The sequence below is a fragment of the Vitis riparia genome, chromosome 19 (assembly GCF_004353265.1).
Source record: "Vitis riparia cultivar Riparia Gloire de Montpellier isolate 1030 chromosome 19, EGFV_Vit.rip_1.0, whole genome shotgun sequence".
Lineage (NCBI taxonomy): Eukaryota > Viridiplantae > Streptophyta > Magnoliopsida > Vitales > Vitaceae > Vitis > Vitis riparia.
The window spans coordinates 24,009,801-24,065,595 of NC_048449.1; the positions used below are offsets into that span (position 1 = coordinate 24,009,801).

The following is a 55,795-nucleotide window of genomic DNA, read 5'->3' on the forward strand; positions in this document are numbered from 1 at the left end:
TCAAAAAGTTTAATCCAAATGTTAAATTGTATTTGTATGAACATGAAAGAGGAGAGTATTGATTCATGCCTAATTGGTGTCTCAGCTGGTTCATGTCCAGCTGGTGCTCCTTGATGGCGAGAGTAATCAACAATATTTATAACTTATAACACCATGAACTAGGGTAGCAAATACAAAGCTACTATAGCATAGTGGCTCTAGGATCGTTCCACTGGGAAGGGTACTCAAGTTGAAAATGATACCAATTCAAAGTGAATCGGTGTTGTTTCATTTCAAGGTTAGCTTAAGAAATAAAACACAAACTTTGGTTGAAAAAGGTTTGGACTTAGATTAACAACACAACAAGTGATGAAAATAACTTAAGAAGAAAAGCATTCCTTGGAGATTCAGGTATACAAGGGAGGTTCCTCATGCAAAAGCATAGCTCCGGTCACTTGGTTCAATTCCTCACATTAGAGAATTAACATAAAGTCAATTCTCTAACAGGTGCTGCATAAATGCATCCCTCAATTGGATTTCAACTTTAATTCTCTCACTGATGCAACTTGCAATGGTTTGAGCCTCTCACTTAGCCTTTACCATTCAAGGTGATCTTTAACCTTGGATTACCCGTCAAAAGCTCGCAAGAGGTAACTAATGGATGTCTCCTAGGAGTCCAAAAGCTTACCAAGTGTTGGCTATTCTAGAAAATCCTACCTTCAAGTCACCTACCAAAGGCTCGCAAGGGGTAAACTAGTGCATCTCCACGGTTAGAGATCACTTGCCTTACCAAGTGTTGGCCCAGGTGACTCCAAGGTGTTTTAAGTTAACTAAAAACATTAGAAACCATTCACGGGACACACTTACTCTTCATTCATAGCTGAAACCACAAAGCTTCTGATTGATGCACTTGGAACCTTTCCCGACAACCTTAACTCCAAGGAACTAAAAAGCTTAGCTACTCATTCTCTAGGGAAAACTCCTCAGAGAGTGCATAACTTGGTAAAAATATTAAAATACAAAGTGAGAAGGTAAGGTGGAAAAGAGCTCAGGCTCTGTGTATTTCTTCCTTTGAAACTTACAAAAAGTTCATCATTCTAACACACTTAGAACAGGCTCCTCGGACTCCCTTTATACAAAAATCACAATGATAGCTATTACCCTGATATTTTGCCAAATTCCCAACTTAAAAGGTAAGGAAAACTATCATTGGTGACTTACAAGGAGAATTTGGGCATTTAGGCAACAAAAATCTAATAAAAAATATCTCGAAGTGTCGGTTACAAATATCGGGAAGCACTCAGGACCACTTCGCAGGTGAAAGGTGAGGTCTGCGAAATTTCGCAGGTGCATAAGAAGAGCTGCGAAATTTCTTCATAGCAGCCAGCTGCTTCATCACCTTCACAAAGTTGACTTCTATCTTGTGGTGCTTGGCTTCCATCGCGGCGTGAAGCTTCAGGGGGAGTCCATAGCACTGTGCTAAAGTGCTACGAAATATCTTGCAACATAAGGCTGATTCCGCAGCACTACTCTGAAGCCTTCCTTCCTTCAGCTTGGAGCAGTTATCATGCAAAGGCTGTAACTTCCTCATCTCAGCTCCAAATTACACACGGCTTGAGGCATTGGATTGTTGACTTCCCAAGCTTTCAAATGACATATTGTATGCATAATTTGGACTCCAGGAAGTGCTCCAAAAGTGGCTGCAGTGACTGTCATCAAGAGAGCTCCACGGCTGGATCCTCTTTGCTTCCCCTTGCATTCCCACTTTGCTTATGGTAAAAGAGCTTCAAAGCTTTGATTCTTCATGCCTCTGAGCTTCCTATTGCTTGCCAAGGATTCCATATAACTCTCCTCGATCTCATAATGCTTTGGTGATCAAAATACTAACAAAAAACACCAAAACTTATACATTTTGATTAGAATTGATTGAAAGGGGCCTTAACATGCTAATTGGGTTAAAAGGCACTAACTACTACTCAAAAGTGTTTAAAAGGATTAATTATAAGCTATCAAATAGCACTTTTTGAGTAGTAATCAAGTATTACCATTCTATTGTGTATTCATCAATTTTAGGTGATATCTAGACTTATTTAATTTATAATTTTTCATATTCGTTGTTTGGACGAAGCTTTGTTGAATGTGTCATTGTTAAATGATTCTAACCATAAAAATATATGATAAGAAGTATATTGAAAGTGGAATTAAAAAATAGTGCATTTACAAAACTAGTTAAAAAGCATACAATTTTAATGTGTCATTGGTAAATATATCTTCTATTTTTAAAAATAGAAAAATTAGTAACTCCTGTATTTTGTAGACTTACTAGACACTTATTATAAAAAAAGGTAATAAATTTTAAAATTATTTAAATATAAGTATTAATAAGTATTGAGTGTGGATAAGATTTAATGAATAATAAAAATAAAAATATTGTTTTCAATATCTTAATAAGGGTTTGATTTTATTTTTTTTTTAAAAAGGAAAATTTAAATAACATTGAAGCTTATATTAACAACGTGTGTGTGTGTATATATATTATCAAATGCGTATACAAAATTCAAACATACGTTTTCATAGGATAGCATTTTGCAAGAACAAGAGCAAAATGGGAAAGGTAAACTAGCCCATTGTTGAATCTCGGACATCCCCTTCCAAATTCTTCTATACTCCATCATTAAACCCTTATTTCTTTTTTATTTACTGGCAGAGCTCATTCGGAAAAGTAATAATCCAGATCGACCGGGTTGTCATGCTGGGAACTGTGGCGGGTGAGTACACTCTGTTGCCTGAAAGCAAAAGTGGGCCTTCCCGGAACCTAGAGATAGAATTCCAGTGGTCTAACAAGTGACAACCATTCCTGAAACTAAAATTACCACTCGGCTGCAACTTCAATTGTAGGCAAAAATGTGATAAAAACCCCAAAAGGGTTGAAACAACCCATCCTTATTTGTTACTCTTTTTTTCCCTTCTGTTTTTTTTTTTTTTGGGTTATTTATGTGTAATGTGTCTATGTATATAGAGTATGGCAGAGATTTTGATTTTGTAGTGTTATCCTACAGTCTTAAAAACCAGTGATTTGTTGTATTCTTTTGTAACATCATCATTTTCTACAGTTCCCGTGGATATATATATATAATACCATTTGGATGGAAAAATTAGCTTCCTCTGTATTCTTTGTAATGGTTTATGTGTGTTCCTCAACTTTGAGAGGAAAAAACCTGTGATAATGATGAGGTTACTAGTGGTTTTGGACTTCTCTTTATCCTGCCTGTTACAATATTTTTATCTCATTCGATAGATGATAACACCATTTAACATGTTAATATTTATTGTAAGCCTTCTTACCATCCATTTTCCGAAGACTTTCAATATAATTTCTTAAATATTCATTTTTTTTTTTCAAATTCAATGAATAAATTGGGTGTTAGAGACTTGAAAACTTAATTCAAAAACTTCTATTTAATATTTTAAAACCTTCATCTCATGTTTAAGAACCTTTTAATGCATATAAAGGAAAAGAAATCTCATATTTAATGAGGCATAGTGAATTATTCTTTTTTCCTTTATGAAAACAATTACTCTTGAGGTAGAAATTTAAATTTTAAAATTTAACCTACATACATCTTAAATTGGGTCTATTATGCATCAATCGTTGGAAAACAAAAGGCACAAAATCCTCTCTTCTTTGTCTTCTCCAATTTTTTCATAAAATTACAAAAATAAAACAAAAATAAGTTCTTCCAAACAAAGGACTTTTCTATTAAATCTTAAAATATATAAAATAAAAATAAAAATAAAAATAACCACATACATTCAACATTATATTTCTTTGAGAAATTCAAAGGATTAATAGAAAGACAAAGGCTTTATGACTTCCATCATGTCAAGATGACACTCTACTACTGAGTTATATCCATTCCCTAGTCGAGAAACTCAATGCCACTATTCTTGAATAACTAGGAGCTTTCGTATGTTTTCTTCATTACTTGTGTGGATAAGTACTATGTTATAGAGTATATAACTTCGTATCAATCCCCTTTTATTTCTTTATATTTTCTTTCATATTCTTTTTTTCTATTTCTTCATTCCTTAGGACTAATAGTTTATTATCTAATGGATCTTTCCCCGTTCTAATACTCCATCTGAGAGTTATTAGTATTTATCAAATTTGCTATTATCTAATGCAAGGCTATTAGATCAAATGAGAGACATTGTTGAGAAAAAAAATGGCTTTTCCCGACCCTTCATACAATTATATTTAAAAATAGAAAAAAAAAAAGATTAAATAACAAGTAATGGATAAAAAGTGAATCACAATAAAGGTCAAATAATTATAAACTAATAAAGAAAATTAAAATTAGCACTACAAAATTATTATAACAAAATTAGCACTTTTTATATTAAACCAAATAACAAAATTTAAAAATGAGAATTTATATTTGAATAAAATTAAATAGTGTTTGAGAAGTAGATTTCCAAAGCTAGTAGAAAAGTCTGAATTTGAATCTAAAGTTTAATTTATTTCAACCTTTTTTTTTTTTTTCAACTTGGAATAAGTTCGACTTTTTCTTGGCCTAATTGCATTCTTATAAATAAAAAGTTAATTTTTATTCTTTTAAACATATATATAAAATATAAGGCTTCCAAAAACACTTATTGTTTAAAAAAAAAAATAGAAATTTTTATTTAAAAAATATACAATCTCTTCTAAAGACAACATACGCTTACCTTATAAATTTGAAAATTAATTTTAAAATATTTTAATTTGAAAAGATATAATTTTTTTTCAATACCTCAATTTTTTTTAAACCGATTTTAAGAATTATTTCATTTTTTAATAATTCTCTTAGAGTTATATTTGATATAGAAGTTACCACTATTTTTTATTTTTAAAAATACAAAATGGAAAGTATATCCAAAATTACAATTTAGAAACCTAATCCTAAAAGGAATAACAATAACCAAATAGGAAACCTACTATAATTACAAATCACTCTTTTCCATCTATAAATACGAACCATACCATACTCCATATATAAATATAAACCACACCTCTTAACTTTACGACATATTCTTGTGAGAGTATAATGGCGAAAACCGTGAACCTCAAGAGCTCTGACGGCCATATCTTCACCGTTGAAGAGGCAGTGGCGTTACAATGCCAGACTATCAAGAATGTTGTTGAAGACACCGGCGATGATGAAGTTTTATTGCCAAAGGTGAATGGTAAAACCCTGGCTAAAGTGATGGAGTACTGTGAGAAGCATGCGAAGGAACCCTCTGGATTGGATCAGAAGAAGGTGGATGAGATGAAGAAGTGGGACATGGAGTTCGTGGACGTGGATCAAGCTGTTTTGTATGACATGCTCATGGCAGCCAATTATTTGAGCATAGCAGGGTTGATTGAGTTGATATGCATGAAGGCTGCTGACATGATCCGTGGGAAGAGTCCCGAGCAAATTCGGGAGATTTTCAAGATTGAGAACGATTTTACAAAAGAGGAGGAGGCCAAGATTCGGGGAGAAAATGCATGGGCATTTGAATAAATTATGTCAAGTTTTAGGTATTTTAGGTTTCGGTTTTGTATTATTTTATTTAAAGATTTTTGTTTGGTTCTATAGAAAATTTATAAATGAGAATTGATTTTAGAATTTCTCTTTAAATTTGTTCATAAGCCAAACAAATTCATAAAACCTATCATCTAGATAAAATTTCAAAGACCTAATGAAATTTTAACAAGGTTAATGTTGGATCATAATTTTCTAAGGAAGTAATTGATCCATAGGTATGGTTGGGGAAGTTACGGTAGATTTTTCTATTTTGTTGTGCAAGTAACTTATTGGGGGGATTTTTTAATCCACGGTTATGGTAGGTTTTCTATTTTGGGTTGTTTTATAGAAATAGTATGTTTCCATTTGGTTTAAAGTCGTTTGACAGTAATTATAGAAAATGTTTTTATCTTAAAAAATGTTTTTGAAAAAAAAATCTATTTGACAAAATTTAGAAAACACTTCTAAAGATCTGAAAACTCATTCATATAATTGAAAAATCACTTGTGATGTTTTCCAGAGAAACTCTTAGGTGGTGTTTGTTTTTTAGCTGAATAGAAAAAATTAAAATATTTGGCTTTTTCTATTCATCTAAAAGTACCTTGTTAATATTAACCAACTTAATTAAAGTAAATTTGTTATCAATAAGTTTAATTTAATTATGTTGGTTGATGTCAATGAGTTACTTTTAACTTAATAGAAAAAACCAAATAATTTGACTTTTTCTATTAAGCAAAAAAAAAACACCACCTTAGTCACATTCCATAGTACAATTAGGGTTTTTCTATTATAAATTTTACTTTTAAACTTTTTAAGAAGTAAATAAATTAACATTATATATATATAAAGAGAAGAAAAAAATTGAAAATATTTTAATTAATTTTTTTTATTGTAAAAGGATTTTCCAATTCTTCTTTGAAACCCCAAATTCAATCTATTTTTGTTTTTAAATACTAGTCTCATTATCATTCTTAATTCGAGTATTTTGTAATAAAATTAGAAGCTTTTAAGGAATGTAAAAGAAAAAAGGAAAATTAGGTGGGAAAATGAAATTTAAAAAAGAAAGGGGAAGAAAATATAAAATTAATAAGTTTAAAAATGAAGTTTTCTATCGATGAGGATTTTGGTATTTTATATAATATATAGTTGTAATTTATTTAACACTTCTAAATTGTTAAAGTTATATAATAATTATATTTAACATAATTTAATAAATATTTTGTAGAGAAAAAATTATTTTAATTTTAATTTATTTTAAAATTAAAATAATATAAATCTATATCTAACATTAGGGGAGCAACTTGGATGGGTTGATTTGATCCAACCCAAACCCCAACTTGACGTTTGGGCGAACTTGGACAATCATTTTAAATATTTGGGTTGGGCTTAAGTTAAGTTATTTCAATTAGAATTCAATTAGGGTTGGGTTAAGATTAAGGATTAGAATAATCTGAACCTAACCCACACATGATTTAATATATATATATATATATATATATATTATCCTAAGTAATAATATTCATTTTTTTATTTTAAAAACTAAAATTATATTATATCATATGTTTCTTATTTTCAAAAAATATATATAAATTTATATTTATTCTTTTATTATTATCTTGAAGTTGTCTCATTTAATAATTCATATAAATACACTAAAAAAGGTTTTTTGAAAAATATTATAAAGATTTTGAATTATGCAACCGGATCAATCCAATCTAACCCAATCAATCGGAGTCTAACTTGAGCAACCCAAACTCAACATGTGCTTATAAAAATGAGGTTGGGTTAGACTTGGGTTAATTACCTCGAGTTATGCCCGGGTTGAGTACCTCATGTTAGAGTTCTAGTTGGGTTGAGTTTGGGTTAATTATATTTTAATTCGGGTTAGGTTTGAGTTAGTCATCAACCTAACTAACCAGCCCAAATTGCAACCCTATTATCTAGTGTATACAAAACCATTAAAAAATAAGTGTGTTGACTTTTTTTTTCCTGGACTTTTTTCCTAAAATACCCTTTCTATATATTTTAAAATTCCGTTTGTTTTGTTTCTTTAATAAATCATTATTATTTTCTTTATTATTAGCTTTAAAAATAATTTTTAACTTTTCATAAGTAAATCAAAACATGATCTAAATATTTATTTATTTATTCTATTTTCATATTTCTCTAAACCTTTTCTTTCCAATTTTTAATACATTATTATTTTTTATAAAGAATTTTAAATAATACATCATTTATTATTATTATATATGTTTTATATTTTTGGATATTAGGATGTAAAAAATACTTTGCATGAATATACCAAATATAAAAAAATTTGTATATACCAATTAAGGAATAAAAATTAAAATTTTAATATAACAAGAGATATTATTTTCATAATGATTTCAATAAAATTAGGAAAGAAATTATTATTTTACTTAGTTTTAAAATTTATCTTAGAAATCAATTAGAAGTCATTTACCTTTTTATTTATTTTTTGAAATGAAATTTACAATTTAGTTTTCCATACTTCATATCTTTTAATAAAAAAAAACCTTTACAAATCAATTTATGAATAAAAAATTTAAATTTTAAGTCAAAAGATGATTTTTTTTTTCTTTCATTTTTAAGTTTATCTTCAAAATATTAATATTTTATTTTTACATTTACTAGATTTTTAAAAAATTTTAAAATAAAATTTAACACTTGTATTTTTATTTCTATTATTGAAAATATAAACATTAATATAAATTTTTAATAAATCAATCATTTATTTATTTCTTATGTATTCAATTTTTAATAATATACATTAATAGTATAATCTTTATTATAAAAAAAATTGATGTAATCTTTTTCCCTACCTCTATGGTTTTAGAATCTTATTATAAAAACTTGTAAATGATCATCCATATCGATATAAATCATCTCTTTCTAAATCTTAACAAAAATAATGGATTTGTTAGAAAATATGATAATATTATGGGAACTTATGGATGATGCTTGAATCTTATAAAGGCAAGAACCTCCTAATAAATTATTCTCTTATTTTTTTACTTTTTTTTCTTTTATTTTGGAAGGGGATTTTCTAGCCTATATATAGAGTGAGATTTTTAGAATTATATTAGAAATTAATATGAGCATAAATTTCAAATATTTTAAAATTTAAAAAGATAAATTTAATTTTAAATAATGTTCTATTTTCTATTTCTTTGTATTAGAATAGAAAAACATAGTTTTATTTATAATATAAAAAATCAAATATAATCAAAATTTGTTAGAAGTTTATACGAAAGAAAATAAAATATAATTAAAATTCATTAAAAACTTATATATTTTAAAATTATCTAATTTTTACATAAAAAAAAATGAGAAGTATCTAATTATCAATTTTAAATCTATTTTTTATTTTCTATTCTTTTCTTTTTTCTTTTTTTCCTGTATTTTCTTTTCCTTGTATTTTTTCTCAAATTTTCTAAAAATCAAATAAAGGTGTATGAATTAAAATGAAATGATTCAAGGTCAAGAATTAAAATGAAATACTTCAATTCAATTTTATTTTGGATACCAATTCAATTTATTTCTATTTCTTTCCTTATCTTTTTTTTTTTTTTTTTTAAATATCAATCTTAAAAAGTAAATTAATCAATCTCATTCAATTTTTTAAATTTTCTATACAACCAAACAAAAAATCTTCAAAGGAAATAATGTAATACCAAAACCTTAAAATACCTAAACTCGCCCAATTCATTTAAATGCCCAAGCATTTTTCCTCCCTATCTCAGCCTCCTCCTCTTCGGTAAAATCATTCTCGAGGTTCAAAATCTCCCGCATCTGTTCGACAATCTTACCCCAAGTCATGTCAGAGTTTAAGACCAAAATAATTTATTTGTAAAAAAAAAATGATAAGAATAGTATCCATTTCAAAATATTCGTCAAAGTAGTCTTCTTTATCCACGTAAGTATCCACATGGATTTTAAGTGTAAAAAACCACCGTTGGTGACTGTGGTTTTAAAAGAAGTATCCTTAAAACCACAATTACAAACTGTGGTTTTACAATTTCCCTTAAAACCACATTTAGTAACTGTGGTTTTACAATTATTTTTAATCTGTCCCTATTTTAATGGTGTTATAATTTTAATATTATTTTTAAAATATTTTTTTATCAAAAAAACCATAAAACCACAGTTACTAACTGTGGTTTTACTAATGGTGTTGTAATTTTAATATTATTTTTAAAATATTTTTTATCAAAATAACTATAAAACCACAGTTAGTAACTATGGTTTTACAATTATTTTCAATCTGCATCTATTTTAATAGTGTTGTAATTTTAATATTATTTTTAAAATATTTTTTTATCAAAATACCCATAAAACCATAGTTACTATAACTATGGTTTTAAAAGAAGTATCCTTAAAACCACAGTTACAAACTGTGGTTTTACAATTTCCCTTAAAACCACAGTTAGTAACTGTGGTTTTACAATTATTTTTAATCCACACCTATTTTAACGGTATTGTAATTTTAATATTATTTTAAAAATATTTTTTTATCAAAACAACCATAAAACCACAGTTACTAACTGTGGTTTTACAATTATTTTCAATCCGCATCTATTTTAATGGTGTTGTAATTTTAATATTATTTTTAAAATATTTTTTTATCAAAATTACAATTATGTTGTAATTTTCACAAATATTTTTAAGGGGAACTCATGTGTAAAAAAGTATGGGATTTTAGAATTTTGCTTTTCATAATTTTTTTTGTTACGACTGTTTTAAAATATATATATATATATATATTATCTTTATTTTTTCATATTTTCCTTGAAATTTTGAGAAAATAATTTGGTCTACATGCATTCCCATAAAAATTTATATATTTATGGTAAATAAAATATTTATTTGTTTTACAAATATTTTCACATATGAACTAAAGAAAATTATTTATTCATATTATTTTTTAATTTTAAAATAACTAAAGAAATTGTTTATATTATTTTAAAATTTTATATTTTCATATGAAAATTAATGCCAATGATTATGATTTTAGGTTATTTATTATTAAGTATGATTTGAACTTATGTCTTGGTTAAAATGTATAATTTTTTAATTATATGAAAGAAAAATAGGTAATGGTTGTAATAATTTATTTAGTTAGAATTTCTTTCATTTAGACTTTAGGATGCATTTGAGTTTTATTTGTTTAAATTATCAAGGAAACATGTGAATAACATAACATCCCTAATTTGAATTAACACTTTATATAACCTAACATAACATCGCTCATTCTGCTCGGACGGAAATCCCTCATTCCACCCGAACGGGAATCCCTCATTCCACCCGGACGGGAATCCCTCATTCCACCCGGATATTTCATATCCGGAATTCTGTCCGGCCAGCGTTCCACTTTATCCGGATGTCTCACAGCCGTCATTCTGTCCGGCCGACATTCCACATCTCCGGATATCTCACATCCGGCGCCTGTCCGGCCGACGTTCCAACTTCTCCGAATAGGCATGTTCGGATCTTTCGGTAATGCCTATCCGGAGTGCGCGCATCCCTCATTCCACCCAGACGGGAATCCCTCATTCCACCCCCGGACAGGAATCCCTCATTCCACTCGGATATCTCATATCCGAAATTCTGTCTGGCCATCATTCCACTTTATCCGGATGTCTCACAGCCGCCATTCTGTCCGACCGACATTCCACCTCTCCGGATATCTCACATCCGATGCCTGTCCGGCCGACGTTCCAACTTCTCCGGATAGGAATGTCCGGATCCTTCGGTAACGCCTATCCGGAATGCGCGCTTGACTTGTCCGCGATCCCCACACTTAGCTCCTGAGGTTTGAACCACCAAACCTCCAGGCTTTCCTTGCTTTCCGCCTAGGCTCTCATGGGTGCAAGGCCTACCCATGAGGCCTATTTCTCCGAGTCTGAATCAAGTGGCTAAGGGGCTAACACTAGCTAAGGCTATCCTAGTACATGGTGTAATAGGTTATAAATTTTGTTGATTACTCCCTTTTGAGGACCACAATCAAGGGACACCAATTGGACACGTATCAAATGGCACCACAGTCAGGGACCATTGAGAGAACATGAATCAGCTGAGACACCAATTGGGAACGAATCACAAAGTATAATAGTTCTACAAACATGAAAAAAGATCTCAATGTGTCCCACATGATGGAATCTTTCTTTTTCGTTGTGAACATCTATGGTAGATGACCATATTTGTTGTATCCATCTGTGCTATCTGAAAAGTCTCCATTTCTATAGACTGTGACACGTCATCTACATGAGCTGTCGAGATAGATGGAACTGATAGAGGTAGAACTCGACGTACACGTGGAGCTCGATGTCCTCTAGGTACCCGTACAAACAACCCGATTCATCAAAATATTCATATTACAATTTTGAAATTAACAGCAAGTCTCTCTTATAACATAAGTATTGTCCAAAATACAAATAACATAATATCAACATCCAAAGCCTAGCACCCATCATGAAGGCCCAACACCCATGTTCTTATTTGGACAAGAACGATGATTGTGACCACTTTGTTTGCACAAACCACATGTAACTGAGGTTTTACCTTCTCTAACATCCATTTCATTGTGCAAACGAGTAGATTTAGGTCATCCACCTGACACATGTTTCATTGAATCTGCAGGCACAATAACTGGACCAACATATGGTGGCCACTCGTACTCATTGTGTATGGGGTTAAACAGTGGTGCCCAAGTGCTAAAGTACGATTGTATAGTGTAATAATGTTGAAAAAATGACCTAAAATCAATTGAACGAAAATGACATGCCACTAGAATATGACTACATGGGAATCCATATATGAGTGTTTTGCCACATGTGCATCCATGCTCACGTAGGTTAACACGATGTGTTCTTCCACCAGATGATGTCTTTTTACTACCCCTACTGGCCTTCACATGAAACAGTCCTCGGAAGTGATCATACAAAACAACCTCATGAGAACCTGCCTTAACAACGTTTGCATTAATCTTAGCATCAACATAAGGAGTGTATTGTTCACCTGAAGCAAGTCGACTAGCACCATGTTCTCTTCTTACAGCAAAGTAACTATTAACTCGATAGAATGTCAATTGAACAAATGCGGTGATAGGGAAACTTCGTGCCCCTTTAAGCACATTATTGAACACTTCTGACATGTTTGTAGTCATTATGCTATATCGTCGACCTCCATCATGTGATAGTACCCATTTCTCAAAGGGAATAGCCTCCAACCAGCTGAGTGTGTCTTGATTGATTCTCCCAATTGTCTCCATATGCATGTTGAATTTTTCTACGTTAGTTTCTAAGGCGGCTCTGCATAAAAGTTGTTTCAAGCATTTGTCCTTAAAGTGAGTCATAAAGTTGCTAGCAAGATGGCGCATACAAATTCGATGATATGCATTTGGCTCAGACCAACCAAGATAAACATCAGCAAACGCAGCCATAATGCCCGGATGACGATCAAAGATAACACAAAGACCCCTCCTTTGAGTTACTCGATTTCTAATACATGCCAAAAACCATCCCCAACTATCAACATTTTCACCCTCAGTTAATGCAAAAGCAAGAGGAAACAATTGATTATTTCCATCACAGCCCATGGCAATCATTACAGTGCCCTTATACTTCCCATACAATTGTGTACCATCAATAGTTAACACAGGACGACAATGCTTGAAGCCCTCTATGGAAGGATGAAATGCCCAAAAGACTCGCTGAAATACCTCTTCATTTCGCATATTTTTTGGGAATGTTTTAGAAATTACAACACATCCTAGATTGGCTTGCTCTAAGGCACCAAAAAAATGTGGCAGTTTAGCGTATAATTTATAGAAATCACCAAACAAATTAGTTAATGCTTTACGCTTGCCTTTCGAAGCCTTAGTGTATGAGATATGGTACCCGAATCTTTCTACAACACTTGCTTGAATGGCAGCCATTGAAAGTGTGAATTGTGTCTTAATCATTCCCTCTATATGGGCGGCTATCAGGTTTGAGTCTAACTGATGATGATCTTGGTTCATGCAAGGATCGACACATGTGTGTGGGCTACTATATTTGTTGATCTCAAATAAAGATGTCCTTTTAACAACTGTAGCACATAGTCTCCAAGGACATTGAGACTGTTCAGCTTTCTTGCATCTTAGGACCAACAATTTCTTTGTGGATGACAAAACGATATACTCTTGGTGCGAATTAATAGAGTACATCTTTACAGCATGTTGCAAATCTCCTTTGGAATTAAATATTTGTCCAACTATAAACTCTCCAGTTGGATGTCCCATAAGAGTGTTTCCCCATGCGGTCCATTCACTTGACACAACATGACCAATGTTTTCAACATTTTCAAACTGTGGTGATGTTGCCAAATGATATTGCATTGGAGATAATTCAATTGGGTCATCTAAATCCTCTGTATTTGGATTGTTTAACAAGTTACATCATTCCCCATCCACAACCACATATCTCATTTGTTCTCTTTCAATTGCCTCACGAACAGCTAAAAAAGGCGAGCTACCTTCCCTATCTTGATTATCATCATTATGAACATCATCGGCTCCTACACTGTCATCATCACATTGTCTTCCTTCTTCGTCTTCCTTATCCTCTTCTGATCTATGCTCAAAAGTAAATGGATTTTGAACATTACTAGTACCATCATTTTCACCAACTAACAAAGGCATGCAATTACTAATTGGTGAATTCATTTGTAAGTCAATAGGTACTTGTTCAACAAATAACTCAACTTCATCCATCCCAAATCTGTTATGCATTTCTAACATTCGAGCTACACCACTATCATTCTTTACTGGGCAAGGTTGGAATTTATTCCCTTCTTTCATAGGATACTTACAACTAAGTATTAATCGAAAATGTTCTTTATTGATGTCAGTGACCGAGTATATCATTTCCAACAGTTGTTCATATGTTGTCCCAAGAGGCACATCAATAGGTTCAACCACAACTCTATCCCCAACATAATCAACATCAGTCTGTGTTCTCACCATTTTCCAATTACAAAAACAAACTATTGCCACCGATAAATTAGACATAGTTTACCTATAGAAGAAGCCAAAAAAATCAAATCAATTTCATTTTTAACCACAAAATTACACAATATAAATCATTACTAATAACATCAATTTGTAATGAAATAACAAATAATAATAATAGGGTATGTTATTAACAATAATCAAATAACAAATAAACAAAGGTTAGGGTTTTTCGGGTTCCAAGATAAGAGGAATACAAGGTGGAGGAAAGGGTTTTTCAAGTTTTTTGGATAGCTATGAAATTGAAAACAACTTGAGATTTTTAAAATTTTCAAAACAACTTGTTTTCCTCTGTTTGGTTGGTGAGAAAGATAAGGAAAATGAGTGGGAAAAAACTCATGAACCCGAAAAAAATTTACCTAGCTGCTGGTGGAGCTGCTGGTGGGAGCCACAGCCGGTGAGGAGAGAAAATGGAGCCGCAGATGGTGGAGCCGCAGAGAAGAGAATACTTTCTGGATTGTTGATTTCGGGAAAAAATTGGGTCTCCAAAGTAAAAAAACAAGTTTGACGAAGATGGCTTGTTGACGTGGATTGCTGATGTGGATTCAAAAGAGTATTTTGGCAAATAGTTTGAAAACTGGATTAGTTTGGGTTTTTTTTTTTCCAAAGAAATACTACTTTGGCTGTAAACTCGTCATGTCAGCTATCTTCCCGCATGTCAAATCAATCAACCCTCGTATATTAAGAAAATAAGCGCCCAAGGCTATATCAAACAAAAACTCTCGATCCAACAAGTCCACAAACTCGGCATCCCATTTCTCCATCTCATCCACTTCCGCCTTCTCATCCAATCCGCTGGGCTCCTTCGCGTGTTTGTTGCAGTACTCGATCACTTTAGCAAGGGTTTTGCCATCCACCGATGGCATAGAAACGGCGTTGTTCTCAACTACGCCAATGTCTTCAAGAATGTTCTTGATTGTTGAAGACTTCAACGCCACCGCCTCATCCACGGCAAAGGTCTGACCGTCGGAGCTCTTGAGGGTCACGATTTTGGTCATTGTTGGAAAACTTTCAGAGGAAAAAAATGGTAGTAAAGATGAGTGGTGTGGGTTTATATTGATATATATATACAGAGAAAGAGAAAAAAAAAATTGATTCATGGTTATGGTAGTGTAGACCCCCTTTGGTGGTGAGGGCCCGGGGAGTTGATTTTTCAGGACTTTCCATTATATTTTTAGAAGGGGTAGGGGACCCCCAGCTGGAGGCTTGATCCCTTCTCTAGGCATGGACGTGCAGCTGCAGGTGGGTGGTTGGGAAGCCATGCTTGTTGACTGGTGAACAGGGAAGCGGAGGAGTGGTTTGCGAAAGACGATAGAAATAGAGGGGAGATTTGGAGGAGAGGGCTGAACTGGAAGGTGGGAGACAGACGGATTTTTGTGGAGCAAACTTAGAGTCTTGTGGGCTTTTTCTGGAGAGATACTTCCACAAGTATGAATATTATAGGCTTGTTGATTGATTTGGCTGCTTATTATTCCTCCATATATCTTGCCAATGTATGCATGTTGTTTGGTTTGCATGAGTTTCTCGTTTGTTATGGCCATCTTTGCTCTTGGATCCCATTAGTTGTATGAGCTCCAAGGAGTAGAAACTTCCCTTCTCTGCGCATGGGCACGTCCCTTTTGCTTTGGTTCACATCAGATCCCCTACCCCTTTGCCTCATCCCTAGTACGCCATGCATGGCTCCTCCCGAAGCTCTCTCCAATGTTTCTACTAGCACCTCAAGTTCATCCACCCTTGTGCATGGGAGCCATGCAAATATGACTACCTTTTCCATACTCATTTCCTATTAAACCATACCGCTTAATATCCTTGATTCTATGCCCTCTACCTGCTTCTCATTCTCCATGAACTCGGGTGACCATCCCAACACCTCGCCACTCGTCTCACCAGCCTTTACTCTCACCGCCAACGACTCATCTCACATGAACTCACCACCTTTCTACCCCCCCCCCCCCTTCGTGTTTGCCACCTTCCTTTGGATACCACCAGTCGGTGTACTACCAGGATAAAGATGACTCCTCTCTCGAATGTCGCCGTTGACATCAGCCGGAAGAGCCCCCCCCCCCCTCCCCCCCGTGTTTGCCACCTTCCTTTGGATACCACCAGTCGGTGTACTACCAGGATAAAGATGACTCCTCCCTCGAATGTCGCCGTCGACATCAGCCGGAAGAGGATGCCCCTCGCGCGCCTATAAAGGCCGCAGCTGCTGGCTCCACCTCGGACGCTGACACTAGGCCGCAGCTGTTGGCTCTGCTTTCGGGCGCCGACATTGGAACACGACGACGAACGCGGCATAGGTGGCGGTAATCGAGGCGGCACGGAAAGTTTGCAGCTTGGACCAACTTCGAGGACCTCCGGCAATGCCTCTCTCACCTCCACTTTCTTCTTCGTCGTCGTCTCCTGAGGTGAAGAAAAAGAGCATGTGGCTGAATGGCCCAAAGAGAAGATGAGAATGGATTTGGGCTTTAATGGGCTGGACCCAAATGAAAGGCCCAAGTTTGTGAAGGCATTGGGTGCCTTAGGCTTGCCCATTGATATCTTTGGACTTGGGCTTGAGTTGGGGCACTAGGCCCAAGTTTGTGATGGATGATTGTATTAGGCTTGCCCATGAAGACATTGGACTTGGGCTTGAGTTGGAGCCCAGGCCCAGTTCGTGTGGATGAAAGGCCCTATGCCAATCCTTCAAAAATCCTACGTTTTAAATTTAATTCTTCAAATACTTGTTTAAATCATATTTTCATAAATCAAATCATTATCCCGTATTTATTATTTATTCAAAGTCTAATCTATCAAAAAATCACATGTCTTAATTTAATTCTTCAAATACTCTTTTAAATCTTATGTTCATCAACTAGAATTATTATCCTATATTCACCTATCTATCTATGTCAATCCTTCAAAAATCACATGTCTTAATTCAATTCTTCAAATACTCTTTTAAATCTTATGTTCATCAACTAGAATTATTATCCTATATTCACCTATCTATCTATGTCAATCCTTCAAAAATCCTAAGTTTTAATTTAATTCTTCAAATACTTGTTTAAATCATATTTTCATAAATCGAATAATTATCTCGTATTTATTATTTATTCAAAGTCTAATCTATCAAAAAAATCACATGTCTTAATTTAATTCTTCAAATACTCGTTTAAATCTTATGTTCATCAACTAGAATTATTATCCTATATTCACCTATCTATCTATGCCAATCCTTCAAAAATCCTAAGTTTTAATTTAATTCTTCAAATACTTGTTTAAATCATATTTTCATAAATCGAATCATTATCTCGTATTTATTATTTATTCAAAGTCTAATCTATCAAAAAATCACATGTCTTAATTTAATTCTTCAAATACTCGTCTAAATCTTATGTTTATCAATTAGAATTATTATCCTATGTTCACCTATCTATCTAGTCCAATCCTTCAAAAATCTCATGTTTTAATTTAATTCTTCAAATACTTGTTTAAATCTTATTTTCATAAATCGAATCATTATTCCGTATTTATTAGTTATTCAAAGTCTAATTCATCAAAAACAAATCCCACGCCTTAATTTAATTCTTCAAGTATTCGTTTAAATCTTATTTTCATCAATTAGAATTATTATCCCATGTTTATTTAGTTATTCAAAGTCTAATTCTTCAAAATCCAACGCCCTAATTCAAATTTTCAATTAGAAAAATTCCACTATTCTTTTTTTATTCGTTTAAACATTATTTTCGTTAATTAGTATCATTATTCCATATTTGTTTATTTATTTATTTCAATCATTAAAATTCAATTCTTCAAAACCGGATTTCCAAATTTAACCTTTAGACTCAAAAATTCCACCATTCACTTTTATTCATTTAAATATCATCTTTGTTATCGTTATTATAAATTCCACGTTTACCTATTTCTTTCTTCTAAAAATTCCAATAATTGGAGTTCAATTATTCAGAGATCCGACTTTCAAACTTAATTTTCAAAATCTCACTATTCATTTTCATCCATCCAAATATCGTTTTTGATTAATTAGTAACGTTATTCTATATTTATCTATTTGTTTCTTTTAAAAATCTCAATCTTTCAAAACTTAATTTTTAATCTCACAAATCTCACTATTCACTTTCATCCATCCAAATATCGTTTTTGATTAATTAGTAACGTTATTCTGTATTTATTCTATATTTCTTTTAAAAATCTCAATCTTTCAAAACTTAATTTTTAATCTCACAAATCTCACTATTCACTTTCATCCGTCCAACTATCGTTTTTTATTAATTAGTAACATTATTCTGCATTTATTTATTTGTTCCTTTTAAAAATCTCAATATTTCAAATTTAATTTTTAATCTCATAAATCTCATTATCCACTTTCATCCGTTCCAATATCGTTTTGATCAATTAGTAGCATTATTCCATACTTACCCATTTATTTCTCTTAAAAATCTCAATCATTAAAGTCTAATTCTTCAAAATTCTGATTTCTAATTTTAGCTATCTAAAATTCCAATTGTCCTATCTCCGAACTTAATTTTCAATCTCCCATGCTCCAATTCCCGTATTTATCCTGCTACTTATTATTATCATTATCACTATTATTTTATTCATTATTTCTATAAATTCTGCCTTTGAATGATTTTTAAGATTTCCAATTTTTTTATAAATCAACTTTCATAATTTCTACTTCTTAAATAACTTACAATTCTAATCCCTTTCAAAATTTAACTTCCATAATCCCAATTTGCGTAACTTAATTTTTCTTAAGAATCCCGAACTTTCAAATAATTCTTCAAAATCCCAATTTTCTTTCAAATTTAATTTCTAAAATTCTCATTCTTACATTTAATTCCTAAGAGTCCAATTTTCAAATAATCTCTAAGATTCCGATTCTCGAATGAATTTCAAAAATCCAGTTTTCCTTCGAACAATGTTAATCCCTGTTTAGTGATGCATGTGATATGTTTCGTATTCTATATTGTGCACTGACTCCATTTCTATGATAGCGCATTGTTCGTTCGCGGTCCAGGTACGCATCCATTCTCTTTCTGATCACTCTCTATGCGTGTTTTGATTCCCATATGTGCATGATCGATCTGAGTATCCATTGATTTCCTCATCAATTGTTACGTCAACTTCATTTTATTAGTAGAGACCCAACTATTAGGGACTTAAAGGGGTGCTATGGTATTTACCGTACCTTCCCGATAAGCAATCTGACCCCCGAGCCCGATCCGGTTTTTCGTAGATCACCTTTTCTAAAATAAGGAGTCGCACTTAGGGTTTTTCTTTTTTATTTTGTTTACCCTTTTAAAAATAAAACAAAAATAAGTGGCGACTCTAAGTCATTTTCTTAATCAATAAAAATCAATTTTTCAAAATGAAAATCGAGCTCGCCATCGAGTAAGAAACGCATGAGCCAAAATGCGGGGTCCACAGGTAGGTTTTCTAATTGGGTTGTTTTGTGGAAACAATAGGTTTCTGTTTGGTTTTAGGCTCACGGTATAATTAGGATTCTTTTTTATATATTTTATTTTGAAATTTTATAAGAAGTAATTCTGTTCTATATTTCTACGAACCTCTTTTCATATTTCTTTACTTTATTACTTTTTCACTAATTATTTTAATTTTAATGGAAAATAATATAAGGTTGCACAATATGGAAATGATTATTTCATTTTAAATAAGAAAAATCATTAAATATTAATAAAAAATAATAATAAAATATAATTAAAAAATAAAGTAATTAGTCTTAGGTAAGCAACCTAAAATTTCTATATGTTCTACAATATGTATATTTATATTATTCTTTTCTTATTCATTACTAAAATCTAAACTTTCTATTTTTATATCTCTCAACTTTTCCTTGGTTTTTTCAATACATATTTTCCCTTATATTATTATTCTTTTATAAATAATTATAAATAATTTATCGACTTATTATTTTTTTTTATTTGACAAAGAATTTTAAGGACTTGCAATAGTTTCCCATTTTTTACTTTTGTTGAAAGTAAAGTTAAAATCAAAATCATAATTTTTAAAGAGAAATATTGGTATTATGTTAGAGATTTCACCCATTTACGATCTAGAGGATAAAAATAAACAAATAAATAAATAAAAATCTTTTTACAAAGTAATGATAATACAAATTTGTTAAATTTGAAAATATATTACATAACTTTGTTCCCTATATTAAATTATATAGTATTTCACTTTTTATAATTGAAAATTTTTCTAAAATATTTTTAAAAAAATTAAACCATTATGAGTTTTTAATTTTAAGTTGCATTTAAAAAATTATGAAATATGAAAAATTAATTATATACTACTTATTTTTAAAATTAAGTTAAAAATCAATTCAAACAATTGATTTTTTATTTATTTTTGCAAATGAAAATTATAATGTAGTTTTCCATATTTCTCTTTTTAATGAAAAACCTTTATAAATCAATTTATAAATAAAAAATTAAATCTTAAGTCAAAGGATAAATTATTTTTTTTTCATTTTTAAGTTTAATTTCAAAATATTGATGTTTCATTTCTATATTTACTAGATTTTTTCAAATTTGAAAACAAAATTGGCACTTATCTTTTTATTTCTGTTATTAATTATTAAAAATATAAAAATAAATATAAATTTTGAATATCAATTATTTATTTACTTCTTATTTATTCAATTTTTTAATTAAACCAAAAGATACTATAATTTTTATTTTTTTTAAAATGATGTAACTTTTTCCCAACAACTATGGTTTAGAAATTTGAGCGAGAATAGAGGATTTAGGAATTAATAGCAAGGATAAATTTTAAATATTTTAAAATAAAAAATATAGATTTAATTTTAAACAAGTGACCTATTTTCTATTGATTCCTATTAGAATAGGAAAACACAATTTTTCCAAAATAAAAATTGTTGAAATAAATTATTTAAAAAAAAATATATTTTTAATTTTTCTACACATGCTTGGATAAGTGTGAAAAGGAATCATTCAATTGATAAAAACACGGCTATAGTTAATTTATTATAATATAAATTTTTTATTAACTTTACTAAAATGTTATCACAAAATATTGGTTTTGGATTTTAGATTAAAATTGGCTCAATTCAACTTTAATTTAATTTGAAATTTTTTGGACTAAATTTACATTTATTTGAGTTAAATTATAGAGAAAAGGTTTCAAGCCTTTTAGCCACTTAATTAAATCTTTTTTTTTTTTAGCTTTAGAGACCAAATAAAATGCATAAGAGGTTGAAACAAAACTTTCAATTTTTTTTTATAGAGAGAGAGAGAGAGAGAGAGAGAGAGAAAATTGATTCATGGTTATATTAGCTTTTCATTGAGTTGTTTAGTCGCTCGGTATGATTAGGATTCTTCTATTATAATTTTTTTATATATTTTATTTTTAATTTTTATAAGAAGTAAATTTACTTCTTTTATATAGAGAAAAAAAATTGAAATAATATTTAAATTAAATTTTTATCAGTTTAAAAGGATTTTCCTAAATCTGTTCCATATTTCTACAAACCTCATCTTTTCATATTTCTTTACTTTATTACTTTTTCACTAATTATTTTAATTTTAATGGAAAATAATATAAGGTTGTACAATATGGAAATAATTATTTTATTTTAAATAAGAAAAATCATTAAATATTAATAATATAAAAAATAAAGTAATTAGTCTCATGTAAGCAACCTAAAATTTCTATATTTTCAACCGTATGTATATTCATATTATTCTTTTCTTATTCATTACTAAAATCTAAGCTTTCTATTTTCATATCTCTCACTTTTTCTTTGGTTTTTTTAATACATATTTTCCCTTTTTAGAAAGGTTTTTTTATATACTTACTCTTATATTTTCATGTTTCTCTAAATTTTATTATATTCTTTAATATATTATTATTCCTTTAATTTTAAATTTTTAAATTATTTTTTTCAATACGTCAATTTTTTTTTAGCCTATTTTAAAAATTCTTTTAGAGTTATATTTGATGTAGGAGTTACCACTATTTTTTACTTTTAAAAATACAAAATGGAAAGTATATCCAAAATTACAATTTAGAAACCTAATTCTAAAAGGAAGTAATAACAATAACCAAATAGAAAACCTACTCTAATTACAAATCACTCTTTTCCATCTATAAATATAAACCACACCTCTTAACCATACGACTTATTCTTGTGAGAGTATAATGGCGAAAACCGTGAACCTCAAGAGCTCTGACGGCCACATCTTCACCGTTGAAGAGGCAGTGGCGTTACAATGCCAGACTATCAAGAATGTTGTTGAAGACACCGGCGATGATGAAGTTTTATTGCCAAAGGTGAATGGTAGAACCCTGGTTAAAGTGATGGAGTACTGTGAGAAGCATGCGAAGGAACCCTCTGGATTGGATCAGAAGAAGGTGGATGAGATGAAGAAGTGGGACATGGAGTTCGTGGACGTGGATCAAGCTGTTTTGTATGACATGCTCATGGCAGCCAATTATTTGAGTATAGCAGGGTTGATTGAGTTGATATGCATGAAGGCTGCTGACATGATCCGTGGGAAGAGTCCCGAGCAGATTCGGGAGATTTTCAAGATTGAGAACGATTTTACAAAAGAGGAGGAGGCCAAGATTCGGGGAGAAAATGCATGGGCATTTGAATAAATTATGTCAAGTTTTAGGTATTTTAGGGTTTCGGTATTGTATTATTTTATTTAAAGAGTTTTGTTTGGTTCTTTAGAAAATTTATAAATGAGAAGTTACTTGAATTGATGGAAATTTTTTTGGCCAGAAAGAAAGACATAGTTTTGAATGAATTTTGTTTTTAAAGGATGTATTATTATATTAAAGAAAAAAGATGAGGATTTTGGTTTTTATATAATATAGTTGTAATTTATTCAACACTTTTAAATTGTTGAATTGATATAATAATTGTGTTTAACATAATTTAATAAATATTTTATGGAAGAAAATAATAAAAAAAATGGGTTTTAACTCATATAATTATTCCCAAAAATACTCATTTTATTTGTCAAATCATAAAAAATAATTGACAAATAAACTCCTTCACATAAATGTTTCCCTTCTTTTTAGATACGTTTATTATTATTATTATTATTATTATTATTATTATTTTGAGATTCTTTCTCCAAAAACAATCACCCCATAAGAAAAATTGAGAATTTTTTTTCTTCTTTAGGATCAATTGATCTTAATGAAACCATGAGGAATAGGTCAAGTTGGGTATTACACCGTTGGCAATGAAAGTTGTGCGTGGACAAGGTTTGGTTACATCAATACAGCCAAGGAGATCATAACCAATTAACAGGGTTTGGAATTGAATATTCCATGATAGGTAGTTGGTAGTAGTTAATTTAAGTAGGGCTTGAGCATAAACATCTATTATGATGAGTGTTTGGTGCGATTCATGGGGGTAATAAAATTAGTAAATTATTTTACGTTATTTTTTTTATGAAGAATATATATACAAAAAAAATATAACTAATTTATAGGCCTATTTACAAAAAAAAAAAAAAAGTTAATAATTGAAAAAGAATATGTTATCTTTTTTATTATATATATATTTAGAATATATTTTATAGTGATTTTGAAAAGTATTTTTACTTTCTAACATTGAATTTTTTTATCTTTTAAATATTAAAAATATTAAAAATACTTTTTAAAATGATTGTCAAACACTTTTTTATAAATTCTACTAAAATTTGATATTCTACCCCTAACAAAATATTAGTTTGCCATTTTAACGAAAATGTTTTATATTGAACTAAAATTTATTAGGAATTAATATTTTAATATTTTGCAATTAGAAAGTCTCTCAGAATACCATCCTAAAAATTGGACAATATTATTTTAATATTTGCATCGAAAGTGAATCACCAATACTAAAAATATAAGTTCAACATTGCTATCATGATTATGCATTGGAGAAACCTTTACGTCCTTTTGCGGGAAATATGAGAAAAAATAAATAAAAATAAAAGAAAATTAAATTTTAAAAATTAAATTTAAATTCAATAAATTATTTTTATTTTTATATAAAAATTAAATAAAATGAAACTATTTTTTTTTTTGGATTGCCCTTTTCCTGTCGCTCTCAGTTTTCTTTCTTAGGATTAAAAGAGTAAGGGTAGAAATTAAAGAGGAATCAAAGCTCAATGGGAAGCGAAAGCAAGGAGAAGAAGAGAAGAAGCTCACCTTCTATTTCATCAGGTCAATTTTAACCTTCTTCATAATAATTTCTTTTCCATTTTCTCTTTCTTTCTGTTTGTTTGCCGATGAAAGAGCACCTTAGAAAGTGAAAAACCCACCCACAATTAGGGCCAATAATCCTATTTGTTTCAGTTGAATGGTGGGTTTTGTCTCGTCAGGTGCTAAGTAACTGAATTTTTAAGATTTCAGCAATTCTAACTAATCCAATTGAATTGTGGGTTTTGTTTCATCAGATCCCAAGTAATCGGATTTTAACATTTCAGGATTTTCTATGTTCGTTTGTCGAGAAAAGAAAATGCAGAAAGTGAAAAACTCATCCCAACTAGGACCAGTAGCCCTACCTGGCTCGGTTGAATTGTGGGTTTTGTCTCATTAGACCTAAATATTGATTTTTAACATTTCAGAAAATTATCTTTGCTTGTTTCCTGAGAAAAACCTAACCCAGAAAGAAAATATCCACAACACCCCCACCCCCCAATTAGGGCCAATTATCGTATTTGGGTCTTTTGAATTGTGGGTTTTGCCTCCTTGTATCCAAATAATTGAATTTTTAACATTTTAGAATTTTTCTCTCTGTTCGTTTCCTCAGGGAAAAAAAAAAAAAAAGGCAGAAAAAAGACAAAACAAAAAACAGAAAGTGAAGAACTCACCCCAACTTAGCCCAATAGTCCTATTTTGGTCAATTTAATTGTGGGATACCAGAAATTGAATTTTAAAATTTCAGAAATTTCTAGCTCACAAATAGGGTGTTGGAAATTTCATTGATTTTTGTTCATTGTAATTGCACAGATGAAGGAAAAGGCAAAAGGCGGAGGAGTGTGGAAGATAAGAAAGAGAAGCGGAAGGACAAGAAATCTCATAGGCACTCCAAGCACCATTCTGATAAAGGTTCGTTTGGGCCTGTTTCCCCCACCCCCTGGGACTGTTCCCCCCTCTTTCCCTTTATATTTACAATTTATTGTTTTTATTTTCAGTATGAGACGAAATTTGAACTAGGTACAATTATTCTTAAGATTATGGTATCGGTGTTTGAGCTTTGTGTTGTCTTAATTTGAACATTAGAATGATTGACCTTTTGTTACTGTATTATACCATTGTGGAGCAAAATTATCAACAAGTTATTGAAAAGATTAAATCTTCAATCATCAATTATATTATTGTTATGACTGGTTAGAATAACCTTGACGAAAAACAGACGATGAAGAAAATAACTCCTTAGCTGAGGTCTTGAATCTTAAATCAATGATTGGGACAGAATAACATGGAAGATGTCAACGAGATATTGAAGGTTTGGAGAGTTGGAGATGTTAGTGAAGATATCGACCACTTTTATGTTAATTGATATTGGTTTGGGAGATGTGAGTGGAATCAGTAATGACATGGAAATTAAGCTTACACTTCAGAAAGAGTTTATGGGATTGACATGCTTCTTTACTGGGATCTCCTGTTGAGCTAACCAATCAGTGGAATATTAGAGGTATTTGAGGAGCACTCGTCCCCCTTGAGCTTTGTATTGTTCTTTTTATGATCAGAAATGTATTTTTGCTTTGTGGTCGGTCTGGTTACTTTGGCTTTATTTTCTTTGTTGTTATTATTTCCCTTCGAGTATAACTCATCTTTTTTGTATTCATGGCTCAATGAATTATTTCTTGTTGTGATAAAAAAAAAAATTGTTAATGGAGGTGGAATTTCATTATCAAATATGATGTTTTATAATCTAAATACATGCTTGATGAGCACTTCATATGCAGGTGCAAAAAATTTTTGTTTTTAAATCTATGCATAAAACACCCATCAATTATTGCAATATAGTTTGACCAAACTAGCATCACAGGAAGTTCCTAGGGGCTTAAAAGCTATCACTTCTGTCTCTATCTGGAGAAAGACCGGAAAAGAGATCTATAGACCTGCAGAGAAGGAGATTTTGATGAATATCTCAACTTTCTCAACAAGATTTAAGGCTGTGAACAAAACCTTATGGCTGTGGGTTATTCAGAAGCATCTCCGAGTTGTTTAGAGAGCAACATTAGGGTGAGAGATTGATGTATTCAGTGGGGGGGTATATGCTGCAGTGTGCCACTTTCCATTCATATTTTATAGGCAAAGAGGCTTCAGTGTGTCTGCAGATTGGATAATAGACTTGTGGGTTTTACCACTTAACCATAAATCTATATCCTATAGTTATTACCATACTGAAATGTGTCACAAATTGCAAATGTGATAAGTTCCATTCTCTTTCTCCTGTTGTCTTCACAACCATATTTAATTTTCAGTTTCTTTTAATTAATTGGTGTAGCATATTTCAGTGGGACTACTGTATTTGAGCAAATAAACTAATAGTTTGTTTTTACATTATGTGCTCACACTAGTATCAACTAAGTGGTATTGTTGAAGTGTATTTATGTGTTACACGCTTCTGAAAAGTTGCTCGCAGCTTTTTGTTTACTTTTAAAAAGATTAATTTCAACCCAAGTAATCAGGGTTAAGATTATGTTGAGTTTTTTAGTCATGTTTTATTTCAGAGGTGGAGTTTGTTTTAACTCAGTTTTCTTTCCTTTTGAAATTTTGCATTCCATTTCATAAATCATAATTCCAAATTTCCAATTAAGTTGAATGATTTCTCTGTTCTTTACCAATTTTAGTTTATTTTATGGAATTAATCAAGTCAGTATGTGTTGCTGGGGAAAAATAAAGAGGAATTCCATTGAAATAAGCTCATATTTATTCTTGGCCAAAGCATTCACTCTATCAACTAAATGTGTTTAATGATCATTCATTACTACAATTAAATGTCTTTATGGTTTCAATGATACTGACCTGCTTATCTTGGCACAGAAAAGAAGTCTGAGGGGAAGCACAAAGATAAACGCCACAAACGTGACCGTCACTTGGTGAGTTCTCTTGTTCTTGTGTTATAAATTCAAATAAAGGATTTCTTAATGGTGCCCACCACCCCATGTCTGGGCCCTTTGTTATTACTATTATTATTTTTTTTATCACCTCTCTCACAAGAAAAAGGAAAAAAGACTTGTGGTTGTGTATTTTATGTTTCACTGGGTCCTGAGCACTTCATGACCACCCCTTTTGTTAAAGCACTATACTGTTGGTTATATTAACATTTAAATTGCTCAAGGACCCTCTCAAATATAACCATATTTCACAAATTTAGTCTAATTCTTAAGTCATTCTGGGGAAGAAAATGCATGGGATTGTTATAGAAGTCCTGAACTCAAGTCAGCTTGATAATGTAGTTCGTTCCACTTCAAATTTGTTCAGTAAATGCATGATATTATGAAGCAGTTTGAAGTTCTCCAAATGTCATGCCTAGAAATATCGGTTCATTAAAATAATGTTGACTTTGTTTCCCTTGTACCTGAATGCTAATGAAAACCTGGCTGACCAAGTTCACAAACTGTTAGTGATTAATGAATAGAACTTATATATTCATATATCAGGGTTTCCTTGCTGTGTCAGTGTGGTTGTTCCCTGTGTTAGCATTTGTGTCCTTGCTCATAGCTCAAAACAAGAAAAAGGTCTACTAAAATACAATCTTAGACCAAGTTACCCAAGATACCAAAAATTAATCCCTTTAATAACTTGGTCTTTTCTATTTGGGGTTTAATTTGCTTATTTATTTGATACCCTTTTAATTTTTCTATTGCACATTCCTATACTTGACCTCATCCTTTCGAACTACAACCATTGGTCAAATCACATGCAGCATTATTTGAGAATACCGCTCTTTGAAGAGTGGGTATACAATTCAATAATTAGGTTTAAAGTCCACATATACTTGAGGTAGGTGAAGGGTTGTTTGATATTCTACTCGTTTAGTGTGTTTGATAATACAAATTGTATATCACTTAAAAAATGGCACTTGAAGGAACTTAAAATTTTGATTTATACAATACGAATGCAAGACCAAATCCACCAACACGCTTAAATTTTATATATTTGAACTGTTGTTTTTGCTCGTCTCCTTCAAACGTAAACCCTTATGGAACCTTTCTCTCTTTTTATATGGACAAAGCAAAATCCACTTTTTCAAACTAGTCGAGATGAAAAATGGTATCTCTACTGCTGGAGCAAAACTTTTCAATAAACTTCTCTCTCCAAATCCTCACTTTGCAACTCAACTAGCAACTACAACAACTCCATCTACCAACTAGTCTCACACTTATTGAATAGTCTCTTGCAAACAAAGGGAAATGTATGATATTGGTTTTCCGACAAATCTCCCTTCAATGGTCAAGCTAGCACCAAGGTTGCAAAAAGAAAAGAGGAATGAAAAAGATGGTGGTTGAAGACGCTAGATGTGTCTTGCATTGCCCTCAAGCTAATCATGTATATACGGTAGGGGGACAGTTGATCTTTAACAGATGGATTTGCCTCTTGAGAGTGTTAATACCATTAGCATGTGTCTACTTATGATTCCCATGTGATGACAATATGCTAATTCCACATGTACCCTTATGAAACATGATGCTGGTAAAATGTGTTCATTCCACTTGAAGACGGATGAGGGATAAAAACTAAGGCAACTATCCTTCTTGATGGGGGTTGATAGAAGGTAAGAGTGACTTTGTCCTAAGCATACCCAAACAAATACTAAGTAGAAGGGAAGAAGAATGGGGTTGGCCTTTTGGGGATGAACAGGTTAATCTGTAAACCCTACAATGCTCGGAGCAATAGGGGCAGATTTTGGTTTTTTCATCTACTAACTCGTCACTTTGATTTATGATTACAATCTAGGTTAAAAATGTCGAGAAATTTTGATGATATTTAGTTGAAATATTGCGTATCAAAAGGCCCAACACAATCTGACGCAATAAGTGGTGGGAATATCTCATTACTCTAATGTTTCCAATTTTTCATCATTGTTTTGTCGATTTTCGTCAATTTATTGGCAATATTCCAACAATTCACCACTTTTGCCAATTTTCTCAGTGCCACATCAACATCGGTTTTCCTTTAAAAAATTTCACACACATGGAAATGGGCCTTGGAGAGGCAGCAACCTAGCCTAGAATTCAGCCATGATAATGGGATGAGGTGTTCCTTATTAAATCCACCTTTTTTTCCTTTTCGCTTTTCAACATGGGATTACTGTATCTTAAACCTAAGAAAAAAACATTAAAGCACAACCACAAGGCCAAGGATCAAACCTGAGTCCTCAGGTATGAGATGGGATGGCTTCGACCACTGGACCCAATATCATTAGTATCCCTTTTGGCTATGTGGAGATGTAATTTTTTTCTTTCTTTTTTTTTTTTTAAAAAAAAATTGATGCTTGTCTGTTTGGATTTAGGCTAGTGCAATCGTTAATTAGGATTGTTTTAACCATTTGTGAGTATCAAAATTGTTTTTCCCATGGATATATGCTTGGGGATAGAGATTTTATTCTAATTAGCTTTGTCAATAGAAGGAGATTAATTTTTAGGAATCGTGATTTTATTGTATTCTAAACAATTTAAATGCAACTTTTCTTTTTTAATCTTTTTGTGTGAGAATTTTTCAAGCTCTACAAGGGTCTCCATTCAATAGTACCTTGTGAAATTTTCACCAAAAACAGCTCCATCATCCATAGTAGTCTTACCTCATTTTGTTCCTCTCATTATTTATTCTTTTTTCTTCTTTGTCCTTGTTTTGCCTATTGTTTACTTTGGAAAGAGCTTTCCTCAACACATAAGAACCATTCCCAAACAAAAGTCAAGTGCAAGCTATATCCTTAAGATGTTTAAAACCTCAATATGAAATGAATTTGAATGCAAGGCAGTGTATAAAATCTATAATGAGGTATCTAATATAATCTCATAATGCATAGTGAGTACATAGAATCGTTATGGAAGTTTTTTCTTAAAAAAATTGAACTATCCTTCAAGATTGTGGTACTATATGTAAATTGAACTCTTTATAACTTGGGATGCTTTTGGAACATTGAAAGAGGGGGAGTGAGGATAAAAGGCCATTCCGTTTCTCATTCACTACTCTGTTTGGGTTACACTTAGAAATGAGAATTAGAATAAACAATTCATTTCCACGAAAACTAAAACCCACCCTTGGAACGATTTTGATTCCTTCTTTGCAAATAGTATTGTGATTCACCTTCATTTCTGCTCCTATTCCTTTCCATACCAATCACATGCTTGGTGATTAAAAAGTCTTCTACACAAATTTGAAATATAGGTCAGCTATCTGTATTCTATCTAAAATCAAACATAAAAAAAATATATAAAAAATCTGAATGCATCAATTGAATTTAGCACACAAATTTCAGACGATACTGACAATGTTTACATTTCTTCAAACGCACTGATGAAACTGTCCTGGAGCAAAGAAATCCTTGTGGACAGTAAACAGCAAACGAGAGAGGATTATAAATCCCACAAACATAATTTAGTGGTCTCACCTTTCTTTGTTTTACTTCATTAGCAGACATAAACTCAGATGTGTTCCATTGGCTTCTGTTGAGGATTTAGAAGACTTTGAGATAATGCTTTAGGTTGGGTGGGTGGGTGGTGGATGCCTGTGAAATCGGTTTGATCCAAATATGTTCAAACTCAACCTGTTGGCACCTTCACTCAGGTCTAGGAATAGAATGGCCTTGCTTAACACCAAATTATGTTCACAACTCAAGTTGTTTGTAGATATTTGTTTAGCAGTCATCTATTTGAAAATTTCGTGAATTTTTCTTTTATTTATCTTTTCTCTCTTGTCATGGTGGTTTAAATTTTGGGTAACTTATAAGAATCATCCCTGTGGTTTCACCCATGTCTCAACTTAACCCCTAAGCTTTTTTTTTTTTTTTTTTAAGTATTATCAACCCTAAAATATACCTTAATATCAAATAAGCCCTTCTTTAAGATTTTTCATTAGAAACCCGAGTGACAAGCACATAGACATTAGTATGAGTTTTAATATGATATCTTTGAATATATTGAATTTGTCTACATGCTTTTTGTAGAGATTTCTTCATCCATATTTGCCAGAAAATCTTAAAGAAGGGTTCATTTGATATTTAGGCAGAGTTCAGGATTAATATTGCTTTGAAAATAAAAGTTAAGAAAGTATAATAGTGACTTGTGTAACGTACCCTTAATTTTTTGTTCCAATGGAGTGGTAAACAGTTGAGGTTCTTGCACTCATTCACCTGCAATTTTCTGGAATGGACAGCTATGAGCATAGTCATTTGCACATCACGAAATTCAACAATTGAACCAGAAAATGTTGCTAAATTTTGGGTGGCATCGGGTTTAATCTTCTGTTTCTGGGCTTACATCGCCATTCTGACACTTGTTTGATCCTTGGTTTGTTTTCCAGAAACTTGAGATCCAAGAACTGTCCAATGATGACTACTTCTCCAAGAACAATGAGTTTGCAGCCTGGCTGAAGGAGAAGAGGAAAATATATTTCACAGATCTTTCAACGGAGTCTGCACGCGAACTTTTTACAGAATTCGTCAAGGACTGGAACAAGCAGAAGCTTGAATCCAGGTACTATGAAGGCATTGTGACCGGGCCTCGGACGTCCCATAAATGGAACATCAAGCAGTAGCAGTAGACATTAGGGTTTTGCTTCCATGAAGAAGAAAACAGAGTGTTACACTACTTCTCCTTATAATTTGTATGGCGTAGTTCTGGGTATCATGTTTTACATTCTGCTTGTGAGTTTCATAGTAGAAATGGGTATCAATCTCTGAAATATGCTTGAACCTAATTGATATGAGAATGCTGCAGCATATGTGAAGTCACTGTGAAAAATGATTTTCATTTTTTTAAAATTAATTTCAAATGAACAGGAAAACATTTGTGTGATTTTTGTTCCTCCAAAAATGTTTGTTGGGTATAAAAAATTTGTGAGAGGATATTTTTTATCCAAAAAAAATAATTTTCCCTGCTTCAAAGAAAGTGAAGATCATTTTTATTATTTCACCCTTTAAATCAAATATTCCTAAGAAGAGATGTCACGTGTGCATTTCTAAACAACTAAAATTATAAATGGGGAAACGGTACTAGGAGAAACCGAAAAAAAAAAAAAAACCTACAACGGTGCATATACAGCGGATTTGAAATACAACGGAGGATACAAAACGACGTCGTTCTATTTCAAAACGGACCGTTTGTGCAAAGTTCAACTGTTTTCCAAATGTACCGTTTTTATTCCCTCCGAAACGCATCGAGTGAAAAGAAATTGATGTTTTGATGTGTTTGCAGTGGAGTGAGTTGAGCTAAGACTAAGCATGTTTTCAAAGATTCAATCAGCATGCAATTTGGGAAGATTAGCAGAAGCGCTGAAACTCTTGTCCTCAAACCCAACTCCCTTAGACCCCTCTTTGTATTTGAAAATTTTGCAGCTTTGTATTGACAAAAAGCTAAAAAGCAAGGTCATTTGATTCACACCCATCTCATAACAAATGGGTTTGGCTCAGATTTGCACTTAAACACCAAACTCATAATCTTTTATGTGAAAGTGGGTGATGTAATTGCTGCTCGCAATGTGTTTGATGGAATGCCTGAGAGGAGTGTTGTTTCTTGGACTGCTATGGTATCTGGGTATTCCCAAAATGGGCGTTTTGAAAAGGCTTTTGTGCTGTTTTCAGATATGCGGCATTGTGGTGTTAAGGCGAACCAGTTTACATATGGGAGTGCTTTGAGGGCTTGCACTAGTATGAGGTGTTTGGACATGGGGATACAGGTACAAGGGTGTATTCAGAAGGGAAGGTTTGTTGAGAATCTGTTTGTGAAGAGTGCATTGGTTGATTTTCATTCCAAGTGTGGGAAGATGGAGGATGCATCCTATTTGTTTGGGACGATGATGGAAAGAGATGTGGTTTCATGGAATGCAATGATTGGTGGGTATGCTGTTCAGGGATTTGCTGATGATTCATTCTGTATGTTCCGCTCGATGCTTAGAGGAGGTATTTTCAAATGTTCTTTGAGTAGAGTTGAATGTAATGTTCGGTGTGGACTTCTGGAATATTTTTATTTGAGTTATATTTCATTTTTCAGTCCTATATTGGGTACTTTCCTAGAAGTTTTTGTTAGTTATTATTAATCCTCTTACTGAATATGCACCCAAGAAAATGATGATTTAGTTACCATGTGTAAATGCATGTGTATGGTGCATCTGTTATTATCAAGGGCTATATTTGATGAAATGAGAATGCTTCATGATGACTAGCTGAAAGGTGTGTCAAAGAAACATCATGATTGGAGTTGTTTAAGCCAAAAAAAAAGATACTAATAAAGATATCATTTGATGGAGTTATGGTTAAGGTGCTACCAACATACATGACTTCTGAGACCATTTTTATGACAATCAATCACACCTAATATGATGGAGGAAATTAAGGTCGCTCATTTTGAACTGAATCAAGTTATCATTTAATATTCCCTCTTTTTATATGAAAAGTTCACTGCACATAAAAATTACAAAGTGGAAATCCTAACCATCTGTTTTCTTACTTTTCTCCTTAGCATGGGTATTTTTGTGGACTCTGTGGATTTTATCTAAATATTTATGGCTGTCTGATTAGTATATTTTTATATGTATTTCCAAAGTAAAAAAATGACCATAAATGGATTCTGTCGATTGATGAGCAGGGTAAGAGGCAGTGTGGAATGCAGTTTGTATGTATATTTACCACCACCTCATCTTCTCTTTGCTGAGGATTTGACCTTATGTGGGGAATATTCATCTTCTTTTAGCCAATTTCCTTTTTCTCTCCGTGTCTGATCAAATGTTCAAAATAGTTGTCTCGTCTTTTTCAATTTCTCTTGCTGCATACTAAAAATTTTGTTCTTTGTTGCATCCTGTTGCAATACTGAAACAAAATAGGTCTGGTGCCTGATTGCTACACCCTGGGTAGTGTTCTGAGAGCCTCAGCTGAAGGTGGTGGTCTCATTATAGCCAATCAAATACATGGAATCATCACCCAATTGGGGTATGGATCATATGATATTGTAACTGGATTGTTGATCAATGCATATGCAAAAAATGGAAGTTTGAGAAGTGCCAAAGATTTACGCAAGGGTATGCTTAAAAAGGATCTATTTTCTTCCACTGCATTGATCACTGGATATGCACATGAGGGCATCTATAGTGTAGATGCCTTGGACCTCTTCAAAGAAATGAATCAGATGAACATAGGAATGGATGATGTTATATTATGCTCCATGCTTAATATATGTGCCAATTTAGCATCATTCGCTTTGGGTACACAGATACACGCCTTTGCATTAAAATATCAACCTAGTTATGATGTAGCCATGGGCAATGCTCTCATTGATATGTATGCTAAATCTGGAGAGATCGAAGATGCTAAACGAGCTTTTGATGAGATGGAAGAGAAAAATGTGATTTCTTGGACATCATTAATTCTGGATATGCAAAACATGGGTATGGGCACATGGCTGTTTCACTATATAAGAAGATGGAAAGCAAAGGGTTTAAACCAAATGATGTTACATTTTTGTCCCTTCTTTTTGCTTGCAGCCATACTGGATTAACTGATGAAGGATGTGAATGCTTCAATAATATGGTTAACAAATACAATATCAAGCCCAGAGCTGAGCATTATTCTTGCATGGTAGATCTCTTTGCACGTCAAGGGCTGTTAGAAGAAGCCTATAATTTGTTATGCAAGATAGATATTAAGCATAATGCCTCTCTTTGGGGTGCAATTCTAGGGGCATCTAGCATCTATGGCTATATGTCTCTTGGCAAAGAAGCAGCCAGTAATCTTTTTAATATGCAACCCGAGAATTCTGTCAACTATGTTGTTCTAGCAAGTATATATTCTGCTGCTGGCCTGTGGGATGATGCTTGGAAGATAAGAAAATTGATGGAAGAGAGAAGTACAAAAAAGAATGCAGGCTATAGTTTTTTCCAAGCAACAAAGAAGAGCATACCGCTACTGCAGGCTAGTTGAAATGCAGAAGTCTGCTGTCATTTTAATTCTTTGAGGAATTAATGATATTGATAACAAAATTGTGCAAAACACCTGAATCATTGTGAATGCTGCCATGGAAGTTGGAGATGCCTTTACAAATATCATATGTGGCAAGGACTCCATAATAGTCCGTCAGTGCACTTCAATACCTGCTTTACTTTCTCATATTCCATCAAGTGTTTCAAAAGACTCAGGTATTTACCCATCCTATGAACTTTGCTATTTATTTCTTAATTGGTTACTTATATTCTCGGCTGGGAAAATGTGAAAAACAAAATTGAAGCTTTTTGAATGTGTATTTTCTAGATGTTTGCTTCATAGGAGCATAAGATCATCCACTGAATTACTTACACAAGATTTCTTGCTACATGCTCTACACAATGTGATTTAGTTTGGACAATAAAAACCAAACCATCTGTAAAATTAGGGATGATATAGTTAATTGCCTTTATCCTAGTGCTTGTTTGTTTCTTTTTTTTTTTTTTTTTTTTTATATGTCAGTTTCCAGTGTTTCCATGGAACATGAAGTAAGCAACTTGACCACTTTAATTTCTCCACAACTATCCCTGTGCTTCATTGCTCTTAAAGTTGTCTTATTGTAGCTCAACTATTCTCTGTTCTGAACTTATTTTTGCTTATACTTTTAAGGTTAATAGATAACTAAATTGTCTGTCTGCATCCAAAGTTCTGAGGCTGACCTGGAGGAGAGATGCTCCAGAAGAAACCCAATCAGAAGGAGACTGATGCAATGATTGTTCAAGAGGCAAAGCAGATGTGCAGCAGCAATGTAACTTTCTTTTATCATAATCATTTTATTTGATTTTACCAACAAATTTTAAGATTTTTTGAGAATAGTTAATTTCAAGTGGTCCTCCATTTTCACTTCTAGATAAGAAATTGAAAATCAAAATTACCGGTGAGCACTCTGCAGGTGCTCACTGAAGTCAAATACGATTAAACTGATTGATTTGGGTGGTATTACATTTGATAATCAGAATTGCAGCCCTATTGTCTTCTCAAGGCATTAGAGCACCTGAGAACATTCTATGTAAGTAGTTTTCATGTTGACAAAACACAAATGATAGCTTATGTTTATATATTGCTCAATTGAATTCCATAAGTAACCTAAGTTAGGCAGCAAACATACCTAATTAATATCTTTGAGTATACCACCTAAACACCAACTCTAACCAAGCCTTAATTTAATGGTTGAACAGGACTGGGGGTGAGCAATTTTGATGTTATTGGTTTGTATTTTTAATCTATAAGATATTTTTCTTTAATATTATTTCTTTCAGTGTTCTTACATAGGTACTTCACCAAAGGATCACTATGTCAAAAATTAAAATAAACACATTTCTATGACACACCATGTATGCCATGGATAAAACAACACCCCATATATGTTGTTAACAAGAGGACACACCAGTGTCCTGTTAATTAAAATAGGATAATTAAGTCTTTTGTATATTATATTCAGATCCCTGCTGAAACCTTGCAGCACAACACTTCCCTCTTGCTCTTATTTAGCTCTCTCCCATATCTCAATTCCTTATTGTGGAATTCAAAATGCAAACCCTCCTACACTGTCATTTCTCTGTTTCTTCTCTCAGTTTGGTGGCCAGATTCTCACTTTGGTACATCAATCCAAAGCAAGTCCAGAAACATATGGAGAAATCAAGCTCGGTTTCTGAACCTTCATTTCATCTCTGCTCTGATTTTCACAGTAGGGTTTGGCAGCTTCACATCCAAAACTTGAGGCACTGAGAATATTATAGTGTTCTTTTTTGAGCTGAGAATATTCATTCTTCAGCACCTAAGTCTGCCTATATCTGTTTGATGCATTGTTTCCAATGAGTGAATAATAGAAGAGCTCTCTGCTAGTTTTTTGCCCCTAATTTGCACATGAGGCAATTGGGATTTTCGATACTCCCACCACTGTCACTGACCATGATAACTTCCTTGCAGGTACAGCATGGAGTTAGCAGAAGAGATTTTAATATTCTGGACTTCGGTGCAATCTTCTTGTCAAACAGAACTCCACAAGAAGAGTGTCTTTAGAAGGAACTCTCTGGCCTTCCCACTTTCCTAGAGCCATCTCAGTATAAAATGTTAAGAATGGAATGTTTTTATTTCTTCTTGAATATGTGATGAAGGATGAGATATTTTAGACATAGATGGTGCAGTTAAACCCCAAGAATATTGATTCATAAGAGAAGCATCTCATCCTGCAGGTCTTAACTTCATGCTGCTGTCTTGCTTGTTCTCCCCTTTCATTCTTTTACTAAATTATCTTGCTCTTCTTTTTCTGGAATCTGTTTGTAAGACCACACTTCTAATTCTATCCTTATCCTGCTGTTTCTTTTGTGCAGATTGTGTTCAGCACAACAGGTATTGTCATCCCTTCCTGAACATAATTTCCACAAGACTATAGGAGATCAACTCTTGATCTCGATAATCAAAATTTTGTTCCCATTTTCATGGCCATCCTTGTTCCTTTACTATGGATCAGGTTCATGGAATCTGATATATAGCACTCCCATTTTTCAGCTGTCTTCTTTCATTCAAGATTGTGCTTAAAATCAAGCTTTCCCAAGTTGAGAAATCTACTCAAAGACATCTGTGTGACTTGTTAAGTGAGAAAAGGCTCCATCCATCTACATGGGAATTCCTGGTATTCCTTGGAATCTGTAGTTGCTTTAATCCATCAACTACTTTTCTTAGATACCACTGTAAGAATTTCTGTTCTTGGTCCTGGTTTCTAGTCTCCTTCCATGTTGCTGGTTTTCTTTATGCACTTCTTTTTACCAGAAAAAAGGTTTGTAATCTGCTCTGTCATGTAATGCAGATGCTTCCCAGACACCTTTGTGCTGGAACCATCTTTCCTGCCCCCTTCTGCTGTCTGGAAATGGTCTGATCACCGATCGGTGCAGCTAAATGGTAATCTCACAGCGTCTGTAGTACTGGGTTGAGGAGTGTCTCCAAGTTAAACCACATCCCATCATCGAATGTGGCATGAAATCATCAGTCAAAGACAAGAGCAGTAGCTCTTGGATCCTTCACAAATCCACTAGCTTTCCTCCAGAGGATTTTCTGGTTTTTCCAGTTAATTTTTATGGAAAATTAGTGTGCTTCTCATGTCTTTTGATTAAATTTTCATATTTAGACCTGGGTTTTAATGATATAGGATGAAGTTGGATCTGCCTTGGGCATGAGGCAGGTTGAAAAGCCAAAAACAGTGGGGAGCCACACAGGGCAAAAGTTTTCCCAAAGAAAGGGAAGGAGTCTGCACTGATTGCAGCGAAGGATGGGAATAAAAAAGGTGATTCAAATTCTCTACTGCAAATTGACATGGGCAAGTTTGAATGGGTTAGGGTAGAGTTTAAATTCGAACAATACTAACTCGAAAATATTGGATTGATAGGACTTGAAATTTATTTGTTATTGATTTTAATTATATTATTTATTATTATCTGAAAAACATCTTATTTTCTATTTTTAATAATAAAAAATTATTTTTGAATTGTAAAATATGTTTTTCTGTTTCTTTTATTTTATTTTGAACAATAGAAAATTATTTTGAGAATCAGACATAACCTTATATAGGTTTTTTAACTCAAAAAAAAAAACACAATAAAAAAATTATTAAATTTAAACTTCTTTATTCTTATACATTTTTTTCTAGTTGATTTATATAAATATGCACTAATTATAAAATATGGATGAAAAAATAAATTAAAAATAAATTATTTTAACGTTGAGGAAAATAATTCTTATTTCATGCACTAAAAAAAGTGAATACCTCACATTACTTGAAAATATCTTTATGTGTATATGGGTTATTACTCATACTAACCCAACTCACATAAGAATGGTACATCATTCAACCAATAAAGGTATTTTAAGTCTAAAATAATATTATTTTAAGACTAAAATAGTATTACTTTAAGACCAAAACACATGTAATGATATTTTTAGGTATTTTGAGGTAAATAATATTCTAATGCATGAAATGAGAATTATTTTCCTCAAAATGCACTTCACATGGAAATGGTTTTTTTGAGTCATCTTTTCATTCATATTTTATAAATAATGACCGTTTAAATAATTTTCCCTTCTTTGTTTCCTACAAAATTTCTAGAATGTTGAAACTAACTTCAATTTGCTATCGAAATTGGGGACCAAAGCATCAATTAACGCTTAGATGTTCACTTTAAAATTTATTTTTAACATAATTAAAATTACCATTGGTTTTCTCCAATGGTATAAAAAAAATGTTTCAAAAGATTTTTTTTGAGGGATCCATTTTAGAGAACTGTTTTATAAAAGAATATTATTTAATTAAAAAATGATTTTAATTTTTGTAGATATGACAAAATTTTCTACAAGTATTTTCCATGATAGGAATAAAAACAAACAAATGAATTCTGAACAAACAAACTAAAAACATCTGTTTTTTTTTTAACAAAAAAAAAATGATTATTTTTCCAAATGAATTTATTAACGTTCTTGCCAAAACCGCAGCGTTTTAGCCCCTTGCCTCGGATTAGTCTTCTCTTCAACCCCATAAATATTGAAGGTTTTTGAATTGATTTCTTGTAAGCCGAATCAATGCTCAATTTTCTTCTATTTTCCATACTCATTACTCACATATGACATGAAAACCAAAACCCACTTCCTATTCTCGGTTTCAAGAAGTGTTTTCAACACAATTCCCAAAACCCCAGTTGGAAAAACTAGGCAATGGGCACCGGTTAGTACAATTACCACCGCTTCTGCTTTGATCAATGAAACACCAGTTGAAAATTTTGCGGAACAAGTTAAGGATGATGACCTCAAAACCTCTAATGCTGGTTCGAGGAGATGGGGCTGTTTGGATGGTGATATAGCTAAGGTATTCTTGCAACAACAACACACAGACTATGGCATTCGATGCCTTAATGCGGTGAATTTTCCTCAAAAGGGTTTCTCAGAGATCACCACCCAGATGGCTGGAAAAGCATTGCATGCATTTTGCATAGTGGGTTCAGTCAATCTCGGCATTTTTCAAACTAATACATTGATTAATATGTACTCAAAGTTCGGTAATATTGAGCATGCTCGTTATGTGTTTGATGAAATGCGTCATAGAAATGAGGCTTCTTGGAGCACTATGTTATCGGGTTATGTCCGTGTGGGTTTGTATGAAGAGGCAGTTGGGTTGTTTTGTCAAATGTGGGGCCTGGGAGTTGAGCCAAATGGTTTTATGGTTGCTAGTTTGATTACTGCATGCAGTAGGTCGGGGTATATGGCTGATGAAGGATTTCAAGTCCATGGTTTTGTTGTTAAGACTGGTATTTTAGGTGATGTGTATGTGGGAACTGCACTTGTGCATTTTTATGGCTCAATTGCGCTTGTTTATAATGCCCAGAAGCTCTTTGAGGAGATGCCTGATCATAATGTAGTTTCTTGGACCTCATTAATGGTTGGGTATTCAGACAGTGGAAATCCAGGGGAAGTTTTAAATGTATATCAAAGAATGAGGCGGGAAGGGGTTAGTGGCAATCAAAACACATTTGCAACGGTGACTAGTTCTTGTGGTTTGCTCGAGGATCAAGTTTTGGGTTATCAAGTTCTTGGACACATTATACAGTATGGATTCGAGGATAGCGTTTCTGTGGCAAACTCTCTCATATCGATGTTCTCTAGTTTTAGTAGTGTGGAAGAAGCCTGCTATGTCTTTGATCACATGAATGAATGTGACATTATATCATGGAATGCAATGATTTCTGCATATGCACATCATGGACTTTGTAGGGAATCACTTGGATGTTTTCATTGGATGCGACATCTACATAATGAAACAAATTCCACTACTCTCTCAAGTTTGTTGTCGGTCTGTAGTTCTGTGGATAATCTGAAGTGGGGGAGAGGAATTCATGGTTTGGTAGTTAAATTGGGACTGGACTCAAATGTTTGTATATGCAATACTCTTCTTACATTGTATTCTGAGGCTGGAAGATCAGAAGATGCAGAGTTGGTGTTTCAAGCAATGACGGAAAGGGATTTAATCTCATGGAATTCCATGATGGCTTGCTATGTTCAGGATGGAAAGTGCCTAGATGGACTAAAAATTTTGGCTGAACTTCTTCAGATGGGAAAAGTGATGAACCATGTGACATTCGCAAGTGCATTGGCTGCATGTTCAAACCCTGAATGTCTCATTGAAAGCAAGATTGTCCATGCTGCCATAATTGTTGCAGGCTTCCATGATGATTTGATTGTTGGTAATGCATTAGTTACCATGTATGGTAAACTTGGTATGATGATGGAAGCAAAAAAGGTATTGCAGACAATGCCCCAGCCTGACAGGGTTACTTGGAATGCTCTCATTGGTGGTCATGCTGAGAATGAAGAACCAAATGAGGCTGTAAAAGCTTATAAATTGATAAGAGAAAAAGGCATCCCTGCAAATTACATTACCATGGTAAGTGTTCTTGGTGCTTGCTCGGCTCCTGATGATCTCCTCAAACATGGGATGCCCATCCATGCACATATAGTTCTGACTGGATTTGAATCAGATGATTATGTGAAGAATTCTCTCATCACAATGTATGCTAAGTGTGGTGATCTCAATTCAAGTAAGTACATCTTTGATGGATTAGGTAATAAGAGCCCTATCACATGGAATGCCATGGTTGCTGCAAATGCTCATCATGGCTGTGGGGAGGAGGCTCTAAAAATTTTTGGGGAGATGCGAAATGTGGGAGTAAATTTAGATCAATTCAGCTTCTCTGGAGGCCTTGCTGCGACTGCCAACCTGGCTGTATTGGAGGAAGGTCAACAGCTTCATGGATTGGTTATTAAACTTGGGTTTGAATCAGATCTCCATGTTACCAATGCAGCAATGGATATGTATGGTAAGTGTGGGGAAATGCATGATGTGCTGAAAATGCTTCCCCAACCAATCAACAGGTCACGATTATCATGGAACATACTGATATCAGCTTTTGCCAGACATGGGTGTTTTCAGAAAGCTAGAGAGACTTTTCATGAAATGCTTAAACTGGGTCCAAAACCTGACCATGTCACATTTGTCTCTCTTCTATCTGCTTGCAATCATGGGGGTCTAGTGGATGAGGGTCTTGCATATTATGATTCAATGACTAGGGAGTTTGGGGTCTTTCCAGGAATAGAGCATTGTGTATGCATAATTGATCTTCTTGGACGATCAGGAAGACTTTCTGATGCCGAAGGCTTTATCAAAGAAATGCCAGTCCCACCAAATGACCTTGCATGGCGGAGCTTGTTGGCTGCATGTAGAATCCATGGCAATTTGGAGCTTGCAAGGAAAACTGCAGAACATCTTTTGGAATTGGACCCATCAGATGACTCAGCTTATGTCCTGTATTCAAATGTCTGTGCTACTAGTGGGAAATGGGAGGATGTGGAGAATCTCAGGAAACAAATGGGATCAAATAACATAAAGAAGCAGCCTGCATGCAGTTGGGTCAAATTGAAAGACAAAGTTCATTCATTTGGGATGGGAGAAAAGTATCACCCACAGGCCAGCCAGATAAGTGCAAAGCTGGGAGAGCTTATGAAGATGACCAAAGAAGCAGGTTATGTCCCTGATACTAGCTTTGCATTACATGATATGGATGAGGAACAAAAGGAGTACAACCTTTGGAACCACAGTGAAAGACTTGCCCTTGCATTTGGGTTGATCAATACGCCAGAAAGTTCAACTCTCAGAATTTTTAAGAATCTCCGGGTATGCGGTGATTGTCATTCCGTTTACAAGTTTGTTAGTGGAATTGTTGGGCGGAAAATTGTGTTGAGGGATCCTTATCGATTCCATCATTTTAGTGGTGGCAAGTGTTCTTGTGGTGACTATTGGTAATTAAGCTACTGATTTGCTTAAAAATGAGGCTCTGTTAAAAATTTTCAGTAGTGGCTTCCAAGATCAAGATTGGGACCTCATTGTCAATTACTGATAACAAGGTTAGCATTTCATTTCATTCTTCATTGTGGCTATTTTCCATTTAATTGCACCAGTCCTTTTTGCACAAGATAGTAGAATTTATTCACTCCATTAAAATTTTGGAAATGAAAATTCAAATGCTTTACTTGATGATCCAACATGGAGACACTGATGCATAAGCGGTATACTATTCTTAAGTTGACATAATGATCTTGATTGCTGTTTAAGTAACTGGTTTCAATGGATAGCTTCTTTGAGTTGATTCAGCAGTGCAGCATCTAATGAGAGGTTGTGATTAATTTGAGTGCAGTTAGAGGACCTTGAGCTGTAAAAAACCAACAAATCAAGTTTTGATGGTTATACTGAAGCCAGTGATGATTGTTTTTCAGCTTTTTCTGAGGTAAGAGCATCCCAATAAGTGGGATCCTGCAAAGAGACACATCCTATGTGCTTTATCTTCAAAACATGAATGCAAACCAGAATTTTAGTTTACATTTTAAACTGAATTTGTCTTTGTCCATTATGAAGTAAATCTTCTCTAACAGAATGACGAAGGTACCAATCTTGCTGCAGACTGAAAATTATTAGGAGTAGAGAACAGATGCTCTTAGCCCTACTGGATTAAGTGATGAATTATGTGAATCATTCAATTACAATAACATGCTCAAAGCTGAGCATTACTTTTGTATGATGCTTGGAAGGCAAGAAAATTGATGGAAGAGACAAGTTCAAAGAGGAATCCTGGCTTTAGCTTTTACCAATCAACAAAGATGAGGATACCTCTACTGCAGGTGAGTTGAATTGGAATCCCCCATCTGTTGGATGCAGATTTGAAGTTTTTCATTGAATGTGGGTGAAGAGTTTTCATTGAAGTATTCTGGATTTCGGCACAATCTTCATCAAACAGAACTGAAGAAAAAGAGTGTCATAGAAAGAAACTCTTTGGCCTTCCATTCTCAGAGTGATCTATGTAAAAATTGTTAAAGATGGAACATTCTTGTTTCTTCTGGAGTACAAGTGGAAGGAGGTTTATGGCATCTTATGGACAACCATAGATCATGCAGTTAACATCAAACCAAGAATACGGGTTTGTCAAGGAAGCATTTCTCCTACAGGTCATAAATTCATGTTGCTTTCTTGTTTGTTCTTCCAATCCTTTCTTTTGATGCTTGGTCAAGACCACATTTCTCCATAATCTTACGCTTCTTTCAATTTGATGGGGCAAGACCACATTTTTAATTCTACACTTATCCTGCTGTTTATTTTTATGCAGGTTCCATTTAACACAGCCTGGTACTGTCATTCTCTTTCTGAGCATGATTCCCACAGTGCTGTTAAAGAGTAACTTTCCAAACTCTCCCTCTTGATAATCCAATTTCTGTTGCTGTTTCCATGTGCAGTGAAATGGCACCAGTTTATATTTTCATATTCATGTGGGATGGTGGCATGTCTTTACCATGAGCAGAACTTGCACAGAATCAGTTGTTATACTAGGAAGAAATGTAATAAGGACCTCAGGGACCAAGCTCCCACTTTTCAGAGGTCTTTCTTGTGCTTAAAATCGAGCGCTCTCTCAGGTTGAGAAACCTACTAAAAGACATCTGGGCAGCTGTTGTTATTTCATCCATCTATACCCAAATTACTCATACTCCCTGGATTTCTTGCTGCTTCAATCTGCAAACTTCTGAGCTTGTTGCATATTACCCTTTTCTTTGTTTTCCCAATTCCACCCACACATTCTTCTGGTGCCTGGAGACATATGTAAGGATTTCTGCTGTTGATCTCATCTCCAGTCACCCTGTTCATTACTGGTTTTTGTTGGGTGTCCTTTTACCATATTAAGGTTTCTGATCTGCTCTGTTGTGTAATGCAGGCGCTTCTTCAGGTCGCCTTTCTGCTGGTGCTATGTCTCCTGCTCCATTCAGTTGTCTGGAATTCAGGTGGATGTTTGAGAAACAAATCAGCACATATTCATTGTCTGATCTCTGATTCTTGCTGCTAAATGGTACTCCCTATGATCTGTTTGATACAATTATAGTTGTACTGTTTTCCGATGACTAGTAATCCCATGTGATTTTCTTAACAAGTATGTTGGAAAGTGTTTGTTAGGTTATGTTTGTATTTTGGAGATTTAAAAGGGAAAAAAATAGAAAGGAAAAATAAAATAAAATAAAAAAAGTGAGGAAAAAAATATAAAATTTTTCTCTTGTTTTGTCCATGGAAAAATTGTAGCAAATAAAATTAAGTTGTTTGTTATTCCAACCATTCTTCTTAGTCTTGATCTTAAGAATGAAAAGGCCAGCAACGGCAAAGTAATTATACCACACCTTTTAGATATATGAGTTTGTTAACTGTAAGTTAAGGGATGTTTGATAAAACTTAATACTTATTATTTAATTATTTAAATTGATTTTGAGTAAATTTATTTTTAAATTATTAACTAAAAATTTATAATATGTTTATATATATATATATATATATATATATATATATATACTTCAAATGTATTGAGGTTATGTGATAAAATTAATTCTAAATAATAATAAAAAATGGATGCAAAATTTGAATGGGTTTGATTATATTTGGGGTTAAGATTTGAGATTAAAAATGTTAAAATTTTTATAATATCTTTGCAAAAAAAAAAAAACATTTTTATAATTGAACTCCTAAATATAATTTTATGTTTAAAAATGTTCCCAAACGTAGATTTTTGTGAAATGTGTGAAATGTTTTCTAAATCATAAATGCTAAAATTTTTTGAAATATGAATTTCATATAAAGATATAAAATTAAGTTAATTCTAGAAAATTATTGGAAAAAGTGTGTTTTCATACATTGGAACGAAAAAAAAAATCACAAAATGGGAAGTTAAATTTATAAAATATAAATTTGAAGCCATTATCTAAAAATAATTAGGATTTCATACATTTTTTTAGTCAAAATCAATGCATTTTTTGTTCAAAGGTAATCCATTCAAGTACTATCTTTAATAATAGAGGTATTACTTTTGACCATTCTAGGCATTACCTTTCATAGATGAATATATGAAATTTGAGTTATTTTTAGAGGTTCTATTTTGTGATTATTTTTTGTAGTGTAAATATTAAAATAAGAATATGGATTTTTTTATATATATCCTTTTCCATGACCAGAGGACTTATGTTTTTTTAAGTATTAAAAAAAATACTTTACAAATTTTTTCAAAAATATTCATTTTGCGAAAATAATATTTTTTTTGTCATATATTTTTAAAATATATAGAACAATTCTTATTTTCAATATCAAACATATAGTACATTTTTTGAAAAAAAAAAAATTGAATAATATAATCAAGGAAAACCCATCAAACTTGAAACTTCAAAATCATATTCATAGTGTTTTTTCTTTGTATAAAAAATATATATAATGTACATTAATATTTTAGAATATTTTTTTTAATCTTTGACAATGAGATTAATCTTCATTGAGGAGAGAAAATATTATTCTTTACAAAAAATTTTGTAGCTAAAACTTAAAGTTAGGAGAGATTTTTCATAGATGGAATTTTGAAAAGCAAATATTTTCTTTATAAGTTTTTATATAATTAAATTTTAAGCAAAGAATTTCATAAAGTAAATTATTTTTAGATAGTCGTTTGAAATTTGTATTTTGTAAACTTGAATTTCATTTTTTTGGTTTTTTTTTATATATAAATGTATAAAAAGACTTTTCATTTTTTTTAGGAAAAAATGTGTTTCTACACACTCATATAAAAATAATTATAAAATATGAATCTTCTTAAAATAATTTAAGGTTCATGCACTTATGGATCAAATGCAGTATTAAAATAGTAAAAAATAATACTTATATCATTAAAAGTTAGTACATGAATAATCAAAAGTAGTATCTTTGACCACAGTATATAAAATATTAATTATTTTTAAATAGTCACTTAACTTTATAATTTATAAACTTGAATTCCTATTTTATAGTATTTTTTTAATAAATATATGAAAAATACACTTTTCCCTTTTTTATTTATATAAAAAATGAATTTATTATAGAAAAAAATTCAATTATAAAACTTGTACCTAAATGACATGTAATATCTAATCTCTAATCTAGGAGGTTCTTAAATATTTTGGTTGAAATGGCTTCAAAATATTATGGGTCGCATTAAAACATAAATAAATTACATGAAATATTTAAATATCTAAGCTTTTAGATATTTATGTTCAAAAGCTAATGATTTTAAAAATTGATTGAAAGTGATTTTTAAAAATCTAAGGTAAATCTACCAATTAAAAAGTACAAAATAAATATGAAATTGTAAATCTAACTTCTTACATTTTTTTCACCTGAAAAATTATTCATTTTGGAAAAAGAATAACTTTTTGTTTTTCATTTCAAAATTACTATTTTCTTTTAAAATACACATGTAAATAACATAAATAATGAAAGATATTTATGTCAAAAATGGATTACTCTTCAAATTAAAAAATGGGAGATGTTGGTTTTACAAATTTGAAATCTTTTTATCCCTTTTAATCCATTAATCATAAAATTTATTACCATTTTCTATTTTTTTAAAAATAAAATAAAATATGCATTCAAACAAACATTTAATTTTTTTCTTCTTAAAATCAGACACTTTTATATAAAAGTAAATTATATATTTCCTTGTTTTTTAACCATTAATTTTTTTAATATTAAAATTTTATTTTATTTAAAATTTAAAATTATTATTTTTATATTTGAAATATAGAAAATAAAAAAACATTAAATAAATAAAAGTTTGATTAAAAGAATGATTGAAAATACAAATCCCAAAGAACAACCTCTTTTTGAATATATATATATGTAATATAATTTCTTTAAATAAAAATACTTTCCAAGAAACATATGTTTTATAACTATTTTGAAAAATAATTCTAAAAAATAATTTTTGAGAACTATTTTTGAAAACTATTCTTTAATTTTTATAAAACAAAAATTTGTTTTACAAATAATTTTTATATCTAGTATTTTATTTTTAATTATTCTACATATTTGTGTAATTATTTTTTAAAACACTAATAGAAAAAATAAATAAAAACAAAAGAAAACAATTAAAAACCTTTTTTTGAAAACATCCTATTTTATATTATTAAAAATATGAAACTATTTTTGAAAACTATTCTTTAATTTTTATAAAATAAAATTTTATTTTACAAATAATTTTTATATCTAGTATCTTATTTTTAATTATTCTACATATTTGTATAATTATTTTTTAAAACACTAATAGAAAAAATAAGTAAAAACAAAATAAAATAATTAAAAACCGTGAAAACATCCTATTTTCTATTATTAAAAATATGAAATAGAAAATAGTTTTTTATTATAAAATATGTTTTTTTTTTTTTTGAATAATAGAAAACTATTCTTAAATACATTTCCAAACATGTCCTAAAATTTTTAGTGGATTATTTGATTAAAACCGTAATTAAAAAACCTATATTCCAAAGAATCACCTTCAATTTATATATATAACAAAATATTATATAATTCTTTTAATAAAATATTACTTAAATAAATATAAAAAGTAAAAAAATGGGGAGAGAGATTCGAGTGCCCCGCAACGCAGATTTTGTAAACGGCAGACTCAGCGCGCTTCTCGGCTTCTGAGCTGCCATGAAAACGCAGCATTTGAACCCCTTCGGCCGCCAAAACTTCGTTTTCTTACTTAGCAGCTTCTGAGTTTTGAGCTCAGGTCACTCCCTCTTCTCCATTCTCTCAAATTCTTAGTCAATTTTGAAGTGTTTGGATTGATTTCTTGTTTCTTTTCTTGTTAATCTCCCAACCAATGCTCATTTTTTCGCTTTTCTCCTACTGATTTTTCACATATTTTTAGCACCTCAGTATCCACCTAGCATGAAAACCAAACCCCATGTTTGGATCAAGCTGAGATTTCTATTCTCAGTTTCAAGTAGTTTTTTCAATCTAATTCCCAAAACCCCAGTTGCAAAAACTAGGGTTTGGGCACCAGTTGCTGCAATTAGCACCATTACTGCATCGGTAAACGAAAGCCCAGTTGCAAAAAATAGGGTATGGACACAAATTAGTAGAACTGCCGCCACTACAGCATTGATAAACGGAACCCCAGATGGAAATTTGGTAGAAGTGAGGGATGATCACCCCATAAACTCTACTGATGTTTTTAGGAAATGGGGTTGTTCGGATAGTGAAATAGCTAAGATATTTGTGCGTAGGCCATCTCTGCGCAGGGCAGACCCCAACCTAATTCAATCCAAACTCAATGTACTCAGTTTGTTGGGACTGGCCTCAGCTGACCTTGTAAAGATTATCAATTGTCGCCCCCGGTTTTTGAGTTGTAGAATCAACCGGTGCTTTGATGAGCGCATTGAATTCTTCTTAGAGTTGTTTGGATCGAGGGACTTCCTTCGTAAAGCCATTGTTAGGAATCCATCGCTGTTGATTTATGACCTTAATAGTAAGATTAAACGTGTGGTTGAGCTCTATGAAGGAATGGGTGTTGCTCGAAAGGACTTCATTTTGATGGTATCGTCTAGGCCTACTATGATTTCACGAACTTCGTTTAATGATGAGAAGTTGGAGTATATTAGGAGGACTGGAGTTTCCAAGAAATCAAAGATGTACAAGTATGTGGTTGTTCTCATGGGAATCTCACGCCTTGAAACAATCCGAGAGAAGGTGGGAAACTTGGAGAAGTTTGGCTTTTCAGAGGATGAGGTGTTGGGGCTATTTGGGCGGTCTCCACTTGTGTTGACACTCTCTGTTGATAAGGTTCAGAGGAACATGACTTATGTTTTGGGCACAATGAAGTTGCCTGCCAGAGCAGTCCTTGATTGCCCCTTTCTGCTGTACGCTAATTTGGAGGTTGTGTTGAAGCCACGTTTTCTTCTTGCAGGGAAGATTGAAGAAATGGGCCTGGCTCCTCAAATCAAAGGACCTAAATTGTTCAGGGCATTGAGGATGAAAGAGGATAGGTTCTTGGGGGCATTTGTTACATGTCACCCAGAGTCTCTCTCTAATGCATTAATGGAATACTACAGAAACATGAAAGGTCTCAAGCGATTAGCTGTAGCTTCGAAGAAGAACTTGCGTCAAGGATTCCCTTTCTGAACAGTTCTTTACTGCCAGGTGCTCTTTCTTTTGTTGAAACTGAAAACTTTGAATGCACCAGCTTTGTGATTTTTGTAACCCATTCCATCATTATTGTTGCCCTCTCTCTCTCTCTCACACACATTCTCTTTTAGGGCTCTATTTATTGCTTTGTTTTATTATCTTTGAGAAATTCCTGTACCTCCGGACGGTGCAGAGAATGCCCTGAGAACTCATTTCTTCAAGGTACATGTTCTGCTAGATGTAACCCCTGTCAAGAAGTGGAAGGATACTACTAGTTTTACTAATTTGGTTAAGAATATGATTCTTGGTCCTGGATGTCCAGGTTTATGGCCTGTCTTCATTAGTCCATTAACCACAACTCTTCATATAGGAGAAGAAAAAGAATAGGAAAGAAGAAGAATTTGCTATTCTGTAATTAAAAATAATGAAGAGAAAAAGGCTACTTCTTGGATTTAAGTGTTTATATCAATAAAGAGATTCTTGAGTCAAGGCATATTGATGTCTATTTATATTAGAGCTGATTACGCTGGGCAACAAGCCAACAACTTCTAATGCTATATCATATTGACAGATAATAATAATTGTGCCTGCAGTATGATGGTGATATAGTGATATGCTTTCTTGTGTTTGTAGATGTAGGAGTATTTGTGTATATGTGTAGGAGTTCTATTTGTCTTTATTGGAACCTGTTAGTGCTCTTCGGGCAGAGCGTTCTAGGAAGATTAAAAAAAAAAATATTCGTTGGAGTAATTGGGAATTGAAATTATCGAAGACATGAACCTGCGTCCCTGGAAAAAGTGAGATTTAGGCATTTAAGGATGATTTCTCTTTAGCTGTATCTGCTGTGAAAATTTTAAAAATAACTGCCTAGAATGTGCTATATGACTAAAACAAAGACAGTCTGTTGTTCCCTCTTTCTGGGTATGGTTGCAAAAAGTTGCAACCTTGGTATTTTGTATGAAACCAAAAGGAGATTATTTAACCGTATGTGCTTCATTATGTTGAAACTGGTTGATTTGCCCTCATTTCTTGAAATAACTTGATTAATAATCTGAACATGCTTTATTCTCTAAATAAGTTACTTCTGATCTACATGTGTTTTTTTAATGGTGTGCTAAAAAGAATTCCTAGGGTTGCAATCATGAAAAATTGATGTGTGTCGGATGAAGTGAAATTATGGTTAATAACGTTTTGTATTTCAAACTTACATAAAGAATTTCAAATGCTGCCACTGGCCTTGGGAAATTTATGATGGACTATTCTGGAGATGTAGTGGAATAAGTGGCAGCTATTGGGTTTAAAAATGCTATCAGGCTCATCTATGGTGAAGAACTTAAATCACCTGTGGTCATGGTTGCTTGATCTGTGGTCTTGTACTTAATTATTGTTTTCCTTTTTTAGTTATCTGAACTCTTTTGGGTGTAGAAAGCATAAAATTATTAAATGGCTTTTATGACTATGTGATTGAAAGACTCTGGATCTGCGTACTTGAGTTGCTACTATAGTTTTCCTATGGACTATGCTTATGAAATGGTATGTATATCTGTTGGCACTTTCCCAGTTCAAGCCCTGCCTAAATTCTGGAGTTGGGGTTCTGTGGAACAGGTTATTATAATGTGAATATGCTTAAATTATTATTATTTTTAATAGGAAAATGAGAATTAGTATTATAAGGCGAATATGATTTTTGATGTTGAAATTAATGAAAATCATGGTCATTTGCAATGGCCAATTGGTTATGGATGCCTTAGGTTATGGAAAATTCGGTAGTTACTGATGAACCTTACCAGTTTGCAACTTTGTTATCACCATTGCATTCTCAAGCTGCAAATCTTTCGCGCAAGGAAGCTAACCGTTTGGTTAATGTGGAACCTTCTGTCATAGAGGTTAGGAACTGAAATGCTCATCTGCATGCTTGACAAGATGTGTGCATTGGCATTTTTTGTTATCAATTGTTTATGCTCAATAGTGATTCTTGTCTTCCTACCTCCGAACACTGGAGTGTAGTGCTTGGAATTGTAATTAGGTGGATAGTTCCGATAATTGAAGCGTTAAGATAGGGTCATCCAAGAAAATGGGTGCTTGTATTTCTTTATGATCAGATAGAACAACAGTAAGTGTCAATATAAGAGATGAAATGAACATAGATGGGTAAGTACAGTGAGATGAAACTTTTGAAAAGATGGTTTAAAATCTAGGTTGAGAGCGGGACAGGTTTGAGGAATGTGGTAAGGCTTGTAGTTTGAAAATCTAGGGTCCAAGAGAAAGATACACCAAATGAATATGACACCAAAGGATCCCAAACTTGTGGAGATTGGGTAGGGTTGATAGGAGTTTCCACCAAGTAAGTACAAATGAATCAGTTTGTGATCTGTGAATATGAGGTTTTGGTCAGGGCCCCTAATTACAAACAAAAAGAGCAGGTCAAAGAGCCTAATATTTGAAACCATGTGGATTTGACATTACATGCAACCTGTTAAGTGCTAGCTAACCTGATAAACAATGTCGACATATTCCTTATAATCTCAAGTTGTTGAAGTAAATGGTAGCTTAATATGGTATCAAAGCTTTAATTCTTGTGCTAGTGGCCGCACATGAGTGAGTTGTCCAGCATTAACCAGTCTACTAAACTACATTGTCAACCTATTTCCTATAAATTTTAAGTTTTTGGTTAAATGGTAGTTTTAACATGATATAAAGCTTTGATTCATGCGCAAGAGGCTGCCCGTGAGGTGGGATGTCAAGTGTTAGCCAGTTTAATAAATATTGTTGACCCATTCGAGGTAGGTTTAACCTTGTAGGAAAATCGGTTGTTTAACACGAATATGATTTCAAACAACTAGATGTAACAGCTAGATTAGAAAGTGAAGTTCGAGTCTAGGTGAAGAAATAGAACTAGGTTTTTTTGTTTCATTGCTTTGAATCTTGGAAACAACCAGATGGTTGATGAACTGATAGGACTCTCAACTCATCATAGATGGTTGAGATGACAAGGTTTTGTTGGTGTAGCAATGGCAGTTGATCAAGATCTCTGGAGGAGTAAATTATTTTGGTATTGACCATTCTACCAATTGTATTTGATGAATTAGTCATTCATTTGGCTTGATTTTCTGCTCTTGATCCTTGTAACGGATCCCATTCTGTCATTGTGGGAGTCGAAAGAGTCAGTTTGAAAATTGTTTTTATAACTTTGGAACAGAAAACAGTTTTCTAATTTCAAAAGCAATTTTGACAAATTTTGAACTAAAAACATTGTTTTTAGTATTTGTTCTAGAAGGTAATTTTTAGAATAAATTTATTAGAGACTGTAACATAGTGATTTTAGGAAGTGTTTTTAATATTTCTAATACTTGAAAATTTTTATCATTCAAGTATTAGAAATATTAGAAACGATTATTAGAATCACTCCCAAATGTACTTTAAGGTGTTTTCAAGTGTTTCTTGTAAAATATTTTAAGAAACAATTGGAAACGTGGAGATCGTAGAATAGATCGAGAAAATTATTTTTCACATTTGAGTTCTCAAATAGAATTTTATTCTTAAAAACTTATTTTTAAATACTGTTTACAAGACATTGATTGTAACAGATCTTTTACCGTTGTTGGATCAATTTATATTCTTTATATTAATTTTTAAACATGTGAAAAAAAAAATCTTTAAAAAACATAGAAATTGTGGTCGACTTGAATTTTATTTTAATAAATTCAAATTTTGTGAAATGTAACCAATTTTTTTTTTTTTCAAATAATTGAGAACTTTAAATGGCTCTCACAAATATATGAATCTAATATTGAGAATTGTTTAGTTCATTAGTATTTTGATTAGGATGAATACAACATTTGAAATTTTATCTTTCATATCTTAGCATATAATATCCAATAAAATATGGTATATCATGTTCATATTTTACACAAAAAATAATAAAAAATAAAATAAAGTAGAAAAACATTTTGCATTTGAAAATTTATTTTTCAAAAATAAATAAATATATAAACATTATCTAAATTAATTTATAGTTTGGGAACTCTTTTGGTTATTCAGAACAAAAAAAAAAAGAAGTAGAAAACACGTTTGGTAATAAAAAAATTGCTTTTTGTTCTTAAAAACAGAAAATATGGTATTTTTAGATAATAATTTTTACATGTTATTTGTTGTATTTTGGGGGCAATTTTAAGAAATAATTATACAAATATGTAAAATGATTAAAAATAAAATATTAAATATAAAAATTATTTTTAAAACATATATAAAAACATTAAAAATAGGTTAAAAGCATTTTATATTTTCAAACATATTTTTATTTTACAAAAATCAGAAAACAATTTTCAAAATATGTTTTAAAAATTTAATTTTTAAAAATAATTATCAAATAGACCCTAAATTACAATTTTGTACACTTAATGCTAAAAATTGAAATTCAATTAATTTGAAAATAGAAATTTGCTTGGATCATAAAAAAATATTTCATTTTATTGTTTCATATTTTTTGGAAAGTTTTTTTTTTTTTTTAATGTATATATATATATATATATATATATATATATATATATATATATATATATATATATATATATATGTATATATATCTTTTATTTACCAATGAAAAAAATTACTAAAAAAGAAAGTAAATTGCGATTTTTTGTTATTCAAAAACTAGAAATTTACTTATATTTTTTTCAAATATCTTTTATTCTATTCCTTATTATCCTAATTTTTCATAAAAAAAAATAACCGAAGAATTAGATATAGAAAATGATGCAAAAGAAAATAAATAAAAAGATAAATATTGAAAAAGTGGTAAATTTATAATGAGAAATCAATATTCAATTTTTATGTTGTTTTTAGTTTTAATAATATTTTTTATTTTTCATTTAATTATTGATGATAAAAAAGAAAAAAGAAAAAAGAAGAAAAAAAAGAAAAAAATGGATTGCTTAGAAGGTCAA

At 32.1% G+C, this 55,795-nt stretch overlaps 6 protein-coding genes across 7 annotated transcripts; 5 read left to right on the plus strand and 1 right to left on the minus strand.

Annotated features, from left to right (window-relative positions):
* The first annotated feature begins 5,066 nt into the window (after window positions 1-5,066).
* Window positions 5,067-5,545, plus strand: LOC117908358 (SKP1-like protein 1). Its single transcript, XM_034821943.1, has one exon. It carries the CDS (start codon window positions 5,067-5,069, stop codon window positions 5,523-5,525), a length of 459 nt encoding a protein of 152 aa, XP_034677834.1. The 3' UTR covers window positions 5,526-5,545.
* Window positions 5,546-15,212: 9,667 nt separating this feature from the next.
* LOC117908359 (SKP1-like protein 4) lies at window positions 15,213-15,596 on the minus strand. The gene has a single exon (XM_034821944.1). The coding sequence runs from the start codon at window positions 15,594-15,596 to the stop codon at window positions 15,213-15,215; it is 384 nt and encodes a 127-aa protein (XP_034677835.1).
* A 7,159-nt stretch (window positions 15,597-22,755) lies between these two features.
* On the plus strand, window positions 22,756-23,270 carry LOC117909682 (SKP1-like protein 1). Its single transcript, XM_034823781.1, has one exon. The coding sequence runs from the start codon at window positions 22,783-22,785 to the stop codon at window positions 23,239-23,241; it is 459 nt and encodes a 152-aa protein (XP_034679672.1). The 5' UTR covers window positions 22,756-22,782; the 3' UTR covers window positions 23,242-23,270.
* Window positions 23,271-24,705: 1,435 nt separating this feature from the next.
* Window positions 24,706-45,834, plus strand: LOC117908360 (pentatricopeptide repeat-containing protein At4g33170-like). The gene is made up of 15 exons (XM_034821945.1): window positions 24,706-24,807; window positions 25,597-25,695; window positions 27,643-27,698; window positions 32,128-32,357; window positions 32,442-32,470; window positions 33,278-33,724; window positions 34,645-35,221; window positions 35,302-35,597; window positions 38,131-38,149; window positions 38,607-38,718; window positions 38,946-38,978; window positions 40,329-43,741; window positions 44,032-44,836; window positions 44,995-45,482; window positions 45,595-45,834. Exons 1-12 carry the CDS (start codon window positions 24,753-24,755, stop codon window positions 43,638-43,640), a joined length of 5,265 nt encoding a protein of 1,754 aa, XP_034677836.1. The 5' UTR covers window positions 24,706-24,752; the 3' UTR covers window positions 43,641-43,741; window positions 44,032-44,836; window positions 44,995-45,482; window positions 45,595-45,834.
* LOC117909160 (pentatricopeptide repeat-containing protein At3g20730-like) lies at window positions 32,913-39,178 on the plus strand. Its single transcript, XM_034823064.1, is given in 8 exon segments — window positions 32,913-33,167; window positions 33,170-33,724; window positions 34,645-35,184; window positions 35,187-35,952; window positions 36,444-36,545; window positions 37,727-37,992; window positions 38,131-38,490; window positions 38,607-39,178. Coding segments are annotated over 4 exon segments (1,767 nt in total). The 5' UTR covers window positions 32,913-33,046; the 3' UTR covers window positions 35,738-35,952; window positions 36,444-36,545; window positions 37,727-37,992; window positions 38,131-38,490; window positions 38,607-39,178.
* Window positions 45,835-49,322: 3,488 nt separating the features above from the next.
* On the plus strand, window positions 49,323-51,164 carry LOC117908495. 2 transcript variants are annotated; one of them, XM_034822118.1, is made up of 2 exons: window positions 49,323-50,507; window positions 50,632-50,719. In XM_034822118.1, the coding sequence occupies exons 1-2, from the start codon at window positions 49,614-49,616 to the stop codon at window positions 50,692-50,694; spliced, it is 957 nt and encodes a 318-aa protein (XP_034678009.1). In that variant the 5' UTR covers window positions 49,323-49,613; the 3' UTR covers window positions 50,695-50,719. The 2 variants fall into 2 exon arrangements, with proteins under 2 accessions (XP_034678009.1, XP_034678008.1); XM_034822117.1 differs by having other exon boundaries at window positions 49,323-51,164.
* The last annotated feature ends 4,631 nt before the right edge of the window (window positions 51,165-55,795 follow it).

What these genes read in the sequence shown, in the direction of transcription:
- LOC117908358 (XM_034821943.1), top strand. Translation starts at nt 5,067, where the DNA reads ATGGCGAAAACCGTGAACCTCAAGAGCTCTGACGGCCATATCTTCACC.
- LOC117908359 (XM_034821944.1), bottom strand. Translation starts at nt 15,596, where the DNA reads ATGACCAAAATCGTGACCCTCAAGAGCTCCGACGGTCAGACCTTTGCC.
- LOC117909682 (XM_034823781.1), top strand. Translation starts at nt 22,783, where the DNA reads ATGGCGAAAACCGTGAACCTCAAGAGCTCTGACGGCCACATCTTCACC.
- LOC117908360 (XM_034821945.1), top strand. Translation starts at nt 24,753, where the DNA reads ATGGGAAGCGAAAGCAAGGAGAAGAAGAGAAGAAGCTCACCTTCTATT. An exon ending in CTCACCTTCTATTTCATCAG is followed by an intron (nt 24,808 to 25,596) that starts GTCAATTTTAAC and finishes GTAATTGCACAG; the next exon opens with ATGAAGGAAAAGGCAAAAGG. An exon ending in GTAATCTCACAGCGTCTGTA is followed by an intron (nt 38,719 to 38,945) that starts GTACTGGGTTGA and finishes TTAATGATATAG; the next exon opens with GATGAAGTTGGATCTGCCTT.
- LOC117908495 (XM_034822117.1), top strand. Translation starts at nt 49,614, where the DNA reads ATGAAAACCAAACCCCATGTTTGGATCAAGCTGAGATTTCTATTCTCA.